We start from the raw sequence: 68,466 nt of genomic DNA, 5'->3' as shown, positions 1-68,466 counted from the left end.
CCTAAGCTCTTCTAAACATGATTTAAGCTTTGTTCAAAGGAAGGAATGTGGGCCTTAGAAGAAAAATTTATTTTTACTTATTTATATTTGGTCTTTTAAAGACAGGATCTCACTATGCAGTTCGTGCTGGCCTTGAGCTCACTCTGTAGCTCAGGTTGGTCTTGAACTTGTAATGATCCTCCTGCCTCAGCCTCCCGAGTGCTGGGATTATAGGTGTGAGCCACCATGCCTGGTGTTAGAAGAAAAATTTAAAAACACTTTCTAGTGACCTGAAGCCACTACTTCAAGCTGCTGCCGGCAGCCCAAAGCTGGGCAAGTAAACAGAAACGCGATGAGACTCGGGGCAGAGAAGGAGTGGCCAGCTCTATGGTGTAAATGGTTCCAGGGAGGGGAACAAGCTGCAGCGCTCGCTGGTAAGCCTGGAAATGACCTTGGGAATCCTGAGGGCACCAGGCTAGCACACTGGACGCTCTGACAGAGGTCCCGTGGACACAGCACCACAGAGGTAAGCTGCTGGAGAAAATGTGGCTAAGACCAGTGAGAACAATACCAATCTATATCCTAACAACTTTACTTTTGAATATATCATTCTTAAGATCCTATCTAAAAGCACAGAGGGGCTGGGGATATAGCTCAGTGGTATAAGCACCTGCTTGGCAAGAGCAAGGTCATGGGTTTGATCCCCGGTATTGCCAAAAAAAAAAAAAAGGAAAAGTTCAATATATATTTTAAAGTAGGAAATATAAAGTAGCATATAAACTAAGGCTGCACATAAAGAATAGATATATACATGGAACAGAAGTTAAATGTTTAAAAAAAAAATCTATGTTTATTTGAGACAGGGTCTCACTGTAGTTCAGGCTGGCCTCTAACTATATAGCCCAGACTGGCCTTGAACTTGTGGTGATCCTCTTGCCTCAGCCTCCTGAGTGCTGGGAGCACAGGTGTGTGCCACCACTAAAACACTACAATGAAGAAAAGTGATGAGCTTACAACTGTGCTCAGCACAAAGTAAAATGCCGTTTTTGCACAATTTTCTTTAGCATCACTAATAATGTTCTTAAATTGTTGAAACACTTGCTATTCACTGTGTATGATTTAAATATTCTAATGGATACAGTTAAGATTGACTGGAGTTTGGAAAGGTGTGAAGATTCTTGCTATAGAAGCCCTAGAGTGCTGGGAGCTGAGTTTGATGGGAGATTCTTGTCAGAACCTGGAAGAACAGAACACAGACAGAAATGTACATGGTAAAGACCAGACTCAGGAGGTTTCCCCTTGGAACAAGAACTCCACTGAGAGTTGGACCTCAGGCCATGTGTTACGCTTCAGCAGAAAATCTGTCGACATTCTGCCCATATCCTGGGACTTTCTGGAAGGCTGAGATAAAGAGGTGGTGGGCCAATTAACCTAGGAGAGAAAATTTCAAGGCAGCCCAAAGTTCAGATGTGGCATGGGTACTTCCACCTGCTTTTGGCCAGTTTACAGTATGAATCAGAAGCAATGGCAAAACTAAATGATTTTAGAAGTTTGTAGTTTCATTACAAAGGAAGTGCCTGCAACTGGGGCCAAGGAGAGTATATCCGTTGAGACTAATGTTAAAAAGAAGCCAACTCCTTTGCATCAGTGAAACAAGAATGATATCATGAAGGCATCTCAGGAATCAGCAAGACACCCCAACCTCCACCAAAAAGGTACAAAAGTGAAAGGCTGCTTTGGGAAGACAGCCCCAGGGCACCCGGCTTGAGAAAGGCTGCATAGGAAATTGGTTCCCTGGGCTTCGTGTTACAGTGTTCCACTACCCACGCACTTGGAAGCCTCCGTAGCCATGGTCTAAGAGGGCCTCCTTGAGCTGGTGGCAGACCCTGGCATGATCCACACGGTGCTGGTATTACAGGCACATGGAATGCAAGAGCTGTTGGGTCAGGGAGGCGTCCACTCGCATTTCAGAAGAGGAACTGGGAGAAAGTCCCAGGATATGGGCAGAATGATGACAAATTTTCTGCTGAAGCATAACACATGGCCTGAGGTCCAACTCTCAGTGGAGTTCTTGTTCCAAGGTGAAACCTCCTGAGTCTGGTCTTTACCATGTACATTTCTGCTGTCTGGGAGGCCTCCCAGAGGGCAGTATGTGAAGCTAAAAGTATAGTGTAGACCCCAGAAAGTGGGAGACAGCAGCAACATGGCTTGTCTCCTGAGGAAAGCTACACGCAGTGAGCGGAGAGGCCAGCCTAAGAGGAGGCCATGACAACTGCAACTGGTAATGCTGTCAAGGCAGGGCTTCCCAAACCCTCTGGAGTCCACATATCCCAACTCACCCTGGGTCCTGAACACGGAACTACGAACTGATGTTTGCCCTGCTGGTTTTCAGTCTTGCTTTTGTCCAATTCCTTTCCATCCTCCTGTTCTTCCCTTCTAGGATGGGAAAATTTGACCTGTGGCATTGTATGTTGAAAGTATTTAACTTTGTTTTTTTTTTTTATTTTTACAGGGGTGCATAGCTGAGTTTACCTCAAATCTTAGAGAAGACTGGCCTTTTCGGCACTGCTGGAACAGTTGGCCTGTCTGTCTGTTTTTTAGACAGGGTCTTGCTGTGTAGTTCAGGCGGGCCTTGAACTCACTATGTAGTTGAGGCTGGCCTCGAACTCAGTGATTCTCCTGCCTCAGTCTCCTGAATGGTGGGATTACAGCCATGTGCTATCATACCCAGCCAGAAGTGTTAACACTTTGCCAACTCTTAGAGATGGACTAAATGCATTTTACAAAAAAAGATGCACATGAGTCTTTGGGGGCCAGCATGGAAGTCTGAAGTTGTGAGAAAAAGCCCCTTTTCTCTCCTTTAAGTTGTGGGTTTCAGATATTTTGTCCCAAAGATGACAAACTGGCTAGGATGTATTTGTTTGTGTTTTGTAGTTCTGTGAATCAAACCCATGGGCTTACACATGTTCACATGGTCACATGAAGTGAGTTACCTAAAGAATACAGGAGGTTTGGTAGTCTGTCACACGGGCAAGAAGGCAACCTACCTCCCACTGCCCACATATCTCACACCACCATTCTCGTTTTCACAGTAGGGTCCACTTAAGAGTACTTGACAAAAGTCCGACAATCCAATCCAAATTGAGACAGCATTCACATTTTAAAAGGCTTCTTCACGTTTAAATTGTCATCTGAAATGTGGCTCCCTTAGTACAGTTAGGGCCATTAAGTATCTTTTGAAATTCTGGGGTTCAGAAACTAAAAATTAAATTCTAGAAATTACTGTTGGCAAATAAGAAGGGAAAAATAACAAAAATAATCTGAACTTCTATCTTAGAGATATGTATCATCTTTCAAAGAAACCCAGAAACTTAGCTATGACAACAGACCCCTTAACTTTTATAATCCTAGCCCTTGACAGGCGGAAGCAGGCACTTGGGATTATGAGTTTGAGGCCATCCTGGGTGACTTAGCAAGAATCTTGTCTCAAAAAAAAAAAAAAAAAAAAAATCCCTAAAACCAAATCAAAAAACAAAGTCTTTGCTGTAATCACTTCTCCCTCTCGTCACTCTTCATCCCTGACTCTTCTGCACCCGAGTACGGGACTGTGCCTCTTTTGTAAGCGATGATTCACCGTTCCTGTCAGCTGGGATTTGTCTGGATTCTGATTCTGTTAATTCTACGAACTCCTCCTAGAGCTGAGTCACTCACACATTTTCCAGCACACTGTCAGCACCATCAAATTGCTAAATTTCTGGCGAATAAATCTGGGATCAAGCTACCTGGCATTTCAGTACAGACCTCTCTTCAGTTTTCCATTCTTTCAGTAGTAAACCAGTTCTTTATTTCCCTTGTGTGAACTGCCATCAGGCTATCTTGGTCTTGCCCACAAAGGGCAGTAGCAGGGCACAATCACTAGCCAGGGAGGCAGCTCTGACGCCAAGCCGCAGCTCTGCCATCTGACAGCCACATGGACAATTGCCTTAACTTTTTAATTCTCCAGCCTCCAGATAGGTAAAACATCAACAACAGTACCTAACTCACTCTGATGGTTAATCAGCACATTTAAAACTGCGGTATATGGTAAATGTGCTCAACTAATAAAGACTATTTCAGGTACCCCTGTCAGCTGTCTATCTAGTATAGTTCTTGTTTTTTGTTTGTTTTTCCTGGTTTTGTACTGTAGTTTAAAGTTCACACTATCTCTTTTAAAAAATGTTCAGTAGCTGGGTGTTGGGGGCACAAACCATTAATCCTAGTATTTTGTGAAGCTGAGGCAGGAGAATCATGAGTTCAATCCCAGCCTGGACAATCTGGTAAGACCCTGTCTCAAAGGGAAGCTAGGCATGGTGGTGCTCACCTCTAATCCCAGTGGCCTGGGAGGCTGAGATAGGACGATCACCAATTTGAGCCCAGCCTGGGCAACACTGTGACTTAGATACTATCTAAAAATTTAAAAACAACCAAAGAGCTAAACATGTAGCTCAATGTGAAGGTCCTGAGTTCAATCTCTAGCAATGAAAAGTAAATAAATAAGTAACTAAGCAAATATACACAGCTAGCACGTAGCTCAGTGTGATGGCCCTGGGTTCAATTCTGTTTTTTTTTTTTTTTTTTTTTGGTTTTTCTCCGGTACCGGGAACCGAACTCACGACCTTGCGCTTGCCAGGCAGGTGCTTTGCCGCTGAGCTAAATCCCCAGCCCCCCTGGGTTCAATTCTGGAAGACACAGTGAGACCCTGTCTCAAACCAACCAACCAGCAAAAATAAACAAACAAAAAATCCCCAAAGAGTTAGGAAAAATCAAAATCAGAACTGTGTATTTCTGTGCTTGGTCATCTAACCATGCCAGGGGGCTGCGTGGAAAATCAAAACCTTTTTTATCTTTTCCATCTAACTCAAAGGGTCGCTCCCAGTCTCATTACTGCTTCTGGAAATCCTGATCTCATGTGTGGGGTTGATCTTTCCCACCTTATTCTGTCGTCTCCTTTTTTTTTTTTGTACTGGGAGTTGAGCCCAGGGCCTTGTGCATATTAGGCAAGCATTCTACCACTAAGCTACATCCCAGCTCTTTTCAAATTTTATTTTGAGACAAGGTCTAGCTCAGTTACCTAGATGGGCCTTAAACTTGTGATCCTACAGCTTCAGCCTCCTGAGTAGCTGGAATTGTAAGTGTGTGCCCGCAAGTCCACCTCCACCTGTACTCTCTGGGGTCTGCCATTCTTCTCCAGTCACTTCTGATCTGCTGTCCTATCTTGCACCTTTGGTAAAAGTTCTTTTCATGCTTGAGGTCACGGGACACCTCCCAGGCCTCTTACGTGATTCCTCCTTTTTTCCTGTGGTTGACTGGACTGTAAGCACTGTTTAAAACTCTTGAACTGTTTATTTCCCCACCTGAAGGGAGTCTACAGGAATGGGAAATTTTTTTCTTTGAATGTCTTCACATTCGTTTTCCACATAACGAGTAAAACGATACCCAGCATTCCATTAATTTATTAGTCACAGTGGAGGGTAACCAAGGCCACCCTCGGAGGGTTACTTAGTATCGGAGTCATTTCAGAATCCCCAAGGATAGTCTTTGACTGCCCCAAATTTTCCACATTTCCTGAAGGCAAAGCTTTGCAAGTCCTATAAATGAAGACACACATATAAGCCAGAGCTTTCAGCAGAATCATAGAGTCCATTTTGCTGAACAAGGCCTTACATTGTGTGATTCATCTGATGACAGCTTTGGTTTGGTTTCAATTCTCCTGTGATGTAAGATCACAAATGAGAGAGACATTTCCACAAGGTCTGCTGAATGCTCTCATTCGCAAAGACAGGAGCAGAGAATTTCATTCCAGGATCTCGTCACCATATCAGAACAGAATAAAGTGCAAATTTATGTGTGGTTATCCCTTCCTAAACTTTAAAGACCACTTATTTTGCTTATTTCAGTGCGCTGCTTCCGGGCTGGGATGTTGCTCGGCGGCAGGGCACTTGCCTAGGCCTGTGTGACGCTCTGCGTTCAATCGAATATGAGGAAAAAAAAAAAAAAAAAAAGGCACCACACCAGTTTCAGGACTGCAGACCCTCCTTTTAGAGACGGTCATGTCTTGCGGAAGTTCGGTGTCCATGAGGCCCCGACAAGATAATTCTTCATCAGGGATGAGAGTATTTTTATTTCAGTGAAAACTACTACACTTTCTCCTTTTAAAGACCTGGTCACCTTACTCATTTCTCTCGTTTAACTTTCTATCAATAACTCAAATTTCTACGTTCTCAAAACTTCTTTGATTTACCGCACACTCCCAAGATACATCTTAAAAAAGGTCATCCTGAGACCATCGGAAACCTCAGCCCACTGTGAGGTTGATCCCTTGACAGGACTGCACCCAGCCCCACCAGCGCATCTGGAGCCTTAGCGTCGCAGTGAGATCGGACTCGGGAGGAAACCATCGCACCAGGACTAACGTTAAGAGGACACCCCGCTCTCTGCCTGGCGGACGCATCGGGAAGGCGGAAGTCCCCGGGGTGGCGCGTGGCCTAGCAGGGAACGCAGCCGGGCGCAGGTGCAGGGGAACCCGGCCGAGCCCGGCAGCCGGCGGCTCCCGCCCGCGCGGACCCACAGTGCGCACGCGCACCCGGCCTTTGTGCTCGGACCCCCGCCCGCCGCGGGGGTCAGGGAGGAGGAGGACGAGAGGGGCCGGCGAGGGCGGCGCCGCGTTACCTGCCCGCGGCCTCCGCTTCCATGCCCAGGCCGCGCGGACGGCTGGTCCTCCCGGGCCCACGGCCGTTGGCCTCAGTGTCCCGGCAGTGCGCTCACGGCGACAAAACGACACCGGAGACTTCACACGCGGGGCTCGGCTTCTCCCGCGCCGCCTCGGCACCCCCCTCCCGCCGGACCCCTTTCCGCGCGGCACTTCCGCTCCGCGGGCCGTCACCTGACGCTCCCACCCAATCGCGTCCCCCGGCGGGGCGTCCCTCCGCCCCGCGGCCTGTCGGGAAGGGGCGGGGCCCGTGTGCGGACTCAGTTCCCTGGACAGGTGTGGTGTGGTGTACGAGTTCGTGTAGAGACCGGAATCTAGGGAATGAGCCTCTTTCCTGAGCTGTAAAAGCAGGGTGACTGTTAAGATGCGAAGCCTTACGTAAACCATTGTCTGCTCGACATCGGGTATGCGAACATACTAACGTTTGAAGTCCATGATGCTGGACTATTCATGCATCACCTCCTGGCAGACTAACCCCACTTTTATTTCTCATGGTTCTTCCAGTGGGTTGGGGGGGTAGTTTTTGTTTTGATGGTTCTGGGGCATTGAACCCCCAGGACTGTACCACTGAGCTACATCTCCTCCCTTTATTTAGAGGCAGGACACTAACTTGCCCAGGTGGGACAACCACCTTGGGATTCCGCATCTTTGATCCTCCTGCATCAGCCTCCGTAGTGCTGGTGTTACAGGGGTACGCCACCACACCCGGCTTACAGTGGGTTTTGGTTTCATCAATTCTCAGCTTCTGTCACTGGTGTTCGTGTAAGGACTTCACTAGATAACTTCAGAGACAAACGTTTCTCTAGTTTACATGATGAGAAACATGGCTGTCTTAGCCTTCCCCAGCGAGTGCCAGTGCTAACAAATAAACCCACCCTCCTGGCTCATAGCAGCAAAGGTTTATTTTTCACTTGTGTGACAGTGACCTGGGAGAAGGCTGGTGCTCTGTCACTGTTATTCTAGGATGCAAGAAAAACCTTCCAAAAGTACAGAAAGGTGGGTTAATTTGTATTATATTGTTGGAAATGTAAATGAAACTTTTTTTTGAGACAGGGTCTCGATATGTACTTGAGATGGGCCTTGAACTCACAATGTAGCCCAGGCTGGCCTCGAACTAATGGCGATCCTCCTGCCTCAGCCTCTCCTGGGCTAGGATTACAGGCATTTGCCACCACACCTGGCAGAACTCTTAATGTCCATTAGACAGGTACCCAGTGATTGTTTACTCAGTGAGTAAAAAAAAAGCTCCATCCTAACTGGGGTTCTGTTAGGGCACAAGACCGCAGCCTGCCGAAGTTCCAAAGGCAGGCAGTTTGCCTCGGTCACTCCATAGAGAGCCTGCTGCTGAGTGAAGTGTACGTGGAGGGCCGCAGACTCACTCCTGGGCTGCGAGGGCCCCCCGCTACGGGCCTGCTGGTCTCCCCAGCTCCAGGGGCCTCTGCCAGTCCGTACTGCAAAAGGAAGCTTACGGGACCTTGGTCCTGAGAAGCGGAATGCAACTGAAGCCAGGCGGCCTCTATGCCTTCTGTGTTGCTCTCAGCAGGCTGAATGGAGTGTGGCAGACAAAGGATCTGCGGCCTCCAAAAAGCCGCAGAGAAGGGAGCCCAAATGTGCCTCCACTTCGGAGAAGCTGTTTGTGATAGAGGAATGAGAGACACAGCAGAAGCGCGGGTCACGTTTCCGCCTTTCCCTCTCTTCCTCCTCATGCCGCCCCTGCCTTTAGGAACCTCGGCGGCTTGCTTCCTTCTTAGCTGATGTTGACATTTTGTCAGCAAGGTTGGATCTTGGACAGGGCTTTTCACACGGGGTCTTCGTTCACAAGTGGGCTGCCAGTGTCCACGCTGAACATGGGGACCTCGGGGACTAACATCTCACAGCAGAGGAGACCAGGTGAAGCAGAGGTTGTGTTTGTAACCATGGCCGTGTTGCTGACAGCCAACGTTTCCCGATCTGTGCGTATGTGCCCTGGGCTGCTCTGAGTCTCTGGCAGGTATTAACTCACTTAAATCCAGAACAGCCAACCGTGTGAGCTCAATGTTGTCTCAGTCCATTCAGCTGTCGTAACAGAACACCATAAAAATTTATTTCCCACAGCACTGGCGGCTGGATGCCCGCCATCAGGGCACTGGTGGACTCGGGCTGCGGTGCAGTGACGCTGCTTTCTGGTGTGAGGATACCTTTTAGCTGCATCCTTGGTGGTGGAATAGGAGAGGAGCTTCGGCCTCTGTTACAAGGGCTGTGCCCTCATGACCTAATCTCCTGCCAAGGGCCTCACCTGACTCGATCACAGTGGTCACTAGGTTCCAACATATGAATGCGGGGGGGGGGGGCAGTAAATACTGTATCTGTTTTATAGTTCAGGTCCAAAGGAGAATCCCCTCATGCTCCAGGGAACACAGGTCTATAACTGTTCTCGCACATTATGGAGGGTGAGCTACTTTATCCAAGTGGACACACAGACATGTTCTGGATGGCATGCCTAGCTAAGCCGGTGCATAAAAGACATCATCAAAGTAGCTACTATTATTATGTACATTTTACAAAGAAACTAGACTAGTATGGTGGTGCATGCCTGTAAACCCAGCACTCAGGAAGCTGAGACAGGAGGATCACTGTGAGGTCAGCCAGGGATACATAGTGAGTTCAAGGCCAGCCTGGGCTACACAATTCTAGGCCAGCCAAAATGACCTAGTGAGATCCTGTCTCAAAACAACAACAACAACACAGCTACTAAGTGGCAGAGTCAAGATTATTGCCAGGGCATTCTGGATCCAGAGTTCCCCCTCACTGGGACTTGTGTGAGGCTAAGCAGCATGTGAGGAAGCAAAGACTTCAGGCAGAAGGGCACTCAAAGCCCAGAGAGTGCTCTGCAAACAGTAAACACATATTTAGAACACTACATGGCCATATTAGAATAAAAGGAAGCCCAAGCGTGGTGGTGCACGCCTGTAATCCCAGCACTGGGAAGGCTGAGGCAAGAGGATCTTTGTGAGTTTGAGACCAGCCTGGGCTACGAAAGTGAGCTGAAGACCAGCCTAAACTGCATAGCAAGACCATGTCTCAAAAAGACAAAAAAAAAAAAAAAAAAAGAAAAGAGAAAAAATTATAACACTAAAAGGAAGGTCTCACATCAATGGCTTTAGCTTCCACCTTAATCTACAGAACTAAGATCAAGTTAAACAAGAAGTAAATAAAAGAAATAATAAATATTGGGGGTAAAGCCATGCTAGCGAAGCTTAAAACTGATAAACTTCTAGTCAAGCTTAACAGAAAAAAAGCACAAAGTAATTTGGTTAATTGAAGCAGTTAAAGATGAAATAAATGACAATAACAAACTATATACATTAAAAGTATAAGAATGGAATAGTTTGAGCTTTATGTCTACAAAATCAATAACTTTATTGAAATGGACATATCTCTTGAAGATATTAACTACCAAAGCTCATGGAAGAATAAATAGATAAGCTGAATAGCCCTATTTTTCTTTCTTTCTTTCTTTTTTTTTTTTTTTAAAGAAATTGAATGTAGGGGTGGGGAATATAGCTCAGCAGCATAAGTGCCTGCCTGGCAAGTGTAAGGTCTGGAGTTTGATTCCCAGTACCAGAAAGAAAGAAAGAAAAGAAAGAAAGAAAAGAAAGAGAAAGAAAGAAAAAGAAAGAAAGAAAGAAGGAAGAAGAAGAAGAAAGAGAGAGAGAGAGAGAGAGAGAGAGAGAAAAGAAAAAAAGAACGAAAAAAATTGAATGTATACTTTAAAACTTGCCCACAAAGAAAATTCCAGGCCCAGTTAGGTTAACTGGTGTATTCTACCAGACATTTGAGGAAGAAATAAAGCCAAAACTTATAAGAAAACAAGCTTTAAAAAACTGGGCAATCGCTTCTCAGCCTTTTGGCTAAGATCAAGTGTAAAACACTGGGCAAGATATTTGAACATATACTTCACCAAAGAAAATGTAAGTCCATGAAAGTCTGTTATTCATTTTAATTTCTTTACATGGTGTAAGGTATGGACCCAAGCCTTTTTTGTTTTGTTTTTGCAGATGGACATCTGAGTCATAGTCATGATGGAAATACAAATTAAAAACAATAAAAAAAACATACAAATTAAAAATACAAATTGAAAACATTATTACCTGTTAGAATCATTAAAATTAAAATGACTGTGGGCTGGGGATGTGGCTCAGTGGTAGAGCTCTTGCCTTGCATTCACAAGGCACTGGGTTCAATCCCCAGCATCACGTACACTTAAAAACAAAACAAAACAAAACCAATAATAAATAAATAAATTTTAAAAATACAAAAAATGACTGTATTTGGTTATCTGAGTAACCCCTTTCAAGACAATGGTTGTTGTAATACAACAACCATTGTTAATTTCCTATCACCTTGTTTTGAAATTCTGTATCGTTTTTATTGTTTTTGTGTTGTTTTGTTTATGTCTTCGTTTTTGTTACTTTGTTTTTGTTCTTTTTAAAATAAAAAATAAAAATAAAATAAAATAAAATAAAAAATAAAAATAAAATGACTGACCAGAGCAAGCGTTCAAGATATGGAGGAACTGGAACTCTCACACATTGCTAGTGGGAGATAATGCTACTCTGGAAAAGTTTGATAATTTCTAAAGAAGTTAAATATACACCTATCCCATGCACCAGATGTTCATTTCTTAGGTGTGTATCTAGTAGAAAAGGAAGCCTATGTTTACAGAAAGACATGTGTACAAGGCTTCCTCACCTCGTACTGTTTATAGCAGCTTTCTTCTCATTAACCAACTGGAAGCAACCAGAATATCCACCAACAAGTAACTGGATAAGCCAACTGTGGTATAAATATATTCAGCAGCGAAAGAGAGTGAACTATTGATACATGCAACAAAGTGGATGAGTCTCAAAAGACCGCGTAAAATAAACCAGACCAAAACACCCTACATAGTTTTATTCCATTTATACATAACAATCTATAATATGGAAACCTATGTGTTGACCAAAAGCAGATCAGTGATTCCTTACGGAGTGAAGCTGTGTGGGAAGCATTAAAAAGAGCACAAAGAAACCTTCGGGGGTGATGAGTATGTTCATTAGCTACACTGTGGGAATGTTTCATGTACGTGTGCGGGACAAACTGCATCGAACGTGTACTCTGGCAATTTATTATGTGTCACATGTATCTCCATACAGTTGTTTTGAGGATGAGTGTATCATGATTTGTGTTACAGAAAGATTAATGCTTTAGAATTCATTTTTGCACTAACTTCGTGCTTAACAAATCTCAGCGCACTGCCCACAAATCCCTGTAATTCGGTCACGTGGACTCCTGGTTTCTTCTCTGGCAGCGGCCGGGTGCGGCGCTATTTCAGGGCTGGCGAGGACTCGAGAACAGGTAAAAATAGACGCGTGCTCCCTTCCCTACTTCCGCCGGGTCACGTGGTGCGCCTGCGCCGTGCTGCGCCTGCGCCGCGGTGCGCGAACATTCCCGTCCGGCGCGGCGCTCGCTCCTCACCCTTGGGGTCCGGCGCGGCCGAGGCCCCGCCTCGCCCGCGCGCTCCCGCCGCCGACCATGCCCGCGGGCGTGTCCTGGCCCACCTACCTGAAGATGTTAGCGGCCAGCCTCCTGGCCATGTGCGCGGGCGCCCAGGCGGTGCACAGGTTCTACCGCCCCGACCTGGTGAGTGCGGAGGGGCCGGGGCTGGGTCACGGCGGCCCGGGCGGCGTGGGAGGGTCGGCCCTCGCCGCCTTTGCCGCTCTGCGCCCCCTGTCCGTGCCGCCTGGGGGTCCCGGCAGCGTCTCCGACTGAGAAGGCCTAACGCTACCTCCGAGCAGTTTTTCAACGGTGCCGTCCGTACTCCCTCCGGGTCCCGCGTGGCTTCCTCTCCCGACTTCCGGGCCGGGCCGGAAGTGGCTCCGCGCGAGGCCCGCGGGGGCGCCCAGCTGCGCCCGACTGTCACCCTGCGCTGGACTCGCTCCTCGCGCGGGCGCTTGTGCCTCCGTCACTTAGAATAGAGCTTGGCACGGCGCGGGGGACCTGTGAGTGTGTGCAGGGTGAAGAGCGGGCCAAGTGAGGCCTTTAAAGGGTTGCCCGGCCTGGTGGCCCACGTCTGACATCCCAGCACTCGGGAGGCTGAGGCAGGAAGATCTTTACGAGGCCGGAAGATCTTTACGAGGCCAGCCTAGGCTACACAGTGAGCTCAAGGCCAGTGTGACCTACATAGTGAGACCCTGTCTCAAAAAGACATAAATAAATAAATAAAGAAGTAAAGAAAAATAAAGGAGAAATTTTAGTGGTAATAAGCGTTCACCGAATTAGGAACTGGAGACTTAGGAGGCTGGGCCGAGTGTCCACCGTGGGCCTGCAGGGGTTTGCAGCAGCACTCTGCCTGGACTGTGCCCGGACAAGGTCACATTTAGGCAGGGCCCACGATGTGTTGAAATTAATTAATTTCAGTTAGTTTTCACCGCAGTTTGGAGGTGTTTATCCGTGTTGCCCAGCGGGGAGACTGAGGTTCCGAAGGGCGGAGGAGAAGACCCGACATCATAGGGTCATGAGGCGGTGCTGAGAGTCAGATCCTCAAGCTGCTTGGTGTCTCGCTTTTGTTCGTATTACGGAGATAATGCAGTTGCTCTGTAAAACTTCCAGACGAGTTGAGATGTGTGTCGAGTAAAAAACTAAAGTCCCTCTTCTCCCCCTTTTATGGTCACCACTGTTGGTGGGTTTGTACGCGCACATGTGTGCACACACGCAGAGTTCATACACACATCTTGGTGCAGTTTGTTCTGTTAACTGTGTGAATAGACATTTGTGTGTATTTGTAGTCTACAACCATTGCATAGTCCTGTTTTGTGCTTTTGTGATCTAGGGAGTGGACCCAGGGCCTTGCACTTGCTAGACATGGGCTGTACCCGCTCGGCCACTGTATGGGATAATGTAGATATTCCATGGAGTACACGTATTCCAGACGTTATCTGCTCAGTCCCTTTTGGCCTTAAATGGTTGTGGTCTTTGTACAACCTGTGCTGTCACAGCTGCTTCCTGCCACTTCAGACCGCTTCTCTTTTGGGACGCTTAGTGGAGACAGAAAGTGACAAGAGCGTCCCTTAGAAATACGGTCTGTTTAGGCTCGCCTGTGCAGGAAGAGGCACCAGCAGTTCTCACGCAGGAAAGAGAGCGCGGCATCTACCTGGAGGTGGGCTTGACTCCCCTGTCTCGACATAATCGGTGCCCACCCTTCAGCAGGGGCACCTGGAGGGTCCAGGCCACCTCTGTCTGACTGGGCCTCTCTCCGGGCATTTAAAGGCCAGGAGGGGAGGCCGGGTGGGTGCCCAGGCTTTACTCGTGTTGGCAGAGTTTCTGCTCTTTGCCTAGTCTTTGGAATTGTCCCAGCTGTTGCTGCTGCTACTCTTGCTCTGTAACAAAACCTTGTAGCAGACTAGAGGTTTGAGGGGAGCTCAGAGCTGAGGAGACCATGATGGGCCGGGGCTGCGTCCTGAGGGCCCTGCGAAGGGTGCTTGCTTCCAGCTGTTTGGCTCATTTCTTCCAGGTTGTTTAGGCTGAAGCTTGGGCGCCATCCTAACACTCACTGAACACCGCGGGCCGGTGGGATTCACCTGAACATGATGCCCACACACGGATCACTTGTCACACCTCGATGGCCTCCCCCAGGGCGAGGCCACTACTAGTCGCCTTTCTCCTCCACCTTCCGCCTTCTGCTCTCCCTTTCCTGCAGTTCTTTCTCAACAAGCCACCACTGTCACCTTTTTTTTGAGATGGGTCTTGCAGGCTGCCTTGAACTCATTATGTAGGCCAGGCTGGCCTTGAATTTGTGGTGATCCTCCTGCCTCTGCCTCCCAAGTGCTGGGATGACAGGCGCTCACCACCACACCCGGCTCAGGTCCCGCCATTCTTCTCAGAACTCTCAGGGTCTTCCCACAGCAGAGTGAAAGGCACTGGATACCTGATGCCCACTGTGGGCCCCTCCTACCTCCCAAGGAACCTGCGACAGTGTCTTGCTTTCCCTGGGACGAAGGCAGAGCCCTGATGGGTGTCTCTGTATTTGTGCCTCTGCCACACAAACACCACCCTCAACTTCCTTCCTGTCCTTGTTCAAAGTCACCGTCTCGGCCAGTGAGCAGAGCAAAGGACGCTCGCGTCAGTGGGCACCAGAGAGATGGAAATCAAAGTGACAGCGAGAGGCCACTCCTGCCAACTGTGGTGGCTGTAGTAGAACAGGCAGCAAAGGTGTCGAGGGCACATGGAGGCGTTTGAGCCCGGTGTGATAACGGTGTGAAGGAAGGGAGGTGTGGCTGCTTTGGAAAACACTGCTGATGCCTCCTGTAGTTACTGTGGGACCCAGCAGTTCCATTTCTAGGTTTTACCCAACAGGCACGAAAACCTATGTCTACCCGAAAACTTACATATAAATGTAGAGCCTAAAGGTTGAAATAATCCAGATGCCAGTTAGCTGTTGAATGCGTAAATAAAATGAGGTGTGTCTGCACAATGGAATATTACTTTGGCAAGGAAATAAATGATGTACAGGTATATGTGACACATGGATGAACCTTGAAAACATTAAGCTACGTGAAAGGTCCAGTCACAAAGGACCACACACTGTATGCTGCCTTTTCTGTGAGACACCAAAAAGCCAGGTGTGATGGCACATGCTTGTAATCTCGGCACTTGGGAGGCAGAGGCAGGAGGATTCAGATCAAGGACAGGCTGAATTACATACTGAGACTTATCTCAAGCAAAACAAAATAAAACAAAACAATGCCCTAAATAGATGCATTTATGGAGACAAAAAGTTCTGGGAGTGGTAGGGAGGGTTGTATTGAAATGGGAGCTATGCTAATGGATAATTTCTTTTGGGAATGGTGAAGATGTTCTGAAATTTATTGTGATGACTCCCAGCTCTGTAAATAGATCATAGTAAAAGCCATTGAATTGTATACTTTCCTTGTGTGTGGTGCTTGAGATCAAACCCAGGGCTTCACGTGCACTGGGCAAGCACCCTACCATTGAGCTATGCCCTCAGCCCTGAATTGTACACTTTCTTTTTTTGGGCAGTACTGGGAATGAACTCAGGTCCTTCACACTGAGTCACATCTTCAGTGCTTTTAATATTTAAAAAAAATTTTTTTAATCGAGACAGAGTCTTGCTGTGTCTCTAGGTTGTCCAGGCTGGCCTTGAACTTGAACTTGGAATCTTCCAGCCTCAGCCTCCCAGAGTCTGGAATTACAGGCATGTACCTCCACAGTCAGCTCTGAATTATACACTTAAAAAGGGAAAATGGTATAATATGTGAATTATATCTCAATAAAATTATTAAGAAGGAAAAGTCATCTCTTGCCTTTCTTGTTCACCTTCCTCGAAGACCAGCTGTGATAGTTCTGCTCACCGCTCTGTTGTGTGTAGCAGGTGCTTCCTGTTGAGTGGAACTGGTGTGAGCTGTCCCTGTGTAAGCGGTTGTCCTTCCGACGGGGCCAGGATGGTAGGGGCCTAAACACAGCTGGAAGGGGCTTTCGATCAGCCAGAGGTTCTCATAGGAGAGACTGTTGTGTAGGACGCAGGGCGCTTTGTGACATCGAATGACAGCCTTCCACGGTGCTCGTGTCTTAGTTTTTTGTTTCTGTTTCTTTTGTAGACGATACCTGAAATCCCACCAAAGCCTGGAGAACTCAGGACAGAGCTTTTGGGACTGAAGGAAAAAAAACACGAACCTCAGGTTTCTCAGCAATAGAAACTGCTACATTTGATGATGCCAAGAGCCCTGGGAATAAGTCATTTGTATAATTTATGGAACCCAACTCCTGGTCCTTAAGCATCTGATTCAGTTACCGTGGGAAGAGATGCTGCAGGGATATGCACTGATAGGGTGCGGTTTTTTGTAGTTTGATCAATACCTTGAAAACTGCCAAACTGCATATTCTGAGCTTTGAATATATGATTTGGAAGATACCGAGGAACATGTGAAAGAGTATTTTCACTGCCTCCTGCCATTACAATTATGGTTTATTTCTCTGAGCACAATTGATTGTAGTGGCAAGTGGGAATTATAAATGTAATAAAAAGTGATTTTGCAGTGAGTGCTTATAGTGTCTTAAGTTAATACTTTTCTAAATATTGGAAAGTACTATTCATACTACGTGGTATTAAGTAAAATTATTTAAAATTTGAAGTTCTTCCCAAGTGTGTAGATAACCAAATTATATAACATTTGTGAGTTGGTCAAAGTTGCTGTGTCTCTAGGTTGTCCAGGCTGGCCTTGAACTTGAACTTGGAATCTTCCAGCCTCAGCTGGTTTAAAACCATCACATGTCAGAAATTCTTTAAATCTGAGAAATCAAATTAAAAGTTTTCTCAAAGGGAACTTCCGGAAAGATGGCGGAGCGGTAAGCAGCAGAGAAAACACCTAAGACTTGCGGTCCAGACCCTGGAATACAGCAGTGTGAGGAAGACAAGGAGGGAAGTGGGTCCCCTGGACCCAGGAAGGATCTGAAGTGCAAATTGAAGCACACGGAGCGAGTGAAGAGAGAAACTTCAGTGAAGAGGAAGGAGGTGGCTGGTGGCGCCTTCTCCCTGAGATGGACTCATTGTGCGAGAGGAGCGGTTCAAATCTGCAGACACACGGTGACTGCTGGCGACCCCAGAGGCTTCTGAGGAGAGACGCAGTGGTGGAGGGGAGCAGTGGATGGGAAGGACTGCACTAGCAGGCAGTGAGTGCTGAGGACTCAGTCATCCCAAGCAGGAAAGCGATTGGCCAGGAGCCGTCTCGGAGAGGGGCTGCTGGCTCCATCTAGCGGCTCCCAGCTGGGCTCAGGCCCACAGAAGGTGTGCTGAGGGCTGCAGGCTGAAAGGATCTGATCTCTGCCCCCACAGCCAGAATCTAGACTGAATTTTAGGGGAAGTAAAAGTGCAGGCTCGCTGAGATTACCCGCTAGCCCACCATAAGCTACTGCTGGCTTGCTGGGAAAAATCGCGCAGATCTGGACTCTGTCTCCACACACTGTCCACCAGTGACAGCAGAGACAAACCTGGAAGTGGACTTTGCTCTTCTTTCCCTCTTTTTTGTTGTTGTTTTCTCCTTGTTTGATCTTGTTTTTATGTGTGTGTGAATGTGGTTTCTAGCTTTGTGGTTGTTCTGTTCTGTGTTCCCTTTATCTCTTCCTTCTCTCTTTCCCTCCTGTCATCTGCACCAGTTTCCCAAAGTTTGCATGATCCCCGTTGTCCTCCAGCCTTCCTTCTGATCTCTTCCTCTTCTACTTCTCTATTTTTTCCCTAACCCCTTTTAAATTTTCACCCTATGGTAAAATTGACCTACTGTGGCGGACTGATAACTGGTGGCCGACTTGTAACACCCAGCTGAATGGAACCAGTGTGGGAGGCCCACCTGGGGATCATTGTCGACAGCATAAGAGGCAGAACTGGAGAAGAAGAAGAGAGGCTGTTGGGAGCTGGTAGAAGCTGCTGTTAGAAGCTGAGGGAAGCTATAAGGAGCTGTTGGTTCTGTTGGAGGACCTTGTCATGCTGGCTTCCCTGATGAACTTGGCTGTCCCCGTTATCCAAGGAGCTCGGGACCCTGTTGTTGCTGAGAATGGCTTCGGTTCACTTTGGGGGAGCTCTGGTCCTCACTTTGAGTATCACTTCCTGGCTCCAGTGGGGAAGATGGTGCGCTGCTCAGTCTCCTGGAGGAGCTTGTCCTTTTGGCTTTCCTGATGGAACTCGGCTTTCCTCATTATTGGAGGAGCTCAGGACCTCACTGTTGCTGAGGATGGCTGTGGTACCTTTTGGGGGCGCTCTGGGTTTTACTTTGAGCATCCCTTCCTGGCTCCAGTGCAGATCCCTCAGCCTGCTGGCACAGATCCTTCCTCCCGCTGGCACAGACTTTCTAGCTTCCACCACTGACCTTTGGGCCTTCCCAGCAGATCCATGAAACAGGCCTGCATGAGATATTGTTACAGGCTCTGGGCCTCCAGTTGGACTTGTGGGAGGCATTGTTATGAGCTCTAGGTCTTCAGCTGGACTCATGCAGGACATTATCGTGGGATCCAGGTCCTTGGCTGGATTCTTTGGTCTTTAGTGTGTGGACAGATTTCCTGCACTATTTGTATATGATTCTTTGGGCGACTATGATAAAATATGTGTTCTGTATTGTTTATCCTTGCAAAACCCCAAACTGTGACACATATGAAGGACTTTGCATATAATTTTCTGGTTTTATTTATTTATTTATTTATTTATTTATTTATTTATTTGTTTATTGTCTTTTTGAGACAGGGTCTCGCTATGCAGTTCAGGCTGGCCTTGAGCTCACTTTGTAGCCCAAGCTGATCTTGAACTCGCAACAGTCCTCCTGCCTCAGCCTCCCAAGTGCTGGGATTACAGGCATGTGCCACTACATCTGGTTTTCTGGTTTGATTTGGATTTATGTAACTGCAAAAAAAGAAAAAATAGATTTATATAACTGCAAATCTTGTCCATATGGGTTAAAGGGCCAGGGATGTAGCTCAGCAGGCACTGCGCCTGCCCAGCAAGCGCAAGGTCATGAGTTCGATTCCCAGTACCAAAAAAAATAAATTAAATAAAATAATTGGTTCATACAGGTTAAAGGTGGCAAATCAATGGTACCTCAGCTTGTCTCTTTCTAGGCTGTGTTTGAGGCTGTTGTTATTGCTGATGGTACCACTTGAGCCAAAGTGACAATTGTTCTAAGCAGCTGTTCTTCCTGGTATTCCAAGACCTAGACTGCCTAAGGGTCATAGAAAATACTGTAGGCCAGGGCCAAGCAGGCAGCAGATTCTCAAAGGATTTATTTTAAAACAACTGAAAAAGGAAAAAACCTTGCAAAAGCGAAGGAGTACTTTATGGGTTGAATTTTGTTTCCACGGAGATGTTGAAGTCCTAACCCCCAGTCCTGTGAATGTGCCGCGTTTGGAAGTTAGGTCTTCACAGGTATAACCAGGTTAGGGTGAGGTCACCAGGTGGGTCTGACCCAACACAGCGGCCGTCTTAACAGGAAGCAAACGCCATGTAAAGACTCACACGCAGGGGAACACTTGGCCCTAAACGCAGAGAAGATTCCACGCAGAGTCACAGAGCACAGCCTGACACCTGGAGTTTAAGGTTCTGGGCCCCAGAGCAAGGAGAAATGCCTTTCTGTTGTTCTGAGCCTCCTAGTTCATGGTACATTATTCTGGCCGCCCTAGAAACTAACATGAGAAATTTCAACTGTTTCTTGAGTCTATAATGTGTAGGCTTTTCTTCTGGGCTGTTTTCCCATAAGTTTTTCAGGTTCTGTATTTTTCTTGAGATAGGGCATGGCTATGTAGTTCAAGCTGGCCTTGAGCTCACTGTGTATCCCAGGCTGCCCTGAACTAACAGTGAGCCTCCTGCCTCAGCCTCCTGAGTACTGTTATAGGCACGTGCCATCTGGGCTCTAGAATTCTATATACTTACCAGTTTTTTGTTTGTTTGTTTTTTGAGACGGGGTCTTGCTGTGTAGTTCAGGCTGGCCTCAAAATCATGACAATCCTGCCTCAACTCCCACGAGCTGGGATTACAGGCGTGTGCCACTATGCCCAGCAGCATTCTATATTCTTAAAGATCACAGTTCACCTTACTGCTTAGCCAATGAGCAAGTTGCTCTATGCCGGGGCTCTTTGTGGCCTGCATTAAAGTCTTCAGTTCTGTTTTTGATCTTCCTTTCCTCCATCGTTGTTACTTGAGACCTTGGCAGAGGCTTCAGCTCTGGGGGGACCTTGGGTCCCGCAGGTGACGGGTGAGGGAGGGCTGACAGCGGTGGGATTCTGAGGTCACAGCCTTGAGCTGGAACTATTTGCTACTTTATTCATTGAGATTTTGTGTATGAGACTTACTGTCTCTGGATAGATTTTTAGGGCTATTAATTACTTTTTTTTCTTGAAAAAAAATAACTATGTATTTTAGAAATTGTGAAGTTTGCCACTATTAGCAATTTTAAGGGCTTTATCAGAGCAGAAGTTTGAGACCTTCTTTGTCTTGGTTACTTTCCTCATTGCTGAGACAAAATGCTGGACGTCCCGAGTTACAGGAGGAAAGGTTGATTTAGCTCACAGTGTGAGGGGGTTTCAGTCTGTAACGGGCTGGCTCCAAGGCGGGGTGGTGTGGCAGAGGGCATCGCAGAGGAGAAACAGTCCATGGCAGGATAAGCAGGCAGCGCAGGCCTGCCTTCTCCCTTTATCCCTTCCAGGCTACCCACACCTGCTTAATCCCAGCATCACACAGTCTAATCCAGCTAGCTGCCTTTCAAACTCCCCGCCTAGGACTGTTTAAGGCTTTGGGGGGTATCTAGATACAAGCCATAACATTTTAAAAATGAAAATAATTGAAGAATGGGTTACTATGGAATACTAATTCAAGAATTCAAATCCAGGTGTTTAATTTCCTCAGAATATGCAGATTGCAGGGAGGGTATTATGCAAGGTGTCTTGAGGTATAAACAGCATGAAACCATTGCAAAACTAGTTTCACCAACTCAATTGCTAATGGAGTTCTTAGTTTCTATTGCTAAGCTGCTCTTCAAATTCCAGTTCCCCGGGGAAGTTAGTATCCACACAGGGGGCTGGTAAGCTTGGCCGCCACGTGTGTAGAAAGGTGAGGAGCCTGCTTCCAGCAGGAAGGGCTGGGGTTGCTTCCTGTGCCCCTTGGCCCAGCTGTCTGCGTGGAGGCGCCTCTGTGCTGGGGTGGCCTCGGGGTTGCTTGGTAAGCACTCCACCTTCCTTCACAGGCTGCGGACGTCATGGCTTGAGCCCCATTCCTCCTAAGACAGTGACTTCATGAAGATGAAAATTTAATTTTACAGAATTAAACAGTTCATCTAAAATGTTACTTTAGAGAGTGCTGGTTCTGAGTGATCCTCCTCTGAAGTTGCCCCTCTGAAAGCAGGCCCTATGCCGGGTGTGGCAGTGAGCCTGGCATCCCCAAGGAGGGGCCGTCACCTCTTGCAAGGATTGCCTCAGCCAAGTGGCTTTGCTCGGAGCCACCACTCCCCAAAGCTGCCCGCACTGAGAGCCTCCGGCAGGATTGCAAGTCCCAGGCCCAGCCTGGGCGGTACAGCCACTTACTGAGACCCTGTCTCAGTCAATACAGGGATTTCGGAAGAGCTGAAGGTGTATAGCCCAACTCGAAGGCCCTGGGTTCAGCCGCCAGTACTGCAGAGAAATCAGGATGGGGCTGTAGCTCGGTGGCATAGCCCTCACCTTGCACAAGTGAGGCCCCAGGTTTGATCTCCAGCACTGTGAAAGTAAAAGCTACAATTTCTTGATTTTGACACAAGGTCTTGCTGTGTAGGTGGCCGAGAACTCGGTGATCCTGCAACGTCAAATATCCTGGACGCTGAGATTACAGGCGGCGGCCAGCACAAAACCTTTAGTCATCTTAGCTTCTTAGTAAAGCTGTTTAATTTCAGAAAGTGCAAAATAGACCAGTTGTAGCCATTTGGTGATAAATTAGGCCAGGTTTAATTTAACAAGGCATTTATGACAGAGCCACTTGTTTGTACCAAAAACTGATGATGCATTTTCTGCTTCTTCATGGAAGTAATTGTAATTCAGAATTTGTAATTGTAACATTCTGAGGAGCAAGTGTCCCATGTCACTTAATGGACTTTGATAAGTATATAATGATATTCATCAAAAATGGCAATTCAGGGGCTGGGGATTTAGCTCAGCGGCAAAGTGCCTGCCTGGCAAGTGCAAGGTCGTGAGTTCAGTTCCCGGTACCAGAGGAAACCGCACCCCCCCCCCAAAAAAAAAACAAAGAAACAAACAAAAATGGCAATTCAAGCTGGGTGTGGTAGCACTTACCTGTAATACCAGCACTCTGGGAGGCTGAGGCAGGAGGATGTAAGTTCAGGCTCAGCCTGAGTAGTTTTGCAAGACCCTATCTCAAAATTTTAAAAGAGTTGGAGATCTCCAGCACCAAAAAAAAAAACCAACAAAAAACCATTACAAGTAAACTACACCTTAGTGATACTGAGGGGCCATTCAATTTCTAAGAACTGAAATAGAGCCTGTGTATGTGTGCGCGCGCATGTGTTAGGGATCGAATCCAGGGCCTTTCTCATGCTAGGCGAGTGCTATACTGCTGAGCAATACGATCAGCCCTGGATGTATTTTCAGATAGACACACATTATGTAGGGAAGCTGGTAGTGTCAAGGGGATTACTGCAAAGTAACCAAGAAAAGTACTTGAAGGTTGGGGGTCAGGGGAAGCATACAATAAACAGAAGCAGCCCAGAGGTACTAGTTTATCAGGGAAATTGTGGCATCTTTTAACAGAACTTACAGTGCTAGCAATGAGATTTCACAGAATCACATTTGACACACACATGATGACTGAATGTGCTCTTGAATAAGACATGTTTTCCTAGTCTGCTGTTTAAAAGTAAAGCTGGATGTGGAGGCACAGACCTGCAATCTCAGCTGCTTGGGAGGCAGAGGCAGGAGGGCTGCAAATTTAAATCCAGCCTGGGCAATTTAGCAAGAAAGGGCTGGAGATGCAGCCCTGTGGTAGACCACCTGCCTAGCACGTGTGAGGCCTCAGCTTTGATCCCCAGCACCCCAAGAACAAGCAACCAAGTAAGTACTGGCTGTTCATGCTACGCATGAGGAATACAGGGGCAAAACACTGGGTATTTGGGATCTTTTTTATTTTTATACACATGACAAGATTTTACACCAAGAATATTCAGTTAAATAGTACAAATTTACATTCATGAGGAATGTTAAAAAAAATTCAACTAAAAAACCCCACTTCTTCCTGTGACCCACAATCCCAACATTTGACAGTGCAGGGGAGAAGGGGTGGGGAGCAGCCAGAGCAGGTCTCTCCCCAGGAAATGACTTCATTTCACATTCCTTCTCCACGCGGGAGCCACTGTCAGCGTGTGATCTACAATTCGTCTTTTTCAGCTGTCGACTGCTGTGAAAACAAAAACCAGGACTTGTTAAATGCCAGCAGAATGAAAGGCAATTTAAGCGGGCCGAGTCATCTGCAATATTTGTTGTAGTTGAGAAATAGTTTACAACCTGCAAATGAGACCCATGGCCCTGACATAAATAACCAAAATTGGAATAGCTAACGTTGCTGTGTCAGAAGATGGAAGCAAGCAGGAGAAGCACTGTGGGCTCCGACAAAACCTGTGCTCTTCGACGAGGTGGCACCCCTTGTGGGGGTCTCCCCTGCACACCCATGTTCACAGCAACAGTTTACAGCTGGTAAATCTTGGAGGCAGCCCAATGCCCATCACCAGTGAGTGCATAAAGATGCGGTTTCTTTACGCGGTGGAGTACCGCTCAGCCAGAAGGGCGAATAAACCGGAACCATTTCTTAGCAAATGGATGCACCTCGAGGCCACACGCTTAAGTGAAATAAATCGGGCACACAATGTGTCAATACATTGTTTCTCTGCTGTGAGAAACTGAAAGAATAAGGACCAAAATGTGTAACAGGTATTGTGAAATAGGAAGAAAATGTTCAAGGGGAAGGGGCAAAAGGGAGGTGGGAAGGGGAAGGAAGAAAGGGAAAAGAAAAAAATGAAAGAAAATGGAAACAAAGCTTTTGTAAATGAGAAGAGGGCTTGAAGGGACGAGAGGGGAGTGAGAGAAGAGTAGGAAGCAAGATCCATCACGTCCAGGGACAAATTCCCTCTCACGAATGCGACTGTGTCTAAGCTGTACCAGTCTGTCTAACCCTAGCTGGCTTCTGAACGTGCACCGGGCACCTGCCGCCTCCTAGCCGGCCTCAGCGGCCGCCCCACCCGGCCGCGAGAGCCCGACGCGCGAGCCGCCACCCACCGTTGCCGTCTCCTGTTCGTCGTCGTCTGTGCCCGCATCCGCTTCTTCCTCCTCGTCCTGCTCTGTGTCCTGCTCTTGCTCCGTGTCTTCTGCCGTGTCTTCCGGCTCTTCCTCTGGTTCTTCTTCAACCTAAGGACGACACCCACCAGCCCACTTAACCCTGGGAGCGCTTTTCCCTGTGTCCATCTGAATGTAAGGTAGCGGTGGATGTCTCTACGGTTTATTCAGCGCCCAGTGAATCCTCTCAGCCAACAAAGAGATGGCGTGAGAAGATCTGTCATTAGTCTCCTTCACAGTGCCCGACGCAACGGGGACTCACACTGTTAAATTATTTCAAATTAATTCCTCCCCCTCACAGCACACTCAGCACCCACCGCAAGTAATGTATTTTGCTTTGCTCTCGCAGTGCTGGGGCCTGAACCCACAGCCCGCTGCACGTCGCCCGGTGAGCCACATCCCCACCCGCAGAGAACACCGAGGGTGGGCTGCAGGCTCAGACCTTTGCTTCCGGGTCAATGTTTAGACTGAGGCGAAGCATTCGCTCTATCCTGTCTCCGTAGGCTTTCGTGTCCGGTAGAAGATACCCTGACCGAAGAGTTGCCGTCTCAAACAGAACCACAGCGAGATCCAGGACAGTCTCGTCATCTTCGTCTTCCTGCGATGGAAGGGGTTGGTTGCACTTGTGCTGAAGCATGCAAAGCATTCACATCCCGAACCGACACAGAATGGCCACAGCAGTACTCACCTTGACGCGCCGAAGCATGTCTCTGATCAGGGGGTGCCTGGGGTTAATTTCAAATGTTTTCTTCTGGCTGGCATAGTAGCTGTTGAGGGAGAGGGTGAGCATTGCTCAGACGTCATCGTCAGGGTTCAAACATTTCCTTCATTCTAACTTTTATTAATTACAAGAGTAACTCTTGGGGGGGCGGGGGGAAAGCAAGATGTACTCACTATAGTTCTACTTTTTAAAGGAGGTGGGCATGGTTAGGTTAAAAACAGAAACACAGAGAGACTGTTGCAGCTACTGAGGAGACCCTGGAGCCTACAGCACCGCTGAGCAGATGAACTGGTTCAGGGTCCTGCCTTCCTGAACCCAACAGATAGCCTCCGAATGGCGACAGAAGATACAACAGAACACTGTCCTCGACCTGGGACTCAGACGTTCGTCAGACGCCGTGAGACAGTGCATTAGCATGGAAGCACCATGCACTGGTGAGCCAGTGCTAATCATGGCGTTCCCACAGTCTAATCAGTGTAAGTAACCGACTGTATAAACTATTATAAAACAGAAGCACGTGTGTCGGCCTCTCTTTACCCGTGGGCTGTAGGAGGAATCCCTGCCCTAACTTGCTGGTGTCTACCTCACACAGCGGGCACACGTTAGTCCTTGTGCAGAAGCAGGCAGGACGGCCAGCCTCGGCAGGCCTGTCCAGGGCTTACTTGGTGGAGATGTCCTTGCCCGTCTGGTACGCCTGCGCCTTCATGATCCTCTCCATGTTGCCGGACCAGCCGTACTGGCTGGCCACCAGGGCGCACGGAGACTCCGTCAGGCGCTGCGACACCACGGCCTTTTCAATCTGGAGGACCGAAAGCAAGCCGGACACGGCTGAGCACCCACAGGGAAGCAGCCTGCCCAGTGACTGCACGTCAGCCTCCCGGGACTGTCGTCAGGGTCCCGGCCAGGGCAGGCCACAAAGGCAGCTTTCACCAGGCTCAGGGTTTAAGAGACACTGCACCAATATCCTGGATTTTCCAGTCAGAAATAAATCCTAAAACGCCAGCTTACACTCTACAACTGGGATCCGCATATGCCCAAGACTGGTCCTTTACTGTTTTAACGGTTGTAAGGTAACCAACCAGCCACGCATTATCTGTTCAAATTTCTCCCCAGGTGCGGCTGGCGCTTTTGCAGGTCCTGTCTCCAGAGGAATACCTTACCTTGTCCTTCAGGGCTTTATCTTTCATCCAGTTGAGCAGAGGCTCAAATTCCTTCTCGGTCGCCTCCCGACTCTCTTTGGTTTTCTCACTTTCATCAAACTTCACTCCTTCCTTGGCGACGTTCTGAAACCTCTTCCCATCGAACTCGGGAAGGGCCTGGATGCAGTATTCGTCCACGGGTTCTGTGAGGTAAATCACCTCGTAGCCCTTCTTTAGAAGCCGCTCAACAAATGGAGAAGATTCGGCCTGCAAAATTGAGGAGGGACAGCGCTTTCCAGGTCTGGCCTTGGCGTATGTTTTTCTCTCACACAGTCACACATCACCCACAGCCCCACGGGAGAGGCGAAGGATTACGAGGCGACTTCCCGAACCTCTCCTCTGCTCCAGGCACACAATGAACTTTCCCCCTTTCCCCTCAACAGCTGGCAGAAGAAATCCCCAGCTACCACCCAGACCCTGGATGGCTGGACTCCAATCACCTCCTGCCTGCTGGCCCCGGCCATGAAGTAGATTTTGTCCTGTTTCTCCTTCATTCTTTCCACATACTGGTCGAGGCTGGTGATGTTGGTCGGGTGATGGGAAGACTGGAACCGAAGGAGCTTGGCGAGACGAGTGCGGTTCGAGTGGTCTTCGATCACACCCAGCTTGATGTTGGTCCCGAACTCCTTCCAGAAGGTGTCGTTGTACTTCTCATCGGCAATTTTCTTGATCATGTCCAGAGTTTTACGGACAAGCTTCTTCCTAATCACCTGAACAGATGGAAGAGTAACTGATCAGAGGAGCTCGCCTCCAGGTCCTGGGAACGTGAGGGTTCCCAGAGCAACGGGACAGACACGAGCCAGGGCCTGCTCACTGCCACTGACCGGGGCGGGGCAGGCCGGAAGTGCTCACGCGGCGCTCAGCAGAGACAGCCGTGATCTCAGTGTTAGCGTTCTCAACTCACAGATACTCTAGGCTCTACACGAGCGAGCAAATACGGTATCTCTAAATAAAAAATTACAAGGTGCTGGTGGAAAAGATTTAACGAAGGCCTGAAAAGCAGCTGCCTACGTGATAAAGCCTGGGACAAAATGTAAACTGTGGCTCACTGCACACATCTGTTGGCTTTTCTACACAGCTGACGTGTTAGCTTTAAATGCTGGAGTCAGATCCCCCAGCCCGGATAACCCCTGCTGAAAGCAGCTCCGGAGTGGGCGAGAAGCAGTGGCCCTGTCCTCTGGGCCCATGCAGGGCAGTGGCCACAGTCCCTCCCCAGGGCCTCACCTTGAGCAGCTTGTGCTGCTGCAGAGTCTCTCGGGACACGTTCAGAGGGAGATCGTCCGAATCCACCTGCAGTCGGCAAAGGCGAGTGAGTCCAGCGAGCGCTGAGTGCCGCGGAAAGCAGAAACAACCAGCCCCCGCCCCAGCCCCAGCCCCCAACACTCACCACGCCCTTGACGAAGTTCAGGTACTTGGGCATCATGTCGTGGAAGTCGTCCGTGATGAACACTCGGCGCACATACAGCTAAGGCCAGACGGGAAAACACTCACTTTCTGGAAGTCATGCATGCAAACTGTCCACGCACTGCACGCGCTTAACAACCCACCTTGATGTAATCGCTCTTCTTAGATCCGTACTCGTCGAACAGACCCCGTGGAGCAGAGGTGGGGACAAACAGGATGGACTTGAAGGTCACTTCCCCTTCGGCAGTGAAGTGGATGTAAGCCATGGGGTCGTCGTTTTCCTGTGGGGAGAGGGGCTCTCAGTCGTGCGGGACGGGAAGAGGCGGGCAGGCTAAGTTCCTCGGGTGGCGCAAGCACCGAGCCCAGACAGAAGCACGACTCAGGCTGCAGCTGCAGCGGCTTGCTGAGGCTGTTGCGATGACTGCCAGTCACACTGTCTGCTAAGCTCACGGAGGGACCGTGGGTGAGTCTAGGCCCTTTACGTGTGACAGCAGGAAAGGACAATCAGTGCCTAAGTGACAGAGCTATGCACGGCACTCTGAGCACGCTGCTGACCTACAGAAGTGCTCAGGCCCAGCTGCTTCCACGGCATCACCCTGGGCAATGCCACAAAGAGGCACACATACCCAGACCCGTCCCTGCGCCCACAGGCAGGCTGCTGGCCCTGAAGGAACCGGCCTGAATTGAGGGGTGTGGTTATGCCGTGTGAGATGCATTTTCAGGACAGTACAAATTAAGAGAAAAAGAATGTAAAACGTCTTATTAGTCTTTAAAATATCATTTACATGTTGAAGTAACGCTACTATGATATGCTGGTATTAAGTGATTCACCTGTCTCAATTTTTTTATTTGACTTCTAAAAAACTAACATCACTCATATAGCTCATGCTGTATTCTGACACAGCTGTCCAATTTATATATACTGGGCCTTTTTGTAGAAGTCCATGGAGATGAAAGTGAGGCTAAGGGAAAGCTTTGGTGCTGAAACCCTCTGAATATACGATGAAGAGTGAAGAACAAATACGCTCACGGAATACTAAGTTACACAAATTTTAAAACATTCTATTATTCATACACATGCTGTCTGGGTAAAGATTAACAAAGTAATCTTTATTAACTTAAGAAATGATCAGTAAAAGGAAAAAAAAAATTTAGCTATTATTGTATGACCTTGCAACATTTCTTAGTTACTGTAAGCAGGGTCTTTAACATTTCATGTTTTAAGGGTTTTGTGATTCTGGAAGTCAACTGTTCTCAAAGGTGGTCTCAAATGAGACAATAATCTCAAAGGTTCACGTGAAATTTACATGTGATTTCGATTACAATTAATTGACATTAGCATGTTTTGATACATGACTACTTCATGTATATGCCTAGAAGCAAACATGCTAGTCATCCTAATGGTCTTGTCAATCTTCTTACTGGGAAAAACGGGGCTGGACTGCTTCAGTCACAGGCATTCAGCACCTTCCACCAAATTAACAGGAGTAACTGGAAGCCAGGAAATTCCAACTTAAAATTTACCTTTGAAAATGATTTGTAGAAAGCTTTGTATTCATCTTCTTCTACCTCTTTTGATGGTCTCTGCCATATCGGTTTGATGTCATTCATAAGTTCCCAATCCCACACGGTTTTTTCAACCTGAAGTTACAGCATTTGGTTAGACTCTTGTAACCGTCATCAGTAATTAACCTCGCGATAACCATAACTTCACTCTGCTTCAGCACCAAAGAAAAAAAGATACCTGTGTTCTGGCTTGGTTCCCACCTACTGGATCAAATACTTAGAAGTTTTTCTCTCGATATTTACAGCCAATGCTTAATAAAAGTGCAACTAGTTAACCTTTATAATAACTGATTAAAGCCAATTAACTAACTAAAATGTTTTTTTTAAATTTTTTGGGGCGGGGGAGACAGGGTCTTGCTGAGTTGCCCAGGCAGGCCTGGAACTCAGTCTTCCTGCCTCAGTTGCCTGAATGCTGGGAGAAAAAATGTGAGCAAGAGGATTTAGCTCACTGGCAGAGAGAAAAGGCCTGGGTTCTACACCCACAACCATTCACACAAACAAAAAAACCAAGGTTATCCGTAATTTGTAACAAGTTTAGCACTTTGTAGTAACTATTCTTCAACCACCAGCAACACTTCTACTTACTCTGCTACCTGAAGAAGCCAGAGAACTGTTTTTAGAGTTAATTCCCACATGGTAAAAGGGTAAAAGAGGGTGCAGAAAGGTCCCAGGGCTTTGAAACTCAGGACATGTACTCTACTGGTCCCGGGCAAGCCACAGAAGCAGGGAAGCTTGCTGTGAGACACCCTGTTCACAATTTCTTTTTTTTTTTTTTTTGTTTTTGTTTCTTTGAGTTCAGGCTGGCCTTGAGCTCACTTTGTAGCCCAGGCTGGACTTGAACTCACAACAATCCTACTGCCTCAGCCTCCCAAGTGCTGGGATTACAGGCATGCGCCACCACTCCCGGCTTCTGCTCACAATTTCAATGCTCTAGAGGAAACACACACACGTCCACATGAGTGTTCTTCCCAGCTGGGCCATTTGCAGAGACAACTTCCGGAATGAAGCCTCCATCCTGCCGGCCTGCACACCAGGACCTGCAAACCATGACCCAGACTTACTTTCTTAGTTTTTGGCTTCTTTTCTTCTTCCTCCTCTTCTACTGCAGCTTCATCATCGGATTCTTCTTTCTCTTCTTTTGCTGCTTCCTCTTCTTCTAGGGGCTCCTCAACGGTTTCCGTCTAAGCAGGAAGTGCAATTACAGTTAGACTCAGTTGTTCAGTAATTCTGATGTCCACAGAATATAAGGTATCACAGCTCAAAAATACAGGTCTTTAGTAAGAAAAGCACAAGAGAACCCTTAAGTTGAAAAAGACCACATCCTTTTAGTAGTAAGCATTTAAATCTGTGCCAAGGTAATACATTCAAATTTTAATGAGCGCTGATTTACCTTGCTGCTCCATACATAAATAGGGAAGTTTATGAACTGTGAATACTTTTTGACCAGATTTTTAATTGTATCCAATTCAAGGTAGTCAGATGCTTCTTCTTTCAAGACGAGGCTGCAAGGAAAACAAGCCATTTAGACAGTCAAGGTTTGTTTTTTTGGTACTGGGAATTGAACTTAAGACCTTGTGCTTGCCAGGCAGGCGCTTGTGCTTCTGAGCTACATCCCCAGGCTCAGACACTCAGGTTTGGAAGATCTGATTTAAAATTCCTCTACATGCCGATGGTCACGAGCCAGCAGCTGCATTCACCAGGATGTGCCCGTGACTCCTGCCAACAATTCTCCGTCAGCACAGGGCTTGCGAGCTAAACCCACCATGCGGGGGCCAGGGAAGGACAGACTCCACTCCACAGAAAATCCCAATGTCCGACCTTTTCAGTGTTGGGGGCTTTCATTTCTCAGGATGAGAAAGTACTAAAACATGCAGCAAAAATGGAATCACATGTCCTCTCACACGTAGTTATTCCAGCAATCAGATGACTATAAATAATGATTCCTAATAAAAACACGTCCCTTAAAAAACCAGACAGTTAATCTGAATTGTTTGTGTCACCCAGAAATAGTAGCTACCAGTCACATGCAACTACAGAAATAGAACACACAGTTCCGTCTCCAATCTCACGGTCACAGTCCTGGTCCTCCAGTCCCGTGGGGCTGCCGGCTGCCACAACTGGCCATGTCCACAGAACACTTCCACCGTTACAGGAAGTTCAATGGGCAGCGCCTAGATGGTCCCCACCAAGCACGGCTGCTCTGCGTCCTGTCTGGCTGCAGACCTCACCTGCACCCGCCAAGCCCAAGAGGCAGCATGCTCCCGATGGCGGGCAGCTGCGCCCAGCTGTCTCCCAGGGCGTGACCCCTGCCAACAAGTAGACGGGCTATGACTTGGCCTAGCAAGGCGGCCAGGGCTCTGGCCTCAGTGTGCATCCCAGGGACACGGGGTGGAGTTAGTTCAGTGTGGATGCTGGTTAGACACCTTTGAGGTGTTTAACAGGCGATGATCACAAAGCCCAGGAGTGAGATCTGGACAAGGGCTTGGCAAACAAACTTAGCAAGCACCAATAAACATTTTTATTGGGACAATCCTCTTATACTGTCCGTGGCTTCTTTCAAGTTGAAAAAGCAGAGAGGCAACATATGACACAACTAGTAGCTGGACCTTCTAGGAAAGTGCTGGCTCTTAACTTTCTATCAACATTTAAGAAAGAGGAAAAAGGAAAAAAAAAAGGACATGCATGATCAAACTCGGTACAAGGAGAGGGCAACAGAAAACAAAAGAGAAAAGCCAAGGGGGGACACCCACTGTTGGGAGCAATGTCAATGAAAACCCCCTGCACCTCCAGGCTTAGCAAGGTTCACTGGCGCCATCTCAAGGCAAGGTGGGCAAAGTTGAGACCCCACAGGCTGCAGCAGGCTGGGCGTGAGCAGGAGGCAGGAGGCAAAGCCGGGGTGCCCACTTCACCTGTGGGTTCCACACCTGCAGACTCGAGCAACCACAGGAGCGCGGAGCTCTGTGCAGCCAGGCCTACGAGGGTCATGTGCCTTGCTTCTGCACTGGGTGTGGGCAGGCTTTTCTCTGGTCGTTATTCCCTAAGCAATATAATGCAGTGTAGTAATGTAGCGTACAGAGCACTACATTGCATTGGCACTATATAAATAATCTAGAGGTGATGTAATGAGATGCACGTAGGTTCCGTGCAAATACTACGCCATTTAGAGAAGGGACTCAGCATCGTGGACTGGGGTACCTGTGGGGTCCTGGAACCGATGCCTGATGGACACTAAGGGGTGAGTACGTGCCTTTTCAGGGAGCTTCGCCAGAGGGGGCACGGGGCCACCTGCTGTCTGTCCTCTCCCCACCAGCACCCACACTGAGCACCTGCAGGCTGAGGGGGAGCAGTGTGTGAGGGCCATGCTGGCTGCGAAGGTCGGGCCGGAGCGATTTCTGCTTAGTCCCTGAGGTCGGGTGAGCGCACCTCCAAGCCAAGGCGGACAGAGGACGCAGCCCTGGGAAGCAGCACAGACTGCGCTGTCTGTAGCGGCAAGGGCGCCTTTCTCCTCCGGCAGCCATGGCTTCTCTGCCTGCTGCCCGCCGGCTCCGACCCTAACAGCACTGTGTAGGAAAGGCCTTTGGCAGCCTTGCACGCGAGAGGCAGGGAGGCGCCCCAGCTTCCTCTCTGGCTGCGTCGTGTTGCTGTGAAGTTTTGTCCCAGCTCCCTTCCTTGAGAGAAGGGCAGCTGTGTGGTAGCAGGGACAGTACCTATCTTACTCTCCCTCCCTGGGGTGCTGGCTCAGCACTGTCAGCACCAGGGCCAGGGGCTGGGGGAAGGGCACCGCTGCCCAGAGCTGCCGGGGTCTGACTGCCTGGGTTCCCGCTCGCTCACACAGCACCTGCCTGCCAAGTTGGGCTCTGCAGCTGGGGGAGGCGTGATCTCTGCTGCACTGAGCGGACCTGCGGGTGTCTGCGCCAGGGTCTCACCTTGTGGACCCATCCCTCATGAGACACCTTCCTCTCCCTGCAGGAAGGACCTGCCGCCACCTCCAGTGCCTGGTAGAGCTGAGCAGAGGGCAGCACGGAGCCCTCAGCGAAGCCTTACACAACCAGGCCTGGGGATGTGAGCACGGGCCGTTATGCAGGGAAAGGTAAGAACAAGTATCGGGGAAGCACTGCACAGTCACCCAGCTAAGCAACACTGTGACAAGGAGGCAGGAACTGCTGCTTTGTAGGAGGTAGAAAAACAGTCAAAACGCTAAGTATAAAGCCGGGCGTTGTGGCACATGCCTGTAATCCCAGCACTTGGAAGGCCAAGGCAAGAGGATCGCTACAAATTCCACGCCAGCCTGGGCTACGCAGTGAGTTCAAGGCCAGCCTGGACTACATTGTGAGGTCCTGTCTTTTTTTTTGGTGCTGGGAATCAAACTCAGGACCTTGCACTTGCCAGGCAGGTGCTGTGCCACTGAGCTATATCCCCAGCCCATGATGTCCTGTCCCACCCATACCAAAAAAAAAAGCACTAAGTGTAGGTTCCTCTCATACTTGAAAGTTTGATTTTCCCCACCTTTTCTGGGGATAGCACTGCAGATGAACCCACGAGCCTGGACATGCAAAGGAGAGCTGTCCCACTGAGCCACACCCCCAGTAATCCTGCCTCAGCCTCTTAAGTGGTTGGGACTGCCAGAGGGTGCTACCATGCCTAGTGCCTACTTGAAGATTTTCTCTAATGTTGAGAAAATCAAGAGAAAAAAAGAAAGGAAGGAAGGTTGGTTGTAGGTACTTTCTCATCCCTGACAGGAAGCCCCGCCAGTGGCCTGTGAGAGACCCTCACCTCCAAGTTGCCAAAGTTAAGAAAGATGGAAAACTTCCTGGCAACCTCACAGCCTACAAGCACCCAGCGCGCTGCAGGGCAGAGCCGACTCACCTATGAGGGCCACAGTTAATTGGCTTAAAAGAAAATCGACTTCCAATTTGATTAACTTGTAGACATCATCAAATGACCCATTTCCCCTCTTTACCAAATGTTCATTCACTTTTTTTTTTTTTTTTTTTTGAGCTATGGTCTCATTATGTAGCCCAGGCTGGCTTAAAACTCATGGTGGATCCTCCTGCCTCAGCTTCCCAAGTGTGGAATTACAGGTGTGTGCCACCAAGCCTGGCTCATTCACTTTTTTAAAGCCTCATCATTCCCTCTGTCTCTGGTTTCTCCAGCCCAAGCCCAGGACCCACTGCAGATCCTGTGGATGCGCGGCACCTTCCAGCCTTTGTCCAGGCTGCTCAGGGATCAACACTCCTCCCCCAGCCTGCGAGCTTGACCAGGCCCCCCGTTCCTGAGGTCTGCACTCGCCTCCTCCTGGGGTCTCTCCTACTCTGAGTCTTCGGCAGACAGCAGCAGCCAGCACCGTCTGCACCCAGCCCGTGGCAGGTCCTCAAATATTTCTTTCAATGGACAGCGTTCAACTCCTCACTTTATAGGCGAGAAAATTAGGCCCCACGCCAAGAGCTCGGAACACCGCAGCTGCTCATTACGGCTCCCGATACCTATTTAGGAGCCAGTAATACTCACGTAATTGTTGTCCCCCGTCCCAGCGTGTTTCCTCTTGGGTCAGCAATGACTGAAAACTCATTGGAGTCTGATTCCCAGATGTGCTGGGTGTCGTTGTTGTGTTTCGATGTGACGATGACCTTATCCGCTACGAGGAAGGCAGAGTAGAAGCCGACGCCAAACTGGCCGATCAGTTCGGAAGTGGACTGGCCATCTTCTTGTGCCTCGGTCATTTTGTTCAAAAACTCGCTTGTCCCAGATTTGGCTATGGTACCAAGGTTCTTAACCAACTCTTCTCTGGTCATTCCTACACCCGTGTCTGTGACGTGCAGGAGGTTTTTCTCTTTGTCACACTAAGGGGAAGACAGGGACCCGATCATTATACCTGCTTGCTCCTCCAGGCCAAGCAAACATTAACCCCCTCTGGCCACAGCCCCTCCAACACGAGCAACTAAACAGAGCATGTTCTTGGCTATATAGTACTTTATGACCTTTTCAGAAAATGTACATCTTAAAGGTTCAAACCACTGGGCGTGGTGGTGCACGCCTGTAGTCCCAGAACTCGGGAGACTGAGGCAGGAGGATTGCTGTGATTTCGAGGCCAGCCTAGGATACAAAGTGAGTTTAAGGCCAGCCTGAACTGCATAATGAGACCTTGTCTCAAAAGAAAAACAAAAAACAAAAGACAAATGAAAGTTCAAACCATCTTTCTTCACAAAGACTATTTCAAAGTTCTGTGTATTTGACAGAATATAAAAGTAGCGAAGACTAAATGTCAAAATAGGCTGAAGCTGACTAAATAAAACCAGTTTTATCATACCCCCAGGAATCCAGGGCTCATACATAATTGGGAAAGCGCTCCACCACTAGCTACATCCCCAGCCCTAAATAAGTTCTTTGTGAAGGGGGGAAACTCTAGAAAAATAAAATCTCATGTTCTATTTCTTTGATAGGAAGGAAATAAAAGGGCTCCACACTTGAGTGACTCTGCATTTGGAATCTGATAATCGTTCACGCTCTTCGCTGAACAGTCCTGGCTGTCTCCAGCACCACAGTGGGACTGCACTCCTCTCTATGGGTAGGTGAGGCCACGTGATCCGCTCAGGCCAGTGAGTCCCAGGTGGGAGTCAGGAGTCCAGCGTTCAGGCTGTGCCTTCAATTGGTGTGTGACCCTCTTGAGCTCTCCCCGCACCATGGCAACCAGCTACATTCCAGATGGCAGCTTCTCAGCCCTGGCGGGAGGGCGAAGGCATCACAGCCTTCAGCGTGATTTAAGCCAGGGCTGGCCTTTGCTGCAAAGGGCCAACTACTAAGTGATCTTAGGCTCTGTAAGTAAGTCCTAAGGTCCCTGTCACAATGATCACTGCCACTGCCGACAACAGCAACCACTGATAATCTGTACAAGCAGATATGGCTGGGTTCCAATAAAACTTTACAAAACAGGCAAAGTCAGCTCTGGCCCACAAGCCAGCTTGCTGACTCCTACATTAACCATGGAGACTCGAGGGTTACTTGTCCCAGCCTACATGAATTTTCTACCTCTAAGGATTCTTTTTTAAAAGAAAATTTGTCTTAGACTTACCTTAATTTTGACTGTTAATTCCTCATTTCCAGAAAGCGCACTTTCATCAGTTAGTGATATTAGCCTTATCTTATCTAAAGCGTCGGAAGCATTTGAAATCAGCTCTCTCAGGAAGATCTAAAGGGAAGCCAGATTTAATACCCTTAGATTAGCCTCAAGATACAGTGTCAGGTCCACTCTTTAATAAAATTTCTTATGATACAGGGATGGCTTTACTTTCAAGGAAAGGAGGTACAAGCCCCTACATAAAACACTGCAGCAATGTAAGACACCTGAACGGGTAACAGCAGTCAACAGGAGCATCCCAGCAGTGACCTTGGGGTAGGCAACAATGAAAACTTAGCTTGTGTAACTACGCTTAAGATGCAGCTACAGTATGTGGCAGACCATGAACACATTGGGAGGGGAAGGGAAAGAAATGTCTTACATTCTTTTCTTTTATCTTTTTCAGACAGAATTTCACTATGCAGTTAGGGCTGGGCTTGAACTATGACAAAATATTACCCCAACCACGTGACTGCTTACCTCTTTATTTTTATACAGTGAATTGATGATAAGTTTCATCATCCTGTTAACTTCAGCTTGGAAGGCAAACTTTTCAGATTTCTCTCTAAGTTCTCGTATTTGCGATGCATTTAATCCATCCAATTGTATGGCTTCTTCCTCTCTAAGGAAATCAATTTAGTAAGTAAATACTTAGCTCTCTTCAAAAACACAGGCTTTGTAAGGAAGCCACAAGTGGCCCTTGAAGACTGTCTAGAGAGTAAAAGGGTAAAATGGAAATCTGTATAAAATTCACTAATCGGCCGGCTCATAATTATAACAGTACTATGACTACTAGAACTGAGTTCTTAAAATTGCCAGAAAAGTAAACCCAATTTTCCTTTATTAAAAATCAAAGTCACGATCTTATATGCTAAAGTAAGGACTTCGAAACTGTCACTAAGATCCAAGAAGTCAAGTTTTAAAACACTGGGCAATTCAGTATCCACAAAGACAAAACCCACTGCAAGTCTTGTCTAAGGTTCTGAAGAGTTTATGGCACAGCTATCAAAACAGTTTTTACAAAATTCACTGCAGGCTGAGCGGTTGTTGGGGGTTGAACCCAAGACCTTGGGCCGCTAAGCAAGCACTCTACCCTCGGGCTTCGTCCCAACCCCACCGATCAGTCATTCCCAGGGGTAAGTTGGGAACTAGAGGAGATACTGGCTTGCACAAAACTCCACCCCGGTAGAGTTTCCGCTCATATTTAAATACCGGACGTCCCAAGCCGGAGCCTGGAGAAGAAACAAAGGAGGAGCTACCGTACCCGCGGCCCTACCGATACAGTTTCAAGGGAGCACAGACCTCTGCACGACTTCATCGTCGGTCCTTGAGCCTTCCCTGCTTTTCCCCAGGTCCTCTTCCACGGTTCCGTCCACATCGACTTCATCGTCAGCTCTGACCGACCCTGAAGATGTAACACGGCAAACGTGATCGCTGCGCCCTCGACTTCGCGGAACGAACCCGATCAAACAGGGCAAGGGCGGCGGTTGCAAAGTTCAGCGGGTAAATAAGGGAGGTGGAGTGCAGGGGACGCCCCGGAGTCAGCCACGGCGCGCCCCCGCGCAGCCCTCCGGCCCCGCGCACCCGGGGTCGGACTGGTCTACACCCGCACGTGTTGCGCGCAGCCCGGGCTCCGAGCCGACCGCGCCAAGCTCGGGCCTCCTTCCAGGGGGCGGCGTGCAGGCGGTGCTTTGCGGCTTCTGGCGAGGGGATGAAATCGCGTCCCGGGGTCGGAGACGGGGAACGGGCACTTGGGCTAGAGCTGCGGCCCTGCTGACCCCAACAGGCCGCCGCCGCCGCGCGCGTGTCCCCGGGCCCGCGCTCCCACGCGCGCTCGGGGGAGCCGGGGTCCCCCGCTCGCAGGGTCAAAGGGCGCGGCGGCCGACACCCGCCCCGCGGGAGGCCACCCCGCGGCCGCGACCCGGGGGTTTAAATGACCGCAGTGTCTGCCTACCTTCCCCAGCCTTTTTCGAGGAAAGGTGATGTCCCCTGGCGCCCCGCAGGCTCCAGGGACCCCCCTCCCGGGATCGACGCCCCCGGAACCTTCGAGAAGCGGCCGCGCCGGAGGAGGGGGGCGGCCGCTCACCGGGATCACTCACCGAAGGTCAGCAGGACGCAGCACAGGCCCAGCACCCACAGGGCCCTCATGGCGCGCGGCCGGTGGGTCTCACGTTCCTTGTGATCGCAGGAGCCGCCTCCGCCCTCAACCGGGCCTGTGATCCTCACACCTCCAGCAGCTCGATCCGCCCCCTACACCCCAAGCAGGCCAGGCCGCTTTTCACCCCCACTTGTCGCGGGCGGGGGACGGGAAACACGAACCCACCAATCGCGCCGCACCACGCACCCTCTGTACCCAATGGAAACGCGAAGGGGAGGGAACCGCAGTTCGCCAATCGGAGCTCTCCAGGTGCGGTAGCCGATGCCCGAAGCGTGGCTCCCTCCGATTGGTCTCGTGTAGCAGCTTTTGTCCAATCACATGGCACCGCGGGTGCCTCACACGCGAGACCGCCCCTTTGCCTGGGAAGTCTTGTCCGCTAAGGGAAGCCGTCCAATTAACGTAAGCGCGCAGCACGTCCATCCTTTGACAGAGGTTGCTGCGGAACCGCTTCCGGATCCTAGAGAGCGTTTATTCTGTGACCAGGGGATACAGTAGCCATGGCAACGCAGTTTCTACTCCTCCCCCAGTCTATGCTTGGGATCTATGCTTGCGATCACATTGAGAGTCATCCCTGAGCGAAGTTTGCAGTGTCCTTTCTGTTTGGTGGTGCACCTCCGAAAAAGACGTGTCGGTTTGAGACTCCCTCGCAGAGCCTTTTTTGGGCCGAGGTGTGTGTGTGGGGGGGGAACTACAGTTCCCGGCATGCAAGGGCGAGCGCCGCATTGAACGCTGGGAGTTTCTGGCCCGGGGCCCGCTGCCCTGTCAGGATCTTGCACGTTCTCCTGCGTGTTTGGGGGACTCTGTCCTGCATGTTTTAGGGTTTACACTTTGTTCTGACTGCAGTACAGAGCTGTGGTATTCCTGCATCCTCCAGGCTGCACAGCTTTTAGGAGCGGGCCTAGAAGGCGTCCGCGCCTCGGCCAGGGCCACCGTGTGCTGGACGCCGGCCGTGCAGTCTGGGCCTCCGGCTCGCGACGCGCGTTTCCCAGTCGGGCTTCTCGTGCGTCACCGAGGGCGCCCGCCCCTTCGCCTCTGCGCGCTCCCCGCCGGAATGCCCGCGCCCCACTGCTTTGGAGGGAGATCGCAAACGACTGTGATGCCTTTGACTCCCGTAGAGCACCAAGGGGGCGCCTGGCGACCCCCGAGCCGCCGCCGTGGACCGGGCGGAGAACTCGCGGTCCGGTGCGGTGTAGCACGGGAAGGGAGGGGCGCAAAGCAAACCTGGGTGCTGCAAACGAGGTTCAGATCGCAGCCTGGTGACTTGTTAGAGATGCCCTGCCCGGCTTCAGCAGGGCGCTCAGCGCGCCAGGTGCCCTCCCCGTGAGGGGAGACCGTCGCGCGGAGCTTGTGCCTTTAAAATAGCTTCTGGCCTCTTCAGCTTGGTTCTCGTGGACTCCCCGCCCGCGCACAGCTCTCTGACGCGCACACCTTTGTTACTGCCTGCAGGAGGGAGCTTTGATTTGCTTTCCGAGAATCATCAGTATTCCTGAAGACAAGCTTTTCAGTGACACTCTGTCGCAGTCTTTTACAACTTCCCCTCTTTAGGTTTGCTTCATCTTGAGTCTGTGGTCGCGTTTACATATTGTGGCGGTGCCTTATTTAGATCTGCCTGATTTACCTGCTTTGTTATTCGTAAGCAAACTTACACAGCAGGTTGTATGCTTCTGTGCTTGCATTTAAAAAAAATAATAATAGGGTATCTTAGGGTGTTAACTACATTCAGAAATCTCAATTACATCTTTGTTTTAACTAGTTTATTTTTAGAGAAAGCTGAGGTCCTTCACTTTTCTGCATTCGACGTCTCCACCGTTTCTCTGGTTCCGAAAGCGCGAACGCCGCCGTAACTGGCCGGGCGGTGTGTGGTGCTGCACCTGGAGGGAACTGAGAGTGAGCCTTGCCCTCCAAAATAGACCTGCTGCTTGTGGGAGACGTTTCTGCACATGGTGGGGCTCACAGTGAGGCAGAGCACGAAACGCCGCGCTGCCGAAGGTGGCTGGGCATCTCTGACTCAGCTCTGCCCCTTGAACAAGACAACAAGAGCCGTGGCCCAGCAGCCTCTTAAAGTGGGCAGTTATGAGGGTCCTAGGCCTGCGGTTCCTTCCCTGTGTTCTCTTCACCTCTTCTGACTTTTGGTCTGTCACTGTTTTCCCAGAACAGACAGTCCAGACGGTTAGTAAGCTCCCCACCTTGGGATCTGATTCTCCTGTTTCCTAATTTTTTGTCTTTGACACCATGTTCCCAGGGCTGCTACTGGAAATGATATTTTGTTGTTGTATTTTTCTTTTCTTCCTTTTTTTTTTTTTTTTTTTTTCTTTTTTTTTTTTTTTTTTTTTTTAGGCAATGTCTCACTGTGTAGTTCAGGCTGGCCTTGAGTTCACTATGTAGCCCAGGCTGGCCTCAAACTCGAGGTGATCCTCCTCCTGCCTCAGCACCTGCGTGCTGGGATTACAGGCGTGCCCCGCCATAACCCGTATTATGCTGCTTCTTCAGCATATCTAATGCAACCAAACAGCACCTTCTCTTGCAGCTAAACTTGGAAGGAAAAATCAGATAAGCAGAGATGCAGTTAGGGGCCACATACCGCTGTTTTGATAGGGTATAGGTGTAGTAGGGCGCGAGGGAGGAAACAGACCGGGAGACCAAGGCAGGAAAGCTGTTGGCCTCAGGGAGCATCGAGGAATGAGGTAGACTTGGAGAAGCATTGGCTGATTGGTTCCTTCACTCATCGTTCAGCAAACATCAAGGACCAGGTAGACTCCAGGAAACACGAAGATGACAGTACACAGTAGATACGGTCTCTGTTCTTACAGGACTTGAGCCAGTAGTAACGATGGAGTTGCACCATAAGTGTGAGTGTTTTATTTAAAATGAAGTAAAGATGTGAGAGGACACCTGCAAAGGAGGAGCACCAGGGAAGCTTTCCAGCTGCTAGAAACGCCCTTAGTCTTGAGATGGGCTGTGGTTACAACTCATCAAACTGCACTTGAAAAGGGCGAACTTTTCAATGTACAAATTACACCTCAGTTAAGGAAAAATAACAGCAACTGTCCTTCTGTACAATAGACCTTAAATACCGTTTTAGTAAGAGTCAGGAGCTAGATAGATGTGTTCACTGTAGTCAGTCCCATCTCATGCTCTTTAGGAGAGTCTTAACAGTAAGAAAATGAATTGGTATACATTTTAGAAAAGTCAAAATCCTTTATTTTGAACTTTTATCTTATCAGTGACCTGATTACATATCTGAGAAACCCAAGAGACTCTAAGTATACAGAATGAATAGGAGAATCTGGCAAATGGTTGAATTTAAAATAAATATAAGTCCGGGCACGGTAGCGCATGCCTGTGATCCCAGCTACTGGGGAAATAAGCAGGAGGATTACAAAGTTGGAGGCCAGCCTAGCAAGACCCTGTCTCAAAATAAAATAAATCGATAAATCAGTAGGGCTGGGATGTAGCTCAGTGCTCCCTGAGTTCAGTCCCTGCCAAAGAAAAAAATTCCAAATCCTTAAATCTACAAAAGTCAATAGTCTCGCTCTCACCTTGCAAAATAACACATAGCAATGTAGATTTTTCAAACTTTCATTCATGTTAGAGGCAAACCCCATAAGATATTTAGGAATAAACTTACAAAACACATCGTGCCAACGTGAGGATAGTTACAGGTACGGAATGACGTACAGTATGTAGAACAATGAACCTGGGCTGAGGTCATGCCCTGCGTGTTCCCCACTGCTGTGTAACAAGAAAAACTGAGCAGCTTAGGACTCTCTTGTCCCACACCGTCTGAGATCAGGGACCCGGGCGCACTCTGCTGGGTAGCCCTGGCTCGGAGCTGCTCACCAGCTTGCCACCCAGGTGTTGGCTGAGACTGAAGTTCCCTGGAGGCTGGGCTGGGGTGACGGGATGTGGCGAGGTCACTTGGCCAGCTTGGCGGGAGACCCCAGTCTCTCACGTGGCATGTGGACCTCTCCAGGGGGCTTCTGGCTCCCTCTGGCTGAGCGGTGGAAGGCACAGAACAAGGCGGGAGACACAGTGACTCGTAGCCAAGCTGGGAACCCCACGGCGTCACTGCCTCGGGGCCAGAGGATCTCACCGGGGCATGGATGCCAGCGGCAGTTGGAGCCCACTGAGGTCAGTTTGGAACCTGGCTGCCCACACACCCTGGTTTCATGGGAAACTAGGAAAAGTTTGACGTGGGATTTCCAGCTTCTCTCCAGAGAGGTGGCTCAGAGTTCTAATGGGGATTTCTCCAGATACAGGCCAAGGATCCAGTTGCCACGAGGAAGGGTAAAAACCACTGTGCGACTGAACGTGCAGTCGGTGCCGCAAAAGGTCCAAGTTCTGCTTGTGCCACACGCGCGCTGAAGCCCACACTGAACCTTTCTTACACCCCAGGCCTGCTGGCGTCAGTTTAAAATCGTCCCATGTCGTTTCTGATGGAAAAACCCACAAAACTGCTGCAATTCTTATGTTTGTTTTCCTGTGGAATGTGACTATGTCTTATTTTCTTATTTTCCTCTTTTTTTAAAAAAATGTGTATTAGTATGGCTTAAGTTTAGCTGAGATACTTGACTTGTTGGTATAATGTCTTTCATTATTTTTCGAATATTCCTAGCCATTGGTCTTCAGATATTTCTTCTGCTTCACAGCTCCCTGTTTTCTTCCGGCTGCTCCCATCGCATTCCTGCTGGCCGGGGTGAAGTGTTCCCACAGCTCTTGGATACTAGGTGGCTTCTCCCCTCTCTTTTCCCTGTTTGTGCTATGGATTTCTACTAATTCCTCATGTTTGATTTTTTTCTAGTATATCTGTTTTATCCTTTAGTATAGTTTTCATTTTTGTTGAATTTTTACATCTATTTATGATATTCTACATCTTTACCATTGGATTATTTTTACCCTACAAACCCTAGCTACTTCAGGCTTATCTGAAAGGTGCAATTTCTCCGTCATGTCTGAGTGTGGGTCTCTTGTTGGTAAATCTATTGACAAAGGATGTGGTTGTTTTAAATCGCATTTTTATGTGCCTTGTGATTTTTAAATTAAAATCTAGGCTTATGAAAACCAGTTGAGGCTGAGAGAGCCGGGGTTCACCTCTGGAGAAGCTGCCTCCTTCTTCTCACTCTGTTAGAGCAGGGGCTGAGGCATCGTCGTCAGGAACTGAGCAGGCTTCAGCCTGCGCTCAATGCCCTGTGGTGTGAGGGCGCCTCCGAGTGCCCTGGTGCTGGGCGCTGGCACCCTGGGCAGGTGGGTGGAGACTTAGGGAGCTCTCCTCAGTGTCCCTGTCACTCTCACCTTCCCTCTGGCCCTGCATGCTCCACTTCCCGCGCTCCTGCTCTTCCCACAGGGGCCTGCTGTCCGCGGTCACTCAGGGCTGGGCTCTGCAGCTAGGAGAATTCTCTACTGTCTCTGTAACTCAGTCTGTCTTTGTTCCTTTTCTCATTGCTGAGACAAAATACCCGACACCCAAAGTTAAAGGGGGAGAGGTTTATTTAGCTCACAGTTGGTAGAGGTTTCAGTCCATAATCAGCTGGCACCGAGGCAGGGTGGCACCTGCAGAGGGACAGCCGTCTGTGGAAGTGGAAGACAGCAAAAGCAACAAAAAATAAGACTCTTACTGTTCCCTATATTATATGCAGGCTACCCATCCTAGTGTGGGTGTAGCACCCACCTGCCCCTTTTTTTCGAGATGGGATCTTGCTATGTAGTGCAGGCTGGCCTTGAACTCTCATATGCAGTCCAGGCTGACCTCAAGCACGTGGCAATCCTCTTGCCTCAGCCTCTTGAGTGCTGGGATTATAGGCGTGTACCACCGCTTGAGGCCTAGCACTCACGCCTACGGAGAGCCCTTCCCAATCTTCCTCATGGCCCAGGAAGTTTATATTTGTAATCTCATGAAAAGTTACTGGAATTCTAGTGAATTAATTCCAGTCTACCACTTCCAGTGCAACCCATGATGAGAATGCACTAAGGCATATTTGTAGTTATGGGGAGCCAAGGAGTCCAAGGTCCACCCATGATGATGGCTATCTGGGACAGAGGCCTGTACCCAGGACCGAACCAAGATTTTATTCATTTGTGAAGAAGGGAGTGGCTTGAGGATGAGTGACTGTGAGAGTGGCGGGAAATACTTGAGTGCCATGAGCAGGGGGTCGGGGAAACACGCCTGCCATCTCCAAAGATTACCATCAGCACCTTGGCTAGACCGCTATGCATTGCTTAAAGCCAATAGAAGGGATAAGGAAAAGTCCTAGCCAGCTCAGCACATGTCAGTACATGGAAATAGGATCAGGCTCAGCCAATACGGATGCAATTGCTCCTTGTTTAATGAGAATCGCCTGGGTGGTCCTCCACATACACCCTTCATCCTAGCCAGAGCTATGCCAAACCAATCAGGGGGCTGATTTAGTAATCACATACCGTTAGCTCTAGCATCGGCCCCATGACTGCGTGAGGCTTTGGGGGAACATCTAGACAGAAACCGGAAGACAATCTCAGATCGGCCTGGGTGCTCTGGCTCTGTGGTAAGGCTCTTCAGCACTTCTGCCCCCGTCCTCTGGCAGCCTGGCGCCTTTGTGTGTGTGTGGTCCTTTGGGGACAAGGGTCCTGCCTTCCAGGAGGCTGTGTCTGCCTGTGCTTGGCACCAACACGGGGTCCTGGAGAAGACTGGAGATGGTTTTCTTTGAGCGCTGAGGCTGACAGGGCTGCTGCTCTTCTGTTTGGGGGCCTTTGCTTGGGAGGAGAGAAGAGTCTGGGACGGGGCAGGGCCCCAGCCTTCCGGACACCCCCGTCACCCCTGCACCCCACACCACCACAGGGAGCCTGTCTTCCCCACCCTGCTGTTTCTCCCCAGTGGGGAAGAGCTTTCAAGTGCAAACTCTTCCTTATGGTACAGCCGCCAGCTGCTCAGACCCCCAGGAGCCCACGCTTCATTGGGGAATTCATTAGAATTGAGAATTTTCATTGGCGTCTTCCTGCTCCGGCTCATGGTCACTCCTTCCTCTGCCCCGAGTGTGTGCCTTCTCTCCTCAAAGGGACTTTTCCTTCCTTTGAATCCAGGTTATGTTTGCGCTCCGATCAGCTCAAGGACATTTTCGTTTTCTGGCTTGCCTGACTTTTGTCAGTGTTCGGGTGGTTGGGGCAGACTTCTGCGTGATTGCATCCCGAGCAGGAAGGCTTTTAATAAACAAGGTATCGCAGTGTGTTCGCACCCTCTGGACGCAGGTCCTGCAGCAGCCTCCGGCCGGGCCTCTGTGCAGAGACGGACGGCATGACCACATGGGTGCCTCCTGCTTCCTTCTGCCAGGGACCACCCCATGCCCAGTGTGCGCGACCAGCCGCTTCATCGATCTCATCCACTTTTCTAACTTCCAGCAGATGGTAGGCAAGTCCCGCACCTGTTGACCTATTGTGACGGAAGCAGAAATCCATCATTCTATTTTAATAGACGGACTGCCAGCTATGAGTAGTTAGAATGTTACTCCTCATTTCTTTAGCAAAAGCCATGTAGTTTGCTTGCTTTCCTTTATTCCTTTTTTTTCCCGTAATAGTGAAAATGACATCTTTTTGTATTTTATGGAAAAAACCCAAAGTTTCATGAAAAAGGGCCAGGGATTTAGTACAGCAGTGCAGTGCCTGCCTGGCAAGCATGAGGTCCTGAGTTTGATGCCCAGGACCCCCAAAATTTTTTCATAAAAATGTAATAGAAGAATAACAGTAGTTCATACATGGTACATTGTTATCTTCTAAGTTGTTACTCAGAGTACAAGATATGAGCATAAGAAATTCTCTAAGCAATATTGGCGCAAACCTTTCTTATCAATGAACTAAGAGAAACTAGTAGTATAATTATCTTGTATTTTTTTCCTTTTCCCTTCTGTCCTTTCCCCTTTCTCTCATCCTACTTCCTCTTTACTTTTGAAAAATTTCTCCCCATGTCACAATATCTGTTGTACATATTAGACCTTCTTTACTCTTTCAGTTTCTCGCACTAGGGAGAATGTTTACACATAATGTTTACACGTGTGAGTCTGATTTATTTCACTTAGGAGTGTGGTCTCTATTGTATCCATTTACTTATAAAAGTCTCAAGTTTATCCTTCTTAATGGCCAAGTAGTATTCCATTGTATAACAAGACCACATCTTTTTATCCATTCTTCAGTTGATGGCCATTTGTGTGGTTTACAAGATTTAGCTATGACAAATTGTGCTGCTATCAAATGGGTGCACATATATCGCTGTGGTATGCTGTTTTTATTTCTTCTGGGAAGATACGGGGGGGGGGGGAAGCTGGGTTGAATGGGACCTCTAATCCTAGCGTTTTGAGGAATCTCCACACTGATTTCTGCAGTGGTTGTACCAGTTTGCACTCCCACCAACACTGGAAAAAATGTTTCTTTTCCCCTACATCCCCACCAGCATTTGTTATTGGCTGATTTCTTGATGATAGCCATTCTTTCTGGGGTGAGGTGGAATCTCAGTGTGGTTTTAACTTGCATCTCCCAATGACCAGTGTCTAAGGGATAACCCACTCTGTAGGCTGGCGAAGATGATATTTTATTCTCTATTTTTTCACCATTCATATTAGTTCCTTGGGAATGATTCTCAGGAAGTAGAATCATTGAGTCAAAGATTATAGGTGCAGCTGGACTTGGTGGATCATGCCTGTCATTCTACCACTTCGGAGGGCTGAGGTAGGAGGATCATAAGTTTGAGCCCAACCTGGGCAATTTACCAGTTTAATGATACCCTGTCTCAAATTTCAAAAAGTTTTTTCAAAGGGGTGGGGATGTAGTTCACTGTGAAGGCCCCAGGTTCAGTTGCCCTTACTGTTGTGTGCATGTGTGTGTGTGAATGCTTTAGTACTTTTTTCTTTTTTTTTTTTTTTGAGACAGGGTCTCACGATGCAGTTCAGGCTGGTTTTGAGCTCACTTTGTAGCCCAGGCTGGTTTTAAACTTGGAAAGATCCTCCTGCCTCAGCCTCTCGAGTGCTGGGATTACAAGTGTGTGCCACCACGCCCGGCTGCTTTAGTATATTTTGAAATATATTGCCAAATAGCTTTCCCAAATTTGTGGGAGTTGGTGGTCTCTCGGTGGTCCCCCGGAGAAAACGGTGAGAGGATTTAGAATATAAAGACAAGAGGTGATAGCCAGGGTCAGGTGGAGTTACCTCTTGCCTGATGAGCAAGAGGACTGACTCCCGGCGTTTATCTTATACACTTGCAAAGTAGTATCCTGAGAGATAATGTTGCCTAGCGACTAAGACTAAGACTGTAATTGTCCAAGCAGGATACCTTTTTCAATACTGAGGTAGCTTGACTGCCTGGGGCACTCTGGCTCTGTCCTGCCCTCAGACACATGACCAACAGCCAACTCCAGCAGCTCCCAACACAAATTAACCATTTTCCACTCCATAGCTATAGAGAAGATGTTTCACCAATATATAGATAGCCATAATTTTAAAGAAATCATTGCTTATTTTGAAATTTTTTTATACTCTAGAAAAGTTGAATTTTTATGTATTCCTGTTTTTTTCCTTTCTTGTCTATTTGCATCTTCTGCTTACCTGTATTTACTAGGGCGTCAGTATATTTTCAGGATAAGATACATTTTTTTGTGGCAAATATTGCCTTTTAAATGTTTTTTTAAAATGTAATTGTATCTGTTCGTCTTTCATGATTTCTTCCACAGTTTATAAAGTTCTGGAAGTCCTCTTCAGGTTAGGTATTTATGTTTTCATTTAAAAATATTATTAAATTCTTTCATTCAACAATTATTTCCCGTTTCCCTTATGCCCGCTCTGAGCCCATCTGTGACCCCAGCGTTGGAGACGTGGTAGTGAATCAGATACAGTGACTCTGATGGCTAGGTGCGGTGGCACATGCCCCCAAGAGGTGGAGGCGGGCAGATCTCTGTGAGTTCAAGACCAGTTTGGACTACATAGTGAGATCCTGTCTTGAAAAACAAAACAAAACAATGACCTCTGATCCCATGGAACTGGGAGACCGCAAATTTTTTATTTTTTTGTTACCGGGAATTGAACTTAGGACCTGTGCTTGCCAGGTAGGCCCTTGTGCCACTGAGCTATATTCCCGGCCCAGATTTTTTTTGCAAGGAGCAATTGTCTATCTGTGGCTCCCCCCTAACACATGAGAAGTCTATTAATAAAGCGCTTTGTGGCGTTTATTCTGTCATCTTTTCAAAACCTTTTTGTAGAGAATAGTGGAAGATGGTGCTTTAATTTTGTGTCTACATTGCCACCTATTTATTACAGTACCGCTTACGGGAGCAGCGTCTGTCCACGGATTACACGTCTTTGTGGCCCAGGGTCTTGCCTGTGCGGTGAAGCACTGCGTTGTGTTTGCTGTGGGCGGAGCAAGGCGGACTGGCGCTCTCCACTCACCGCCTGAGCTCTTCCGGAGGTGCTGCCCATCCTGCCTGAACTTCCGTTTCTGCGTCTGTGAAGCGGGGCAGTGGTGTTATCTAATGTAGGATTAGTAAGCAGAGAAAGAGCTAAGTCAGGTATCCACACCAGGTTAATGTTCTGCATCTTCCTAGGAAAGGAGTTTTTAAGTGATTGAAAATACTTGAGTGTTTAAAATTATTATTGTGTTCCTGTAACATGTATTGTTCCATTCTGAAGATTTCTGAAACAAAATAGGAGCTAAGAATGGACCAGGAAGGGTTGTTTAGGAAGATAAGGTGCTCAGAGAAGATACAGGTAGTTAACTTGTGGACGCAGAGCCAAGATTCTTGATCAGGGCTGCTTTTGTGTCCTACCCACAGGGACAACTGTCCGGAGACAGTTTTGGTATAGCAAGTGAGAGAGAGCTGCTGGCCTCCAGTAGGTAGAGGCTGGGGCTCCTGCTGCTCATAACAGTGCTAAGGTTGAGATCCCCTGAGCAAAGGGAAGAGGACTAGCTTTTCTTCATTGTGGTGGCACACACCTGTAATCCCAGCACTGGGGAGGCTGAGGCAGGAGGATCGCCATGGGTTGGAGGCCAGTCTGGGCTACATAGTGAGACCTTGTCTCAAAAAAAAAAAAAAAATTGGCTGGTGATGTGTGGATGTTATCACATTTGATCTTTAAGATTGAGCCCTGCAAGGTAGATATTATAATTTAGACTCTGCAGAGGAGCATGTTAAAGCTGCTGTACCGTGCTTAGGTGACTTAGCAGTGTACATGATTACTAAGGGACCGGTATGAGAACTGAACCACCCAGAGCCCTCTGATTCTAAGGTCCCTCCCGATTCCCTTCACTTTTACTCCAGGGTGCAGACCTGGAGACTTGTTAGAAACACAGGATCCGGGCTTGGTTCCGGGACTACTGAGTCAAGTTTACACTGTAACAAGATGACTGGAAGTTCTGCATGCACATTAACACTTGCCAAGCATTGCCTGAGGTCATTTTGCCTCTACATAGGGAATGATTGCCCTTCCTCCTTTCCTTTCCTTTCCTTTCCTTTCCTTTCCTTTCCTTTCCTTTCCTTTCCTTACCCCCCCCCACCCCCGACACCTTCTTCCTAAAACAGGATCTTGCTCTGTAATTCAGGCTGACCTTGAACTCACTGTGTAGCCCAGACTGCCCTGGAACTCATGTCGATCCTCCTGCCTCAGCCTACCCAGTGCTGGGATTATAGGTCTGTGCCACCACGCCCAGCAGTTGCCCTTACCTTTGAAAACAGTGTCTTGTGGGCATAGGCCAGATTAAAAAGGAAAGAGCAATGTCAGAGCAGGGCATCTGTGACACCCCTACAATAATATGAAAAGCAGACTTATGTGCACAGCTGGGAGGGTGGTAATATGATGACCTGTGTCTTGTCAGATACTCAAAAGACTCAGTGACCCCAAGTGCTATGACTGCTCGTGGAAGGGCTAATTACTGTGGTGTGGCAGGTGGCTCATTCTGAAATGCTCCCTGTACCCAGCAGGCAAACAGAGCTGTAACACGATAGGGAGCAGGTGGGCGGGTGTGAACCAGACCTTGCTCACCCACAAGTCATTCACATTCAGCGCCGAGGGTGGGGGGAGCTCTCCTGTGCTGGCCACAGGAGCCCCTGCCTAGGAGCCTCTGAGCTGCATCATTCCGGACAAAAACACTGTCATCAGTCACAACTCTTCAGGCTACAAGTAACTCAAACTGGCTCCTCCAAAGAGGGACCTCGTAGCTTGGATCACTGCAAAATCCAGGGCGGGGCGACACCGCGGGGCTCTGGTCTCGCGGGTTTCTCAGCCTGGGCTGCTGTGCTGACGCTGCCTCAGCTCCTCCATGGCTCCCTCTTGGGAGGACGACGGCTACAGCAGCTTCGGGTTCAGATCTTGCAGAACTGGCTTAGCATCCTGCATGAGCCATCCTGCCTCTGATGAGCCCGACCTGGGTGGGAGGCTTATGTCTGACTCCGTCAAGATCCCCAGAGAACGGGATGCTTTGGGGAGCTGACGTAGGTGGAGTTGGGAATGTAGTGACTGGAATGGAGCGTTGGGATGAGCAGAGTCAGTGTCAGACGGCAACGAACACCTGCTATAGGCTGGGAGTTTTAGAATCGGGCTCCACGCATGTCCTCGGATCCTGGCCTTTTCCGTTCCAAGTTTTAGGAGTTATGGCAAATTACTGAGTACTGCCAAGCTGTTTCCTCTACAAGCTAGGTGGCTGGCAGTCACCTGGAGAATAGAAACCCATGTGAGATACCTAAACCAGGAATGGCGAACCTATGGCACGCATGCCACAGATGCTGTTTGTTATTATTGAAAACTCTAAAAGGTTTGCCATCGGTGACCTAAATCCACACCTGGATTGTATTGGTCACAGGATGAAGAGCTACCGTGGAAGATGGGTTCCTGAAAAGTGTATGCATTTGGCTAATGTCTGAAATGTGGCTAATATTACTATTCTACCAATCTCTTTTACTAGTGATTAACGGTCACTAGTGTACTCACGAAGGAGCCTTTCTCTTACAGTTGGATCATGTTCACCGTATTTCTTCATGATATTCTTCATAGTTTTTCTATTTTGAGTATTATTGAATGATCAGCTTGTTTTAAGGGGTTGGGGATTCAGCTCAGTGGTACAAGTGCCTGCCTAGCAAGTGCAGGTCCTAAGTTCGATTCCTGAAATCCCCCCCAAAATGAAAAATATATAAAAATTAAAATGAAAAAAAGGTCTCTGAAGATCTCAGATTTGCTGATTCACACTTTGAATGTATAGGTGAGGACTAAATGTCTGAATTAGAAAGTACAGAATTGGGGGGTTATTTTAAAAATGCTAAATTCCCTCCCTTTTGGATTTTATTCTTTTTAATTTTTATTTTTTATTTTGGTTTTTCTCCGGTACCAGGAACTGAACTCACGACCTTGCGCTTGCCAGGCAGGTGCTTTTGCCCCTGAGCTAAATCCCCAGCCCCTGGATTTTATTCTTTTAATTACTCATTATAGCTCCAAAAATCACATTCCACAGCTAGTGATGGGCCAGATAGACAGCTGGTAGTTATTGGAAGGCAATGCAGAGCTACCCATTTATATTCTCGACTCTTAGAAATATTTGTTGGGTCCATGGAGATACCTGACTTTAGTAGGTGAAGGTGAAGGTCAGCTCTTAGACTGTAAGGTCATCCCAAGTTTTATGGAAGATCTTGAAGCTGACCTTGGTCAGGCTATGGCCTCTGGGTCTACTCTGGCTCTAACCTGAACCATGGGGCAGACTAGTTTAATTATGGGAGTAACGAGATACACCCCTTGTACCTCCATAATTAACTGGCCCTGCCAGACTAACCTAGCCTATCTTTCCTTTTGTACATATGTTGATAACAACCTCCACCCCCCGCAAAAGCAAACCTCAGTTCTCTGTCTCTTTAGCAAGAGGAAGGTATTTTTGCTGTCCAGAATACTCCGACTTTAATTAGGCAGTGGGTTTGGAATTAATTTGGACCCGGAGAGAACCTCAGAGATTATCTAATTGTCTGCCTTCCCCCTTATTTTGCCAGAACTGCAGTTGTACCTGTGGTTCTCACAGGGTTGTATTAGAGCATTTCACACACACACACACACACACACACACACACACACTGTATAATGTTGAAACAGAAAAATTCACACCAAGCTAATAGATGGCAGGATATATGTAGCAAGTCTTTCTTTCAGTCTTGTCTTCTAAGGCCATGGAGTAACTGCATCCTAAGCAGGGTGCCGTGTACAGCTGCCACGGGAAAGCCTCCATTGTTTGCCTGCAGTTTTCCTTCCTTTACACACAGAGCAGGCCGTGCAGCGTGATGCCTTTGCGGAAGGGAGACGCAGAAACCGAGGGGCCGGTCCTTCCCGGGTGTTTACAATAACCTTATGCAAATCGGCAAAGCTAAGATCTTCAGAGACCTTTTTAAATTTTATTTTTATTAGTAGGTGTTTACAAAACATGTTTACCTTCGTTGTGGGGAGTTGGTACAGGAATATAACACATCTTTTTTGTCAGCATCAGATTTATTTATTTTGTGTCTTTATCAAATTAATTATCATAAACACAGATTAACAGCCAGACTAACAGACCAAAAAAATTTTTTTAAAGTGTAAAATACGAGAAACAATTATACTACATCCAGGTATACATTTAGATACATTGGCCATGCTGGATTACAAAAACCTTTTTCTTTATTGTCAGTCTGTTACATTACACTTTATTTATAGGTGGGGTTTCTCCCATAAGAGAGACGATGTGATATCTAAGCGTGTATGTCTGATGGGTATACCTATTTTCCTACTAATGATTCAAGTTTATCCTTCTTTATGGCAGAGTAGTATTCCATATTCCATTGTGTGGACATAGAGGTGGCTTCCAAGGGTTAGTTATTATGAGTTGTGCTGCTATAAACTTGGGTGTGCATGGATCACTGTAATATTATGTCTTTCACTTTTGGGACGATACCTAGAAGGAGAACAGCTGGGTCAGAGGAAACATCTTTTTGACTATGAAGACTAGCAGCTCAGCTTTGCATGTTTCTATCCTGAAGGGTTTGCTGAGAGGTGCAAGCATGTGTTATTCCCAAGAAGTCAAACAGAGCTTTTGACGTCTTGGAAAGATCTGCCACACAGGATATGGAACTTGATTTAACCGCACAGCGGCAGCTCCAGCCTAGGCTCTGTTCTCAGGTAAGAAAGAATCACTCACGTTTTAGTGGGGCTCGAGCACAACAGCCTGACTTTGGTAAATGTGATCCCCCAAATGTGGAACGTCTGCCTCCCCGCCCTCACTCTGTGCCCGGCCCTTCCTGTGAGAGCGGCCCCTCGGAGGCCATCCCTGGGGAGCATAAAGCTTTTCTGTCACTTCACGCACTTCCTTCTGGTGCCCTCAAGAAGGCCGTGAACTCCCAGAAGACAGACGACCCACCTTTTCCTCCTGTACGTCCAAGTTAGTCTAGGGATCCCCAAAGAGGAAGGAGTGACTCGAAGGAGAAGAAATTAGACCTGAATGTGGAGACCAGAAGAAAATTGGGGCCTAATTGGCTTCCTCTATAAGCACAAAGGAGAAAAAAGCAACACTCAGAGATGATGGTGTTGCAGGTTAATACAGCTGAGATCAGATTGTTTACCTGATTGTGTACTAATGGCCAGTGGAAGGCGGATGCATCCTGGATTACTTTAACTGCTTATACCCATGTCTGAGTGCAAAAAAGCAGGATGAGCCAGATACCTGGGGTTCCTCTGGCTTCTAGAGGCAAGAGCCCCCTGGCTGCCCATATGCTAAACTGACTCTGTGGCTGTTTGTCTTTCATCCTCCTTTGCCCAGTCAAGGTGACAAACTAGCAGGACTAGGTCTCTACAGGCAGCGCCTGGATGGGGGAAAGCTCAGAGAAATGGGCTGGTTTTCCACAGGCGACGCCTGGGGAAGGGATCTGGGACAGGTGGCGGAGGCTGGTCTACATTCGAGAATATAAAGAAGGAATTTGCACAGTGTGCTGTAGTTTATAAAGAGCTTCCACATAGACCCTCGGCTCACTACCAATCACGTTCAGATACTCACCAGAACCTAGGAAAGTGACGTGGGCCGTGAAGACGCGCGTTCCTGTACCCAGTGTACCCTGCACGGGTTCACCCAGGCTCCTGCACAACAGGTTCCGTGCTTCTGCCCAGCTGGGCGGTGACAGACCGTGTTCATCACCACAGCCATGCAGAAGGGAGCTGGGTGGCCTGTGGTGTTCCTCCCTGTCTCCTCCCTAGAAGGAGACGGTTCTCAGGATTTCCCCCCTGAGTCCCCCAGATCTTCTGTAAGAGTTTTGTGGTTTGAAATGAACCTACAGCAGCTTAAAAGGAGAGGTCATTCTCTGCCATCACACCCTGGCTGGCACATAGCACTGGAGGCCATCTGGTCCACCAACCTCCTGTGGGTCTGGATCTCATGCCAAGAGGATGACAGTGTACGGGGCTAATACAGCATGAGGCTCAGGCAGTGTGTGTAAGAGTACAGGAGAAACGCCTAGGTCCTGTGTTAAAAAGGCTAGGCTTTGAGGAGAGGAATCCATAGACACAGTTGGCTTGCCGGCAGCTGGGGATGAGCAGGAAGCAGAGAGGGACTCTGCATGGTACAGGCGTTCTTTCTGGGGTGCCCAAAATGTTCTGGAATTCAAGAGCAGTGATGTTTGTACAACCTTGTGAATATAGCAAAAACCACTGAGTTGTATACTTGCAGTCAGTGCATTTTATTTTATTTTATTTTTTTTGGTGCATAGACGATTTCTCACCTAGTTTCTAATTTGAAGTAATTCAGAGTGGGTGAGGGATCTAATCAACTTTTTCGCAATTGTTGGACCTGATGAAAGTACAATAATTAGGGCCAGGGATGTAGCTCAGCGGCACAAGCGTCTGCCTGGCAAGCACAAGGTCCTGAGTTCAATTCCTGGTACAAAAAAAAAAAAAAAGAAAAAAGAAAATACAATAATTAAATAAACCCTCAGGGGTTAGCTATATAAAAACAGGGCTTTGTTTGCTTTGCCATTTGGAAACAGTGTTGTATACCGTGTGCTTCTGAATAGTGTGTCCAGTTCAATTGAAAAAAAAATTGAATTTTTTTTTTCTTTCAAGTTTCAAATCATTGTCCTAATAACGAGCCATAGATAACACATGTATAGATTGATAGCATTCCCCCCCTTTTGAAAGGAGCTTGGCAGAGTTTTAATTTTTAAAATTTGTTCTTGAGAGGAAGTCATGAAGACCCTAGCCCTGGTTGTGTGGATCATCACAGTTACATGTTTTTTTTTTTTTTTTTCACAGTTACATGTTTTATTCATTGATTTTTTACCTGCTGTGGTCCAAGAACTGTGTTAGATACGGGGGAAACCACAGCGAACAAAGGAGGTGAAAATCCCTGCCTGTGCGGAGCTGGTGCTGTGGACACAGGTAGCAAAGAGAAGAAATTGTAGTGTGTGGTGTGCAAGGTGCCTCCGAGGGCAGAACTGGACATCGGAAGGACAGCAGCCAGCTGGGAGCAAGGGGCACCCTCCGTGCCAACGTGACCTTAGGTGAATACTCTGAACCAGAGGGGACAGCTGTGCAGATAGGGCCTGGAAGGACAGACGGGGCCCCGAGGCTGGAGGGACAGGAGGGACCAGGCAATGGTAGGGAGTCAGAGGTTGGGATGGGGCTGGGGGTGGAACATAAGTCTGTCTGGTCTGATGGTGTGGGTCATTGCAGGGACTAAGGAGTTCATACTTTTTTCTTTTTTTGGTACTGGAGATTGAACCCAGAGAGTGCTCTGTATCTCCACTATATCTCCAGCCCCCTTTTTTTTTTTTTTTTGTCTTTTTAAGACAGGGTCTTGATACACAGTTCAGGCTGGCCTTGAACTCACTTTGTAGCCCAGGCTGGTCTTGAACTCACGACGATCTTCCTGCCTCAGCCTCCCGAGTGCTGGGATTACAGGTGTGTGCCACCACGTCTGGCTAGCCCTTTTTTTGATATTGAAACAGGATCTCTAAATTGCCCAGGCTGGCCTTGAACTTGTAATCCTTCTGCCTCAGCCTCCTGAGTCGCTCACTGGGATGACAGACATGCAACACCACATGGCTTTTACTGCTTTTGAGCAGATCAGTCACCCTCCTCTGCGACGTTTCAACAGGGCACTCTGCCGCTTGGCTGAGGTTAGACTGAACAGATCACAAAGAAACAAGAAGGGCACAACACCAAAACCTTCCATTCTAATTTGCTGGAGGGATAATTTAAGAAAGCATTGACTCCTAATTCACATCGATGAAGATGGAGTTCTTCTGAAATAACTGATAGCCTGGCTTAAAGTTTCTATTTTGATGGGTTTTCAGACTGATTGTCTTCCTTTGCTGAATCTGAATTCAGGACAATGCATTTTTATTTCATTCATTCATTCAACAGTTTGTGCCCAAATATGTACTCACTAAATACTCAACAGTGAGTAGACAGATCTGGGAGCTGCCCTAGCTTTGATACCACACCAGTGAAAATCACTAGACGTGTATTTACGAGTCACAGCTGTGTAAGGCACAAGGCTGGAGCCTTGTGGACCTGAGAATCCCCTGGGTGTCCAGCAGCTTTTCACCAGAATCTAAAACAGTCGGCTGCATGATGCTCCTGCCAGGTCAAAGGTATTCTGTTTCTGCAGCATTCCCAGCTGACAGCCTGGTGGAGGAGCAGGCTCACTCTCAGTGAGCCACTGACTGCGATGGTGATTTAGTTCCCTATTCTGTGCTCGTCAGGGCTGATGGGGATTCTTGGTGCCTGAGTATTTCTGTTTTCTACTCACTTCCAAGGTGACGTCACACCAGGAGCCTGGGGGTGGTGGAGTGAGCGGGGCAGGCACAAGGCTGTGGATGGGGTGAGTGTGAGAGTGTCCCCCCCAGGTCTTGGGCCCTGGATGTAGCCCCAGGCTCCTGTTGGGCAACCCTAGCATCTATGTAGCTCTTTAGAAGGGCCTTCAGAAGAGAGACTTCAGTCACTGTCTCTCTGCTGTCCTGATTGGACCTGACTCAGCTCAAGCCCGAGGGTCAAGACTTCTTTGAAACCAACTGAGACCAACACTGAGACTAGAATGTCCCATCTCTTAGAGACAAAATGTACACAGGGAGTGTCTTTCCTCTCCCTTCATCCTGGGTAAACATCCTTGGCTACATTCCACCCCTTGATTAGCGAAGTAAATTCTCTTCCCACTTGCACGTCTGTTTTGCTCTTGTCTGGGGAATGTGGCCGTAGGAAATCCACTCTGACTACCAGCTGGGTGAATCGTGTCCAAAAGCAGAGCCAGGGGAGCTGCTGGTGCCTCATCCCAGGGGAGCACTGAGGAAGCCATGACGTTAGGCCCGCGATTCCTTACTTGAGCCCAGGGCTGCGGCGCAGAAACGAACGCAGTAAGGTAACCAGCTTTTGTGTCAGCTCACAGGACGCCTGGGAGTTCGAAATGAGTGTCTCTGCTCTAGTGCAAACCTCGTGCTGTGCCGGCCATCTGTGGTCCACCCCCCTTCACAGAGCCAGGGTTTCTCTTTGCGCCTCCTTCCGCGCCTGCAGCCTGGGGGCTCTCCTGTTATTCAGGCAGGGTGAGGACAGGGCGAACTGAGTGAGCAGAAGCTGTGGAAGTGAGATGCTGCTGCAGAGAGGGAGGCAGAGTGTGCGCACGAACGGTCAGGCGGGTGGGTTCTGAAGAGGGTTGTCTGGGGCTTTGAAGGGCTGGAGGACAGGAGGAGGCGGCGAGGCACGTAAACCCCGGGGGACTCTCCCAGGATTTCTGGCTGTTTACTGAGCGTGTTTGTTTACCCCTCATCCCCGCAGAGTTCTCACAGTTGCCTGTTCCGCCTGTCACTCTTGGGGGTCTGGGAATATAGGAGGAAGCCGGAGAAATAAGGCCCCAGCTCCTAGGGGTGTTAGGTTCGAGGTGGGAGAGGCGGATACCAACTAAAAAGGCACCTTACAAATAGTGATGAGCACCACGCCGAGCGATGGGGCGCGTGACAGGGCAGCCGTGCAGGGGTGCAGTCAGGGACCGCTCTCAAGGCAACTCCAGCTGCTCTGTCAGCGGAGTCCTGTTCAGTGTCTTTCCCGGCAGAAGCTGGCTTCCCGCTCCAGCGACAGTCTCTGGCCCCTGCTGGACAACAGCGGTCGCCCTGCGTGTGCCGGTCTGGGGACGCATGGTCTTCGTGTCCTGAGGCTGGTGTGGCCTAGCGCTTCAGCGTTCTTCCCTTTGGGCTGGGGAGGAGACAGTGAGAAGGGGTCACCCCAGCCTGCCTGTGACACCTGTCACCTCCCTCACATTCTCTTGGCAAGGATGTGGCTGCAGGAGGAATCGTATCGTCACCCTCCGTCACGGGCAGCATGCATTTTGGGGGACAGGCAGCCACCTTGTCTGTGCCACTCTCCAGGGACAGCTTCCTGACACGCCATGGGGAGATGGGCAGAGAGCAGCCCCTCGGCGGGGGAGGCTCCGCTAAGGCTGCAGCTCCCGAGGGCAGGGCCAGCACGGCCCAGCGAGGGGGCAGGGAGCCTTGAACATGCAGCAGGGGTTGGGGTTGGCTCTTGTTAAGTGTGACCAGGGGCTGGTGGAGGGCTTTCGCCTAGGCAGGGAAGGCTTTGACGGCTCAGAATCAGCGGAGGTGTGGAAGGTGCTCTGAGACACCACTGCAAAAATGGTCCAAACGAGATGGTGGTGACAGTGGTTGGAAGAGGGCCATACCGGTGGGTGGGTGCAGGACCCACCCAGGAGCTGGACCTGGGGCTGGAGGGGGAGGGGGCTGAGGGTGAGTGACCAGGCCATGGACGGAGACGCGAGGCACTGGTGCCAGAAGGGACCAGGCTGGAAAGACGTGCCGAGTCCCACCCTAGTGACAGTGAGATACAGGTGTGAGCCAGCAGCGGTGACAGTCCTGGGTGAGGGGGCGGTGCACCCTTCTGCTCAGGGAGCAGCTGGGGAGCTTGCTCCACTGCCCACTTGTGTGTGGCCCTAGGCGAGTTATTTTAACTGTGGCCCGATTTTTTCCTATCTGTAAAGTGTGGATAATATAAAAGCACGCCTTGCAGGTACTTGAGGGGACTGGCTAGGACAAAGTCTGCAGGACAGAGGCGCTGGAGCAGCGAGGTGAGCACCAGCTGTGTCACCTGGACACCCACGGGTGTTCAGCAAGCCCAGCAGGGCCGGCTTCCTTCTTGGGGGCTCACGCTCCTCCTGCAGGGTGGGGCCAGGAGCCGGGCAGTGTCTGACTGCCAGGGCTGGGTGTTGGTGGGTGAGGAAGCGGGGTGACCATGGGCGGCTGAGGTGTCTGGGGTGCACTTCCTGGGCGCGCCGTGTGGGTGCGGTCAGAATCAGAGGCGTGTGTGGCTGGCTCCGCAAGGCCCCCAGTCCTGCGGTGCTACATCCCGGTCCTCATGGTGATCTTGCTGCGGGGCTCAGGGTGTAAATGCAGTTGAACACACCCAGTGGTGATTTTATTCACAAAGTGGATGGTTGTGTAATGAGTGTTCTGGGGTGCAGAAAGTTCCTCTTTAGCCTGACAATGGTAGAGCGAAGTCCACCTCCTGCCCTGGAAGGACACCCCTCCTTCTGGCGGTAGGAGGCTGACGGAGGGCAGTGGTGCTGGATTCGACCCATGGTTCTGGCTGTGATCCTCCCGAGCCGGTGATCTTGATCTTACTGAAGCTCTTTGTGCCCCAATTCCTCCGCTGTAAAATGAGGATGGGGTGAAGAGCACCTCCCCCTGAAGGCTGGGTGAGGATGAAGAGATCCAGTAATACACATCGAGCATTTAAAATGAGTTGGCTGAGTTGGGGCACACCTGTAATCCGGGCACTCTGGAAGGCTGAGGCAGGAGGGTCTTTGTGAGTTCAAGTCCCACCTGGGCAATTTAGCAAGATCCTGTCTCAAAATAATGCATAAATGAATGAATGAATGAATGAATGAATAAATGAACGAACGAATGAATGCATGAATGGCTTGGAATGTAGCTCAGTACACAGGCCGTGGGCTCAATTCCCAATACTGAAAGAAACACAAAGGGGGAATTTAAAGTGGTACCTGGTGCACTGCTGCTGTGTGGCCGCTGTTATTTATCATCCTTCACTGAGTTGAGGAAAGAAGCGGCTGCCGGGGAACCAGACGCTTCTGCCTCAGCTCGCGGGCGGCGTGAGGCGGGGAGGGGCTGCGGGGTCGAGGGTCCCTGAGGTGCGTCTGCTGTGAAGCTGGTGAGAAGGTGAGGGGGGAGTGGGCGCAGGAGCTGCAGGGCGTGCCAGCTGGCTGCGTGTGACACACCCAGTCCCTTGCGGAGCGCGCTGGCCTGCGGGCCGCCCCTGCATCTGCAGCTGGCCGGGACACCGGGTGCCCACGTGATACCCGCCTTTCTGCTCTGCTGGCCCTGACTCCTGCTCACCCCGCAGAGCAACCTGTGGGGGCACCGCCCGGAGCCCGCGGTGACCCCCATCTCCGGCCCACCTGGCTGGCATCGGGCGGCCCTGCTGTCTTTCTCTGCAGAGAGGTGAGAGCGGGCTCCTTGCCTCTTCTTCCTTGAGAGTTTCCTCGCCATGGTGCTGGCCCTGGACAGCCAGGCTTTCACTGACTGAGGTCTCCCTGAGGACAGGCCTGGGCTAAGGACTCCACCCCTCGGTACAGCTCAGGAGCCGGAGGCTCAGGGCGGCTGGGCCACAGCTACCCGGCACAGAAGGAAGCTCTCACTTGGTGTCCTCACTGCACTTGCCGTCTGCCCCCTCGAGGTGTCACAGAGAAAGCCAGCTCCTCGGACCCCCTCCCCGCCGGTCCTGTCCTAGCGTCCATCAGGCTGCCCCTGGGCCGCGCTGGCCCCGGGCTGCCTCCTGCCTTTTCTCCACCACTTTGGTCTCCTGGGAGCAGACCGGGCCATCTGCGCCCTTTACGTTCTCTCCGTTCATTTCCTGTTGTGACCTGGTTTCCTGTTCGTTCCCTCTCGAAGTCCCGAGAGAGCTGGGATCGAATCTGCGTCCTTGGCCCAGTCACACCCGCTGGCTGGCATAGGTGTAGAGGTTCTCGATGAATCTGTGCTGCCTGATGAGGCACCGTGATCCGCGTCAGCAAGCCAGTGGGCGGCGTTCACACGCCAGGGCTGTGGTGTATGAGGCAGCAGCCCGTTGTCACTTAGCGGACTGGGTGGTCCGGCCAGCGTACAGAAAGAGATTCCGATTCGTGTTTCAGTCCAATGCTGCTGACTTTATTTTTAACATCACTTTGAGGAAAAAGAATTACATTTACCCAGAATATGACATTTCTCCCATGTGAGACTGGGGATTAAATCCAGGAATGTACACAAACTAGACAAGCACTCTACCACTGAGCGACATTCCCAGCCCAGTCTTGTGTTGCCCAGGCTGGCCTCGAACTTGAGACCTTCGTACATCGGGCTCCTGAGTAATAGCGATTACAGGCATGAGTGGGACAGCCAAGTGCAAAGTATGATTTTCAAAGCATGCTCGTGGTGCATCCTATAATCCCAGCACTCAGAAGGCTGAGGCAGGAGGATTGCCACACGTTCAAAGCCAGCCTGGGCTACACAGTAAGCTGAAGACTAACCTACATAGCAAGACCCTGTCTCAAATTAACAAACAAAAAATAAAAACACTGAGCATATGTTTTTCTTCCGTACAAAGATATCAACCCTGAAGCTTTCATATCAGATTTTCATATATATATGTCAACTTTTATATATCAGATTTTCTCTTTTATATCAGTACATATTTGTGGTGCATGATAAATGTATGCATCACGAGGACTTGGTTCGTACACATAATGAATCTTGGTCCTTTTTGCTCTCCCCCCACCTAAGCATCATCTTCGAGTCCTTTATCTTTGGCTCGGGTCATTACCTTTCTGCTGATCATTGCTGGTGATGTTATGTTGTGTGACCGGCAGGCAGTGTGTGTTTCTTTTCTTCTTTCTTTCTCTCTTTTTTTTTTGAGACAGGGTCTTACTGTGTGATTCAGGCTGGCTTCAAACTTGTGGTGATCCTCCTGCCTCAGCCTCCCGAGTTCTGGGATTACAGGTATGTGCCCCACTATGCGTAGTGTGGCAGTGTGTGTGTGTCTTGAGGTTCATCTGCAGCTATTTTGCCTCTTAACTCCTGTGGCAGCTCTGTGGAAGAAGGAATGGCCCACGCCTCTGTGGGCCTCCTCATGGCCTCCAGACACGCCAAGAAATGGTCCTCACACTCAGCTGACAAACATCATAGGACTAGAAGAGTGAGTGTGTGAAAAGCTCCTGGGGGTCTGTCTGCTCAAGTCCCTGCACCTCCCTGGGCCTCCGATTCCTGTCTACAAGAGGGCTGGGGCCAGGTGACTTCCAAGAATCGCTGCTGCTCTATAGTTCAGTCACTGAAATCTCCAGTGTCCATAATTTTAAAGGTTAAAAAAAGCATCGGGGTCTGGGGGTTTGGTTCAGTGGCACAGCGCCTGCCTGGCAAGCGCAAGGTCATGAGTTTGATTCCCAGTACCGGAAAAAAAACCAAACAAAAAAAAATCAGAGGGGGAACATCAAGGTTAATTCTGCTTCTCTTTCTGGGGAAGCACTTTTCATTGTGTGATACGACTCCAAGCCTTTCTGTTCTGACACCTCTCTCTGCCTTTGTGTCTCCAGTGCATGTATATTTCAAGTTACTGATTTCTTTTTTTTTTTTTTTTCTGGTACTGGGAATTGAACTCACGACTTTGCACTTTCCAGGCAGGCGCTGTGCCACTGAGCTATATCCCCGGCTCAATTACTAATTTCATAGTCACTTTGCAATATAAAAATCTGTTTTACAAATCAATACAACCCTCTACTGTAACCAATATAAGAAAGTAATTTATTATAAAACAATATGAATTTCAATGTGTAATTTCTCAGACATAGTTCCAATAGAAAACATGGTGCCTCTGTACACAAAGTCAGCCTGGGCAACTTAAGAGATTTAGTGAGATCCTCTCTCAAAAAATGTTTTAAAAAGTTGGGGTTGTAGCTCAAAGCGAAGGCCTTGGATTCGAGTCCCAGTACCAGCCCCTGCAAAACCCCACCAAAACAAACAAACAACTCACATCACGTGCAATATTATTGTTGGATTGTGATTTTCCAAAACGGGAACAAATCTTGGAATCAATTCAGATAAAACAATGTAGAATCTGCATTAATTTACATGGTAGGCAGTTGTGTTCTCGCGCATTTAATATGCTTTTAAAAGATGCAAAAAACGTGGCTTTTTGTGTACAGAATCCAGTCCCACTTCCCTTTAGTCCTTGACTTTATATTATGGGTCATTTTTATCTCTTTGGGGCACCAAACCTTAACATAATGAATGTTAACCTTAACTAACGAATATTTCTTAAACACTTTTATTCTCAGGGGCTCTAGAAGAATATTAGAGACTTAATTCACTTAGTCTGGGACTTGATTTTCTAGACCCTTGTGTGTGTAAATTTCTGTGGGAAACACTGCCTCCCGGAAAAGACAAAGAAGGCGAAGCTGTATGAAGTGAAATGCTTTTAGAACACGAGGTAATTAACTGCAGTTTAGGGCTGTGCCGCTAGGCCACTTAATCATAGTCTGAAAGTTGGTCCTCACAAAATACTTCCTTTTCTGGTTCACTGTGTGGTTCTTTTGGGTAATTTCCAGAATCGAAGGTCTGGGCCCAGTGTCATGGGTAGAGGGATTTAGGGGTGGCTTCATTAGGTTTAAAATGGGCTGGCACGGAAGATGAGGCCGCGGGCAGGAGGTGCTGTGTGTGCGCGCGGCTGGGTGAGCCCAGCTGGTTGGCCGAGTCCCCTAAAGAGGCAGCCAAGGTCCGGGAGCTGCAGCAGCTTCACAAGTCATGACTCTCTTTCTTCCCACCCAGCCCTTTGAAACAGTCTGTCTTTGTGCCTGGGAGAATGAGAATAATGTGCTCAGACCACGCAGAGCTATTTTTTACATAAAGTCCTGGAAAAATGAACTGGAGACCCCTAGTGGTAGGTATGAGACGCGCCCTGGGGTTGCATATTTTGAGGAAGCTAAGCAAACATGCACATCAATGTGTCGGAGTTCAGCTGTAGGCACTCTGCTCAAAGTGGGTCTTCTTTTTTTTGGTACCATGAATCAAACTCATGACCTTGTGCTTGCCAGGCAGGTGCTGTGCCGCTGAGCTATACCCCTAGCCTAAAGTAGGTTTTCTTAAAGGAGATCCAAGTGTCTTGCTCTTTTTACTGCCTGTAGAAATGTTCGTTGCCTCCTTTAGTGTATATTGTACTTTATTTTTTTTAAACAATAAAAGGGTTCCGCTATGTAGCCCAGGCTGGCCTCGAGCTTGCAGCTATCCTCTTGCCTCAGCCTCCCGAGTGCTGGGATTACAGGCGTGCACCACCACCCCCAGCCTTCCCTCAATTTAAAGCCACACATACTTGTCGGAGCCGGGATTGAGGAGTTGTTCGGTATTTATGGGACTTTGGGTTAGAAGGTCGTATCTTTTAGGACCGAATCTATTTATTACTATTTTATAAAAACAAGACTCCATTATTTAGGATGTTCAAAGCAGCTTTCCATTGCATTGTATGTCCATGCTTATAGCTGTCATTGCTTTTAGTTCTTGCTTTCTATTTCATTTGACAAATATTTATACCGCATTTACATTTAGGTACTACCGTGTTAGGAACTTTGCATATTAACACATTTAAAGCACACCTTCAGATGGGGAGGAGATGCTGACATCATCCTTGTCTCCACAGAGAGGGCTGAGCGTGGCTGGACAGCTGGACGAAGGCCCATAGCTAGTGAGGTGTTGGACCCAGAAGTCAGACGTGGGCAGCCTGGGTCCTGAGACGGTGCCTTTCCTCCTGCGTGGGTCTGTTCCGTGTCACACTTCAGTGCGTCCCTTATCGAGCCCTACTAGCTTTATGTTCTGCAGTTCGACCGCCTCATGCACATGGATTCTGCACGCACCGCGTCCCATTCGCTGGTTGCCGTTTGTAGTTTTGCTCCTGTCTGAAATAAAATCGGAGCAATGCAACCTCTGCTACTTCCTTGGGAAGCAGTTTCTTTAATACTTAAAAACAGATGTGGCCCATACATTATGTAGCTGTTTCTTACAGAAAATGTGATAAATGACAAAGAGGAAAATAGACAAATTTTCCTGTCTTTCCACTGTCTTTCTCTGCTCCTCCTCCTCCTCCTCCATCTTCTTTTGTCTTTTTGAGACAGGGTCTCACTATGCAGCTCAGGCTGACTTTGAGCTCACTTTGTAGCCCAGGCTGGCCTCGAACTTGCAAGGCTCCTCCTGCCTCAGCCTCTCGAGAGCTGGGATTACATTTTCTTTGTGAAGAGGCTTTTTTCTATGGATGTCCATACATATCAGACGTAGCATGCTGCTTCCCAGTGAGGACGTGATCTCAGAAACCACGCAAACAGCACGGGAGGATGGCTGAGGTGGCACCAGGTGATGTAATCTTGGTGGCCGCTGTTGAATATACGCTCTGTCGTTGGCAGCGTGTCTGTGTCTGTTTAGGTAGAGAAGCTTATTGTTCTGGAATCCTCTTTTTAACTCCATACTTGACAGCTACAGCACCTTCAACCCGTGATTGCTGGACCATTTGCTGGGGGCAGAGCCCTGTGAGCAAAGGCAGACGTGGTCCCCGCAAAGGAGCGGAGCTTTGTGCCGCCCGGAACGGCAGACGCCGATGAGATCGCACCAGGATTTAGAGTCGTGAGGGCTGAGGATGAAGGGACTTGGCCTTGGTGCGTGGCTTGGACAGAGGGCCTGAGGCACAGCGCTGTAGGCGGCGGTGGTGCTGGGCAGGAGGACCTGCATTGTTTCGCCATGGTTAGGCTCCTGCCTCTGGGGCCAGAGCTGGGTTTGAACCCCGCTTACCAGCAGAGTGACCTGGGTGAGATGTTTAACTCCTGTATGCTTTCTCCTCTGCCTTTCTAGGAGGTCATTATAGAAGCAAGCAAATTACTGTATTGAATTTATGCCATGTTTAATCCGTAGAGGTGTGGCTGAGTGACAGTGTGCGGAGGCCATAAAACTGAAGGAAGAGGGGCTGGGGATGTAGCTCAGCGGCACAGCGCCTGCCTGGCAAGCGCAACGTCGTGAGTTCGATTCCTGGTACCGGAAAAAAACAAAATAAACAAAACAAACAAAAATAAATTGAAGGAAGAATTGGTCACCCGCATTTCCTGACAGGACAGGCCATGCAGGAGATTTATCAGGGAGCTCAGGAAGCGAAAGACAGGAACAAGGGGAAACTGAGGCAGAGTCTTGATGGGGTTCCCCTGGGAATGCAAGGCGGGACAGGCTAAGCAGTGTAGGACTGACAACTGTGAGCACTTCTGCAGGGCTCTGGGGCAGAGCGGCTGCCCCTTGCTGTCTGGCACCGGCTCTGGACTGGTTTAGGGCAGAGGAGACACTGGCCCGGTATGCGGGAGCCAGGTAAGAGCAGGGCCAGGCCCACCTTGGGATCCGGGGTGTGCATGTGAAAGGCGCGCTGCCCAGCACCCCGGGAAAGAGCTCGCTTTGGGGAACACGGTCTCTGTCTGGGTCTGTGAGGCCCCAAGAGACGTCAGGACATCCTAGGACACAGGGGACCCCAGACGTAAGGGGTTCAGGGGCACCGGGCACTGGAGCTGTGGAAGCACACAAGATGTGACAGCTGTCCTTCCCAGGCAAAGACGTTATTAAAAGGCATCAAGAAAAGACCTTCTTAGGGGCTTATTTTGTTCCGAAAGAAACCACTTAGCTCATGACGGTTTTGCTGCACAGACTGGCAGTTCTCAGCAACAGCGTCTTCCTTTTCATTGGAATGGGTCAACGGTTCTTTCTCTCTCAGCTCTCCGCAGTTATTGCTACAGGGCGTTCTTCGGAAGTGTGTGATTTATTAAATGACTCGTCTGTAGGAATCGGCTTTTAGAGTCCAAGTTTGCACTGTCAAATTTGCAGCAGGCGAGTCAGTCACACAAGGTTTTATGGAGTGTGAGCTGGTATTTTCCTACCGCTGCTGTTTTTACCCAGATCCCCAGCCTCAGCTAATACACCCTGTGTTCCGTGTGCCCCGAGTCCAAAAACCACCTGCAAAGCACTGTTAACGCCTCTAAGGCTTGCAGGTGACTCTGAATTTCTCCGTCAGACCAGAGTTTTTCCCTGGCGGCCTCTCTCACTCCCTCCTCTGCAAGCTTGTCCCGGGCACGGCCTCCCCGGCCTGGCCTGAAGGTCACCATGTGCCCAGCTGGCCGCGAGGAGACCATGGGCGACGAAGACACAAAGCCCGGCATCAAAGACAGCCGAGGCCCCTCCCACGACAGCAGATGTACTTTGGGGAAAAACCAGGTCCTGCATCCTTCGAAACTAAAGAAAGTCGCATCTTCTCAAATGAGTCCCAGAGGTGGCCTCGAGTCGGGAGCTGTGGGAGTCAATTCAGAAATGCTCGATTGAAGATCGTGCTTGACTTCGGGGGCGGGCAGGCCTGGGCGGCTCTCGCAGCGTGGGGCCAGCGTAGGGATGGCGCGGTCACAGGAAATGAAGGATGCTCAGCTACATTTGAACTTCAAATCAACAAGTGATCTCTTAGTGTAAGTGTGTTCCCGACATCGCGTGTGACCCACTTACACCAGAGATTATTCGGATTACAAATGGACATAATTCTCCAGATAAGTGTATCCCTGAGATGTCCTGGAACGTACGTGATATGATCAGAAAGTACCGTGAATGGCCAAGTTGAGAAAAGTTTATTACAGAAAAACACACTG

General features: G+C 49.0%; 3 protein-coding genes and 2 long non-coding RNA genes across 5 annotated transcripts in view; 3 read left to right on the top strand and 2 right to left on the bottom strand.

The window, feature by feature from the left end:
- Tdg (thymine DNA glycosylase) overlaps positions 1-6,905 on the bottom strand; it is an 18,452-nt gene extending 11,547 nt beyond the window's left edge. Inside the window, exon 1 of the mRNA XM_005374580.2 lies at positions 6,688-6,905. Within this exon, the coding sequence (XP_005374637.1) occupies positions 6,688-6,710 (23 nt within the window). The 5' untranslated portion in view covers positions 6,711-6,905. The remainder of the gene's footprint in view (positions 1-6,687) is intronic.
- A 5,122-nt stretch (positions 6,906-12,027) lies between these two features.
- Positions 12,028-16,805, top strand: LOC102008056 (chromosome unknown open reading frame, human C12orf73). The gene is made up of 2 exons (XM_005374579.2): positions 12,028-12,388; positions 16,363-16,805. The coding sequence occupies exons 1-2, from the start codon at positions 12,281-12,283 to the stop codon at positions 16,456-16,458; spliced, it is 204 nt and encodes a 67-aa protein (XP_005374636.1). The 5' UTR covers positions 12,028-12,280; the 3' UTR covers positions 16,459-16,805.
- A 6,584-nt stretch (positions 16,806-23,389) lies between these two features.
- Hsp90b1 (heat shock protein 90kDa beta (Grp94), member 1) lies at positions 23,390-38,901 on the bottom strand. The gene is made up of 18 exons (XM_005374578.2): positions 38,714-38,901; positions 37,917-38,019; positions 37,095-37,236; positions 36,570-36,686; positions 35,009-35,340; positions 30,891-31,002; positions 30,562-30,681; positions 29,459-29,575; positions 28,078-28,215; positions 27,918-27,995; positions 27,755-27,820; positions 26,971-27,240; positions 26,492-26,737; positions 25,994-26,130; positions 25,299-25,377; positions 25,053-25,208; positions 24,554-24,682; positions 23,390-23,678 (listed from the first exon to the last, which is right to left on the bottom strand). Exons 1-18 carry the CDS (start codon positions 38,760-38,762, stop codon positions 23,649-23,651), a joined length of 2,421 nt encoding a protein of 806 aa, XP_005374635.1. The 5' UTR covers positions 38,763-38,901; the 3' UTR covers positions 23,390-23,648.
- A 3,308-nt stretch (positions 38,902-42,209) lies between these two features.
- On the top strand, positions 42,210-56,492 carry LOC106149577. The gene is made up of 3 exons (XR_001235846.1): positions 42,210-42,903; positions 53,768-53,906; positions 56,068-56,492. It is a non-coding gene; the product is annotated as an uncharacterized LOC106149577 (long non-coding RNA).
- Positions 56,493-64,128: 7,636 nt separating this feature from the next.
- LOC106149573 lies at positions 64,129-65,747 on the top strand. Its single transcript, XR_001235842.1, has 3 exons — positions 64,129-64,250; positions 64,589-64,700; positions 65,454-65,747. It is a non-coding gene; the product is annotated as an uncharacterized LOC106149573 (long non-coding RNA).
- The last annotated feature ends 2,719 nt before the right edge of the window (positions 65,748-68,466 follow it).

The sequence above is a fragment of the Chinchilla lanigera genome, unplaced genomic scaffold, assembly GCF_000276665.1.
Source record: "Chinchilla lanigera isolate Chin_1 unplaced genomic scaffold, ChiLan1.0 scaffold00004, whole genome shotgun sequence".
NCBI lineage: Eukaryota > Metazoa > Chordata > Mammalia > Rodentia > Chinchillidae > Chinchilla > Chinchilla lanigera.
Note: the sequence above shows the minus strand (reverse complement) of the source record. Positions and strands in the feature narration are given on the sequence as shown.

Bases quoted from the DNA above. Each gene is read 5' to 3' on its own strand.
- LOC102008056 (XM_005374579.2), top strand. From the start codon at position 12,281: ATGCCCGCGGGCGTGTCCTGGCCCACCTACCTGAAGATGTTAGCGGCC. The intron at 12,389-16,362 runs GTGAGTGCGGAG...TTTCTTTTGTAG, and splicing joins GGTTCTACCGCCCCGACCTG to ACGATACCTGAAATCCCACC.
- Hsp90b1 (XM_005374578.2), bottom strand. From the start codon at position 38,762: ATGAGGGCCCTGTGGGTGCTGGGCCTGTGCTGCGTCCTGCTGACCTTC. The intron at 26,738-26,970 runs GTGATTGGAGTC...TCAATTTTGCAG, and splicing joins CCGGGGCCAGCAGGCAGGAG to GCCGAATCTTCTCCATTTGT. The intron at 25,378-25,993 runs GTAAGCCCTGGA...CTCCCTCAACAG, and splicing joins GGCAAGGACATCTCCACCAA to CTACTATGCCAGCCAGAAGA.